General features: G+C 51.3%; 2 protein-coding genes across 3 annotated transcripts in view; both read right to left on the bottom strand.

The window, feature by feature from the left end:
- Positions 1-3,839: 3,839 nt before the first annotated feature.
- slc25a11 (solute carrier family 25 member 11) lies at positions 3,840-26,965 on the bottom strand. Of its 2 annotated transcripts, none has more exons than XM_080181935.1 (8): positions 26,835-26,965; positions 14,850-15,002; positions 12,774-12,980; positions 10,474-10,564; positions 8,899-8,989; positions 6,793-6,892; positions 6,082-6,133; positions 3,840-4,719 (listed from the first exon to the last, which is right to left on the bottom strand). In XM_080181935.1, the coding sequence occupies exons 1-8, from the start codon at positions 26,909-26,911 to the stop codon at positions 4,564-4,566; spliced, it is 927 nt and encodes a 308-aa protein (XP_080038061.1). In that variant the 5' UTR covers positions 26,912-26,965; the 3' UTR covers positions 3,840-4,563. The 2 variants fall into 2 exon arrangements, with proteins under 2 accessions (XP_080038061.1, XP_080038062.1); XM_080181936.1 differs by lacking the exon at positions 26,835-26,965 and adding an exon at positions 24,264-24,500.
- Positions 26,966-54,210: 27,245 nt separating this feature from the next.
- Positions 54,211-63,183, bottom strand: part of LOC145337134 (vigilin-like) — a 99,129-nt gene continuing 90,156 nt past the window's right edge. Inside the window, 6 exon segments of the mRNA XM_080181912.1 lie at positions 54,211-54,488; positions 56,583-56,663; positions 56,665-56,718; positions 56,720-56,746; positions 59,795-59,911; positions 60,915-61,094. Of these exon segments, the coding sequence (XP_080038038.1) occupies positions 54,396-54,488; positions 56,583-56,663; positions 56,665-56,718; positions 56,720-56,746; positions 59,795-59,911; positions 60,915-61,094 (552 nt within the window). The 3' untranslated portion in view covers positions 54,211-54,395.

Consider the following 63,183-nt stretch of genomic DNA (forward strand, 5'->3'; position numbering starts at 1 on the left):
TCAACATCGACCAAAACGTCTGCGGAGGTCGGCAGCCAGCCAGTGAGTGACAGGAACTGACTGTAAATCGGCTGTCGCCGTTTTGTGGACAGATAACCATCGTCTGGGCAACGATAGTGAGGGGGTGGGGAGCTGGGTGACGGAGCTTGGTCTCCACACAAAAGAGTCCCTTATTTAAACTGAGCAACTCCCAAAAGGTTTCAGGCTTGCTAACGAAGACTTTCAAAGATTTATTTAGTCTTAAAGGGCGGGATTGGAAAATCCTGCACAGGTCAACATCTTGCGCTAAGATTCCCGTGACAGGCGGGACAGTAAAATTCCACCCCGGGTGTTCTTGTAACATATCAAATGAAAATACTTTAGCCAATATTCTTTTTATATATAATATCTATACACACAAACATATATTTTTAAATGACTATAATTTCATTGGATGCAATGGGAATATTTTTTATTCTAATATGCATATTAAGAGAGAAAAAGACCTTTGTGAATAGAGTTCCTTCCACAGCTACCCACGAAACACCTGACTGATCGCGGTGCTGTCGGTTAGCATCCGCTGTAATGTAGAAATGTTCGCATCGCAGCTCCCCCGGACAGTCACGAGACTTGACCGAGGGGCAACTGCTGGACTTCAGGGTGAGCTCCCCTCGGAGGGGAGGGAGGAGCGACGAGGGGAGGGACTGGGCGGACATGGCAGTGGTTCCAAGTTTTCAGGCCTGTGGGGTTAAGTGGGATGGTGTGCGTTTTGAGTGGGCAGCTGGTACCTCTTCATCGTCCCACCCCATTCGGTGAGGGCACAGATCAGGTCGGGGGGAGCTTTTACGACATGCCCTGGACAATCGATTGGGGACAGATAAGCAAACTGCATCATCATCATCATCATCATCCCCCCCCACTGAGCTTGACAGAACTGTCACAGTCTCTGTTGCAAGTCAGGTAGCACGAGAGGAGAGAGACAGACACACAGAGAGACAGACACACAGAGAGACAGACACACAGAGAGACAGACACACAGAGAGACAGACACACAGAGAGACAGACACACAGAGAGACAGACAGACACACAGAGAGACAGACAGACACACAGAGAGACAGACAGACACACAGAGAGACAGACAGACAGAGAGAGAGAGAGACAGACAGACAGAGACAGAGAGATTCAGAGACACAGAGAAGCAAATTCAATTCCCAGTCCGACTGAGTTTTTGAAAAGCAAGAATTAAAAAGAAAAGTTCACAGAAAGCCTGGGGAGATGGGGCATAAAAGTTTTAAACTTTACTTATTAGTCACAAGTCGGCTTACATTAACACTGCAATGAAGTTACTGTGAAAATCCCCCTAGTCTTCACAATCCGGCGCCTGTTCAGGATAACACTGAAGGAGAATTTAGCATCTAATCGCCACGTCTTTCAGGCTGTGGGAGGAAACAGGAGCACCCGGAGGAAACCCATACAGACACGGGGAAGGGGGGGACAGGAAACAGGGGCATTGGTGAGACCATGTCTGTGTACCGTATTCGATTCTAATTTGAGGGAAGGCGTAAATAAATGCATTAGAAGCATTTCAGACAAAGTTTATGCAATGAATACCAGTAATAGCTGGGGGAGGAGAGGTTGGGCTTGTATACGCTAGACTTAGAAGAATAAGAGGTGACCTTTGCGATCCTGAGGCACATTGACGAGGTGGGACGTAGATAGGATGTTTCCTCTTATGGAGGAATCTGGAACTAATGGGGTCACGGTTTATAAATAAGGGGGGTCCCACTTGAGATGGTGATGAGGAGAACTGCTTTCTCTCACAGGGTGGTGAGTCAGTGGGAGCAGAGTGGTGCAGAAGGAAGACATTCGGCCCATCGAGGCCGTGTCAGCAACAATCTCACCCAGGCCCTATCCCCATAACCCCACATATTTACCCTGTCAGTCCCCCTTGCACGAAGGGCCAATTTAGCATGGCCAATCCACCTAACGTGCACATCCTGGGACACTAAGGGGCAACTCAGCATGGCCAATCCACTTAACCTATACATCTTTGGGCACTAAGGGGCAATTTAGCATGGCCAATCCACCTAACCTACACATCTTTGGGCACTAAGGGGCAACTCAGCATGGCCAATCCACCTAACCTACACATCTTTGGACACTAAGGGGCAATTTAGCATGGCCAATCCACTTAACCTACACATCTTTGGACACTAAGGGGCAATTTAGCATGGCCAATACACCTAACCTGCACATCTTTGGACTGGGAGAGGAAACCGAAGCACTCAGAGGAAACCCACACAAACCCGGGGGCGGAACCCGGGTTCCTGGTGCTGAGAGGCAGCAATGCTAACCACTGTGCCACCCAGACCGGGTAAGGATGGCAGATTTCCTTCCCTAAAGGGGACATGAGCGAACCAGATGGGTTTTTCCGACAATGGGTCATCAGTAGATTCTTAATTCAGATTTATTTTTAATTGAATTCAAATTCCGCGGCGGGATTCGAACGCAGATCCCCCAGAACATGAACGGGGCTCCTGGATTAATAATCCAGCAACAACACCACTGGGTCATCGCCTCCCCAAGTTATATGTTGCAGGCGGGGGGCCGAGGAAGATTCGAGAAGCCAGGCGTTACTGCTGGGGATATTAATGAGTGTGCGGTTGATGTGTCTTGTGTGACATTTTCCTGCGGCTATTTTAATGCCCTGAGCTTGTAAGGTGCTTATTTAATTATATCCCAATCAGTCAGGCCTGGCTTTCAACATCCTGCCACACGGCGCAAGAGCTGCTGGAATAAATAGGGCACAAGATCCACAGTGGATCTTTCTACCGAGGCACCTCGCTCCATTCCAGCAGGCCCATTCTCTCCCAGCCCATTGATTCCTTCCTCATCTCCCTCCCACCCCCAGCACCCACCAGGTACGTGAGTAAGCACGTACTGTGTACCGGACAGAATCTGCAGTCCCTACCCAGGCCCATCCACCCGTGCCCCCAGCAGCAGCCCCCTCCGCCGGGCACAATGTGGGTGCTGTCATCCGTGCCGAGGGCAAACCGTGGCATTTTTTCAAGCGCCGACCAGCAGATTCTGCAGGCGGGAAAGGAACCGATCAGTAAACTAGTCAGACTGTAAGACTTTGGTGTGCGCGCGCAGGTCAGTGCGGAGGTCTGTGCGTGCCTGTGCAATTCGAGGCGGCAGGAAAGGGATGCTAAATACCTCCAAATGCCAACAGACCTGGTCTGAAAGGAAGGGCTGGGGGATGATCTCTGAGCACCCCCCTCTACCCCCGCGCAGGAGGAAAATAGCGCCAACCACCCACCCCCCCCACCCTCCTCCAACAGCTGGTGTGACGTGCCCATCCATGCTTGAGGTGAGGGGGGGTGGGGGGGGGTTGATGTACCTTAATTACCCACCACGGGGACAGTGGGGATGTCTGCCGCTGTCGCCAGTTCCCTCCGCCAGTCGGGGTTTCAGAGCAGATCGCGCAAGGAAGGAGGCAAGTCAGTACCCCAGCTGCGGACCGAGAATATGCACCCCCCCCCCCCCCACCCCCCAACCCCCCCCCCCACAACTCGCGGGGCCGACCACAAAAGCTGCTGGAGACAAACACCAAGGCGAACCCACATGAGCCTTGAGAAATGAGGGAGGATGGGGGGGGAGCAGCAGCGAGCTATCCCAAACTCGAGACGCCCAAACTCCCAGCTGGTGAGTGTGTGTGTGTGAGAGAGAGAGAGAGAGAGAGAGAGGTGGAGGGGCCAGAGAGGGCCTCAGCAGAATCCCGCGCAAGTGAGACACAACCGCTTGCTGGGGGAACACCTTCCGCCCCCTCTCTCCTGCCCCCCCCTGTCCCCCACCCGCAACATGAGTCCCAGGAACCTGCCCCCTCTCTCCTGCCTCTCCCCCCAGCAACATGAGTCCCAGGAATCTTAGGGCCTGGGGGTCAGGGGTCTGACCGGAAGGGTCTCCAACCACCTTTAACCTTTGCCCCCTTCCCCCTCGGTCAAGGGGCAATGGGCCTTTGGGGTTAGAGAGGCCAGGCCTCTCTTAAGACACAGTTCACATCTGGGTTGGCCAATCGAGGGCCCGAATGGTCTCCTCTCACACCTTTGCGCCTCCACAGAGCCTGGGGGAAGGGGGGGAACATCCCAGAGGGTCAAAGGTCAGGAGAAACTGGCCAAGCTAATTAAAATGAAGCAGCGACGCTGGCGTCACGTCACGAGGGAACACGGGGGCCACCCTCCAGCGCTCCCCAACCTGCGCGGCAACCGGCCGGGTTGAGTAAAGGTTACCGACGTCCACAAAACAGGGGGAAAAAGAAATAACCCCCCTGTCAGAACAAAAATCACACCACAACCGAGGGAATAGCCAAAGAAAATGCCAGCAATGTTCTCCATGCCTGGTAAATACTATATAGTCTGTCAGTTAATCTCTCTCTCTCTCGCTCTTCTCCCCATTCGCATTAACATTTTTTTTAAACCCCCACCCCCCTCAGGTAGGCAGTGGGCGAGAGTGGGGGGGGGGGGGGGGGGGGGGGGGGGGGGGGTGGTGGATGGGTGGGGGAGGACGCGAACGGAGTCACCATTTCATTGATCCAAGAAATAACGCTTGTAGAACTTGTTCATCTGCTCCAGGAAGATGAAGGTGAGAACGGTGTGAGGGCCCAGGCGAGCGTAGTAGGGAGTGAACCCTTTCCAGAGGCTGAAAAATCCCTCTTGCCGAACGACTCTGACCAGGACATCCTGTGAGGAATGAAGTCGGGAGGGGGGAGGAGGTTGGGGGAGAGAAAGCAGCGAGGTGAGGGGAGGAGCGAGAGAGAGAGAGAGAGAGAGACACCTTCCCACCCCCACCCACAGCAAGAGAAAGGACACACCCCGTCGCCACAGCTCTGTCACTGTGTAACACTCGGGGGTTCAGCTATGCCCCTCAGTTCTTATCTCACACCCCGGCAACCCCCAAGTGACCCCTTCCCTCCCTTGGCCCCCCGCACCCGCCCCCCCCACACCCTTGGTCCACACCTCACCTACTACTCCTCCCTTGGCCCCACCTCACCTGCCCCCCACCCCCCCCCCACCGCCCACTCACCACCTCTTCCCTCGGACCCCGCCCCCCCCCCACCCCACCTCACCCCCTCCTCCCCTTCCTTTTCCCGTACAACGGCTGTCGCTCAATCTCTTTGATACATCCTCCCTTGACCGAGGACCTCTCCCTCAGCCCCTCCAAGACAACCCCCCCTCAGTCCCAAGGACCCCTCCCTCAGCCCCTGCAAGACCACCCCACCCCACCCCAAGCCCAATGTATCACTGTGACACATCCTGTCTCAACCCCTATGAGGATCCCTCCCTTAGCCCATACAATGATTTCCCCTCTCCACCCCTTCAGTCAGCCCGGTTCTCCAAAGATGTGCAGGTTAGGTGGATTGGCCATGCTAAATTGTCCCTTAGTGTCCAAAGATGTGCAGGTTAGGTGGATTGGCCATGCTAAATTGCCCCTTTGTGTCCAAAGATGTGCAGGTTAGGTGGATTGGCCATGCTAAATTGCCCCTTTGTGTCCAAAGATGCGCAGGTTAGGTGGATTGGCCATGCTAAATTGCCCCTTTGTGTCCAAAGATGTGCAGGTTAGGTGGATTGGCCATGCTAAATTGTCCCTTAGTGTCCAAAGATGTGCAGGTTAGGTGGATTGGCCATGCTAAATTGCCCCTTTGTGTCCAAAGATGTGCAGGTTAGGTGGATTGGCCATGCTAAGTTGCCCCCGAGTGTCAGGGGGATTAAGAGGGTAAATATGAGGGGTTACGGGAATAGGGCCCGAGTGTGATGGTGGTCGGTGCGGACTCAATGGGCTGAATGGCCTCTATATGCACTGTAGATGTTCTATGATTCTGCCTCCACCATCTTCCCCTGGACCCTTTACCACCACTCCTCCCTCACACCCCGGTGTCAACCCCCTCATTCGCCCCTCCCGCGTTACACCTCCCTCGCCCCGCAAGCGATCCCACTCCGTCAAACCCTACACGACCGCAGCCTTGAGTTACCCCCTCTGCCCTCAACCCTGCAGTATCTCTCTCTGTGGCCCCCCTTCCAGGTCAGAGTAACACATCAGCTCACCAAGCCATTCTTGTATTCCGGCTTTCCGTCGATCATCCGCATATTCTGAACTCTGCGACGTGAGCAAAAAGAAATGTTCATATCCCATTACAACATCCTGTTCCACTACAGGAAACAGGGAAACGAACCACACACTGCGATTCCCAACTTTAATACTGCGGAAAATCTCCCTCTACACTGTCCCCCATCAAACACTCCCAGGACACGTCCAGCACGGGGTTAGATACAGAGTAAAGCTCCCTCTACACTGTCCCCCCATCAAACACTCCCAGGACAGGTACAGCACGGGGTTAGATACAGAGTAAAGCTCCCTCTACACTGTCCCCCCATCAAACACTCCCAGGACAGGTACAGCACGGGGTTAGATACAGAGTAAAGCTCCCTCTACACTGTCCCCATCAAACACTCCCAGGACAGGTACAGCACGGGGTTAGATACAGAGTAAAGCTCCCTCTACACTGTCCCCCCATCAAACACTCCCAGGACAGGTACAGCACGGGGTTAGATACAGAGTAAAGCTCCCTCTACACTGTCCCCATCAAACACTCCCAGGACAGGTACAGCACGGGGTTAGATACAGAGTAAAGCTCCCTCTACACTGTCCCCATCAAACACTCCCAGGACAGGTACAGCACGGGGTTAGATACAGAGTAAAACTCCCTCTACACTGCCCCCCATCAAACACTCCCACGGTTGAGGTCATGTTCTTACCGGGTCTTTGCGATATCCACTGGCATCGAGGCTGCTGTTGTCACAAGCCCACTGATCATACTGGCACAGAAATGGCACAAGATGTTATCTTTGAAGTAACCTGCGTTGAAGGGAAAAGCCACAAGTCAGAGAGGAGAACAACGCTGCCTCCATAAAGCCAGTGTGTCCCAACTGCTGCGAGGGCTCATTGTAACTCAGCTGCTAAGACGCACGCACACTCACCTTTATCAACTGGGGTACAGATTACAGAAGCAGAGAGGTCATAGAATCCCTACAGCGCATAACTAGGCCATTCGGCCCATCAAGTCTGCATCGAGAATAATCCCACCCCCAGGCCCTATCCCTACACATTTACCCCGCTAATCCCTCTCTAACCTACACATCCCAGGACATTAAGGGACAATTTAGCATGGCCAATCCACCTAACCTACACATCTTCGGACTGTAGGAGGAAACCCATGCAGGCACGGGGAGAACATGCAAACTCCACACAGACAGTGACCCAAGCCGGGAATCGAACCCGGGTCCCTGGAGCTGCGAGGAGGCAGTGCTATCCACTGCGCCACCCTGCCGCCCTATGATGGAGTTGTGTAGCACTTTGGTGAGGCCACAGCTGGAGTACTGTGTGCAGTTCTGGTCGCCACGTTATAGGAAGGATGTGAATGCACCAGAGGCGGGTACAGAGGAGATTCACCAGGATGCTGCCTGGGATGGGGCATTTAAGTTATGGAGAGAGGTTGGATAGGCTTAGGGTGTTTTCTCTGGAGCAGAGAAGGGGCAACCTGACCGAGGTGTTCAAGATTATGAGGGGGATGGACAGAGTGGATAAGAGGCAGCTGTTCCCCTTAGTTGAAGAGTCAGTTACGAGGGGACACAAGTTAAAAGTGAGGGGTGGGAGGTTTAGGAAGGTATTTGAGTAAAAATATTTTACCCAGAGGGTGATGAGGGCCTGGAATGTGCTGCCTGGGAGGGTGGTGGAGGCCACACATCCTTTAAAAAGTACCCGGATAGGTACCTGGCACGCCGTAACATTCAGGGCTACGGACCAAGTGCTAGCAAGTGGTATTAGGTGGGCAGGGCAGGGCATTGCATGTGTCGGTGCAGATTCAATGGGCTGAAGGGATTCTGTGATTTGCAAGATTGCTTTGCAGATGAGATAAACTTTATTCAAAGTTGCAGGTGATTACATTAATGTATTGGTGATGACACTGTGAAGCCATGTGGAGTCTGAAAGTTGATACCACTTTGTAGCAAGCTGCAGACATCAGTATGACAGCACAGGGTTAGGTACAGAGTAGAGATCCCTCTGTACCTACCCCCATCAAACACTCCCAGGACAGGTACAGCACGGGGTTAGATATAGACTAAAGCTCCCCCTACACTGTCCCCCCATCAAACACTCCCAGGACAGGTACAGCACGGGGTTAGATACAGAGTAAAGCTCCCTCTACACTGTCCCCCCATCAAACACTCCCAGGACAGGTACAGCACGGGGTTAGATACAGAGTAAAGCTCCCTCTACACTGTCCCCCCATCAAACACTCCCAGGACAGGTACAGCACGGGGTTAGATACAGAGTAAAGCTCCCTCTACACTGTCCCCCATCAAACACTCCCAGGACAGGTACAGCACGGGGTTAGATACAGAGTAAAGCTCTCTCTACACAGTCCCCCATCAAACACTCCCAGGACAGGTACAGCACGGGGTTAGATACAGAGTAAAGCTCCCTCCACACTGTTCCCCATCAAACACTCCCAGGACAGGTACAGCACGGGGTTAGATACAGAGTAAAGCTCCCTCTACACTGTCACCCATCAAACACTCCCAGGACAGGTACAGCACAGGGTTAGATATAGAGTAAAGCTCCCTCTACACTGTCCCCCATCAAACACTCCCAGGACAGGTACAGCACGGGGTTAGATTCAGAGTAAAGCTCCCTCCACACTGTCCCCAGCTGGCTATTTAATTCCAGAGTTTTGGATGATAAGTCACTGTCCAGAGATACTCTCACTCTGTGAAAGGTGTAATGAGGTAAAGGAATGCGACAGACTGAGACAGCTTAGTGAGAGAGAGAGAGCAACAGAGCCCGAAAGGTAAAGATCTCACCTAGGTCCAGGAGAAACTGCTTGGATTGAGAGTATGATGCCAGCTGGGCTGCATTCACCACGACAGCACGGGTCATTGTAGGGATACAACCCTGGAAACAGCGAGCAAAGAGGGTCAGAGTTAGTGCCAAAAATCCCCAGACAGCTCCAGCATCAAAGGCATGCAAGCTTGCTGTCAGACTTTTGAATAGACCTACCTCACATCAAGTTGATCTTTCTCTGCACCCTAGCTATAACCGTAACACTACATTCTGCACTCTCTCCTTTCCTTCTCTATGAACGGTATGCTTTGTCTGTGTCCCAATGTATGCGACAATAATAAATCAAATCCTTCCCCCTACGTACTCTATGAATGGTATGCTTTGTCTGTATAGCACACAAGCAACAATACTTTTCACTGTATGCCAATACATGTGACAATAATAAATCAAATTAAATCCTTCTCCCCTCGGCATGGTGACAGAGTGGTTGGCACTGCTGCCCCTCAACGCCAACCCTGGGTTCGAGTCCCGGCTTGGGTTACTGTCTGTGTGGAGTCTGCACGTTCTCCCCGTGTCTGCATGGGTTTCTTCCAGTTTCCTCCTACAGTCTGAAAGACGTGCTGGTTGGGGTGCATTGGCCGTGCTAAGTTCTCCCTCAGTGTTACCCAAACAGGTGCCAGAGTGTGGTGACTAGGGGATTTTCAGAGTAAGTTCATTGTGGTGTCAATGTCAACCAACTTGTGACACTGATAAACAAACTTTGAAGCTTTAAGGAATGTGAGAAGTGGGAGCTGGAGGGGGCCCTTCAGGCCCTCTGGCATGCTGTCCCTTTTGACAAGGTCAACCTTCAATCTAAATTCTATCCCTGCTCCCTGCATACTGCCCCCAAGTCCTTCAGTGTCCGAGGATCCATCAGTGTTGATCATATCAGGCGATCCTAAGCTCACAAGGTATAGCAGCAGAATTAGGCCATTCAGCCCATCGAGTGTGCTCCATCATTCAATTATGGCTGATATGCCCCTCATCCCCATTTTCCTGCGTTCTCCCCATAACCCTTTAATCCATTAAAAATCTGTCTAACTTCTCCTTAAATGTACTCACTGTCCCAACATCCACTGCACTTTGGGGTCATGAATTCCACAGATTCACAACCCTTTGGGAGAAGTCCTTTCTCCTCAACTCTGTTTTAAATTTGCTGCCCCTTATCCTAAGATTATGACCTCTCGTCCTCGAATGTCCCACCCGAGGAAACATCCGCTCCATGTCTACTTTACCCACACACCTCCCCTCATTCTTCTAAATTCCAGAGGGTGTAGGCCCCAAACTGTTCAATCTCTCTTCGCACAACAAACTGCTCATTTCTGGATGTCTCAATCTCGTGAACCTCCTCTGAACTGCCTCTTACATCTTTCTTCCAATAAGGGGACCAAAACTGTGTATAATACTCTAAGTGCAGCCTCCAGGGCCCTCGGTGGGGCAGAGGGCTCCAAACATTCACAATCCTCCAAGCGCCCCCTGGTTCTAGACCCCGCAGACAGGGGAAACTGCATCCCTGCTATCTGCCCGGTGCCCATCCCCCTTCGATGCGAACTTACCCGCCAGAGTGTGACAACCCCCTCCTCGCGGGTAATGCGGATTAGTGCGTTGAACACGTTTGTGTACCCCCTGCGTTGATTGGCAGGCAACCTGCAGAGAAAGGACATTTTTTTTAAAGTTGGCAGCGGGGAAGCGAGGTGGGACTAATTAAGAGGTTTCTCATGTATATGGCCAATGACTTAAATATGGCCCTTCGCGCCATTCCTAGGAGCATAGAAACTAAGGGCGGCACAGTGGTTAGCACTGCTGACTCACAGCACCAGGGACCCGGGTGTGATTCCTGGCTTGGGTCACTGCCTGTGTAAAGTTTGCACATTCTCCTCCCCCGTGCCTGTGTGGGTTTTCTCTGGTTTCCTCCCACTGTCCGAAGTTGTGCTGGTCAGGTGGATTGGCCATGCTAAATTGCCCCTTAGTGTCCAAAGATGTGTACGTTACTTAATTGGCCATGCTAAATTGCCCCTTAGTGACCAACGATGTGCAGGTTAGGAGGATTGGCCATGCTAAATTGCCCCTTAGTGTCCAAAGATGTGCAGGTTAGATGGATTGGCCATGCTAAATTGCCCCTTAGTGTCCAAAGATGTGTGGGTTAGGTGGATTGGCCATGCTAAATTGCCCCTTAGTGACCAACGATGTGCAGGTTAGGAGGATTGGCCATGCTAAATTGCCCCTTAGTGTCCAAAGATGTGCAGGTTAGGTGGATTGGCCATGCTAAATTGCCCCTTAGTGTCCAAAGATGTGCAGGTTAGGTGGATTGGCCATGCTAAATTTCCCTTAGTGTCCAAAGATGTGTAGGTTAGGTGGATTGGCCGTGCTAAACCACGCCCTAGTGTCAGGGGGGACTCAGTTAAAGTTTATTTATTCGTCACAAGTAAGGCTTGCATTCAAACTGCAATGACGTGGCTGTGAAATTCTCCTAGTCACCATAATCCGACGCTTGTTCTAGCTACAGTAAATGCACGGGGTTACAGGGTTAGGGCCTGGGTGGGATTGTGGTCAGTGCAGACCCGATGGACTGAATGGCCTCCTTCTGCACTGTAGGGATTCTATGATTCTATGAGAAGGCCATTCAGCCCTTTGAGCCTGTTCTGCCATTCATTTTGATCAGCGAATTCAATATCCTGATTCCACCACCCCCCCCAAATCCCTCGATCCCTTTAGCCCCAAGAACTATATCCAATTTCTTCTTGAAATCACACAATGTTTTGTCCTCAACTCCTTTCTGTGGGAGTGAATTCCACACATTCACCACCCTCTGGGTGAAGAAATTTCTCCTCACCTCAGTCCTAAAAGGTTTACCCCTTATACTCAAATTATGACCCCCCCCCCTTAGTTCTGGGCTCCCCCCACCATCGGTAACATTCTTTCTGAATCTATCCTGTCTAACCCTGTTAGAATTTTATAAGTTGCCCCCCTCACTTTTCTACACACTCGTGAATATAACCCTAAAGAGAGGAAGTGTGGTTTGGGCCTGAATTTATTGAGGTCCCACTGTGATGCAAGGGAGGGAGCCTTGGTGGCACAGTGGTTAGCAGACCTGGTGAGACTGTGCAGACTCTGCACAAACAGTGACTCAAGATGGGAAGTGAACCCAGGTCCATTGCCCTGTGAGGCAGCAGTACTAACCAGCGCCGAAACTGACACTCAAGGGGAGATCTGGACAGACGGATAAAAGTTTGGCCTCGGGGGTATCACGGGAGGCAGGGTCGAGAGAGGGAGGGGAACAGGAGAGGGGGAGCAGGAGAAAGAAAGAGAGGGGCTGAGAGAAGGAGTGGGAGAGAGAGGGAGAGGGGGCTGAGTTTCTATGAGGTCCCCTTTCACTCTGCTAAACTCCACTGAATATAATCCTCACCGACTTAGTCTCTCCTCCTACGACAGACCTGCCATCCCAGGAATCAGCCTGGTACACCTTCACTGCACTCCCTCTACAGCAAGAACATTTTTCCTTGGGTAAGGAGACCAAAGCTGCACTCGATACTCCAGATGTGGCCTCACCAACACCCGATACAATTGCAGCCAAACATCTGTATTCCCCCCAAACTTATCAGAGTCCACTTGCCAACCAGGTCCTTGACCCTCAGAGGCTCCTGACTGAGTTGGATCAATAGTTTTCTGCTTGTTTTAAAGTTCTGTTAGCACTCTTTCCTCACGCGGTACAAATCGTTGTTCCCTTGGAAATTTGGTCTTCTTGCACCTGGCCTGATGAGTCCAAGATACAAAAAGTTCGACGGGATGTCCCTTTCGCTCCCCCAAGGATAATCAAGTACTCTATTCCCAAGGGGGCGATTGGACAAGTACGCACCTTCCATCGGCAGTCATTCTGATGAGCGACACCTCAGCCGGCGTCCCGACAAAAGCGCCGATGGCGCCCGCTGTCATCCCGATCCCCGCTTTGAGGAAGAAGTTGGGCGGCGTCCCATCAGCCTTTGTGAGTTTCTCGAAGAGGATGGTGTAGATGCCCAGGCGGGTCGTTGTGTATGTGGCCTGACGCAGCAAACCAGCGGAGAGTCTGCAGGGCGGAGAGAGGGAGCAGTGAGTGAGAGAGAGAGAGAGAGAAAGAGAAAGAGAGAGAGAGAAAAAAAATGAGGGACGGGGAGGGGACCCGGGGCCGGGGCGGGGGAGGGGACCCGGGGCCGGGGCGGGGGAGGGGACCCGGGGCCGGGGCGGGGGAGGGGACCCGGGGCCGGGGCGGGGGAGGGGACCCGGGGCCGGGGCGGGGGAGGAGACCCGGGGCCGGGGCGGGGGAGGAGACCCGGGGCCGGGGCGGGGGAGGAGACCCGGGGCCGGGGCGGGGGAGGGGAGGGGGAGGGGACCCGGGGCGGGGGAGGGAGAGGGAGGGGACCCGGGGGAGAGGGAGGGGACCCAGGGGCTGGGGCGGGGGAGAGGGAGGGGACCCAGGAGCTGGGGTGGGGGAGGGCGGGGGAGGGCGAGGGGACCCGGGTCTGGGGTGGGGGAGGGGAGCCAGAGGGGGCGGAGCCGGGGGTGGGGGAGGGGAGCCAGGGGTTGGGGGTGGAAGGGGAGCCGGGGGTGGAAGGGGAGCCGGGGGTGGAAGGGGAGCCGGGGGTGGAAGGGGAGCCGGGGGTGGAAGGGGAGCCGGGGGTGGAAGGGGAGCCGGGGGTGGAAGGGGAGCCGGGGGTGGAAGGGGAGCCGGGGGTGGAAGGGGAGCCGGGGGTGGAAGGGGAGCCGGGGGTGGAAGGGGAGCCGGGGGTGGAAGGGGAGCCGGGGGTGGAAGGGGAGCCGGGGGTGGAAGGGGAGCCGGGGGTGGAAGGGGTGCCGGGGGTGGAAGGGGAGCCGGGGGTGGAAGGGGAGCCGGGGGTGGAAGGGGAGCCGGGGGTGGAAGGGGAGCCGGGGGTGGAAGGGGAGCCGGGGGTGGAAGGGGAGGGGAGCCGGGGATTGGGGTTGGGGGGGTTGTGAGGGGAGGGGAGGGCGGTGGGAGTGGGAGGGGAGGGGGGGTGGGAGGTGAGGTGGGAGGGGAGGGGGCAGCCGGGGTTGGGGGGGCAGCCTGGAGGGTGGGGTGGGGGAGGGGATCCGGGGTGGTGGGAGGGGAGGGCAAGGGAGCCGTGGTGGGGTGACGTAGGGGAGGTGGGGAGCCTTTTGCCGTCACTTTGCAAACAAAGCGACACCTGCATTTGAGGCGAACGGGGATCGGATCACGTACCCATGGGGTCGGGGGTCCCGGGCCGGGGAGAGAGGAAAAGGCCGAACTTTGCTGATTTTAGTCAGGGCAAATGGGGCACACTGTGGCCAGCACTGAAACGCAAGCTTCATCACACCGTCTGCTCAAAGCTGCCCTCTGACTGTCCAGAGTGTACACCTCGATACCCCATCCGAGGTGGCAAAGTTACCAACAGCACCTCCCACACCCCCCGCAACCCCATCCCCTGACACAGCCCCCACCCCACCATCCGTTCTGAGACTCCCTGTTGTTCGAGCCCATCCAGTGATGCCCCAGAGTGGGTGGAGAATCCAGCTCTTGTTTGAGCCTCATCCAATGCATGTGGTGGTGGTGGGGTGGGGTGGTGGGGTGGGGGGGCGTGTGTGAGGGGGGACGCGCTCGCTTGCTAGTGCGAGTGTATGTGCGCCAGTGTTGGCTCACAGTTGGTCCGGCTGTGAGGCCTTCCTGAGGTAAACAGCCGGCTGCTGTCCAACCCCTAATCGGGGCCCAGTCCGCCTTTTGAAATGAGTGTCACCCGCACCTCCCCTCCCCCCAGCTTTCAGATATTTAACCCGAACCCCAGTTCCCCGCAGTGAGACTGAGATCGGCAGTCGCCTGTTCTGGGTCACCTGCCCAGTGAGATCTCCATACGTGAATCCGGAGGGGGTGTTGGTGGTTGTTTGAGAGAGGGGAGGGCATTGACGGCAAGCGGGGCTCGCTCACCCAGTGTAGATTCCTCGCACCCCCTCAGCCTTCAGGATGTTGGTCAGGGCATGGAAGCTGGTCTTGTACTCCTTCGAGCGCCCCCCTTGGCCGCTCAGTTGCATGCGGTTCTTCACCAGGTCCAGGGGCTGGACAAAGAAGGTGGCACCCATCCTGCGGGAGGGGGAGAAGAAGTCATGCGTGGGTGCCTTTGTCTATCCAAAGGATTTTATAGTATTTTGCCGATATAATTACATTTCAATGCAAAGCTTCAAAAATAATGAACTAACTCAACATAAACTTGACTATATTTTAAAACTCAGAAGGCATGCTGGGTTAGCGAGAATCGACTACATCTCACAGCATCCCTACACTGCAGAAGGAGGCTATTCAGCCCAAGTCAGCACCAACAATTATCCCATCTAGGCCCGAGACCTTATACTTGTAACCCAACACCTCCCTCTGCGATTGGATCCTGAACTTCCCAATTCACAGACCACAATCAGTAAGGATCAGCAACACCTCCTCCACGACCATCCTCAACACCGGTGCCCCACAAGGCTGTGTTCTCAGCCCCCTACTATACTCCTTATACACCTATGACTGTGTGGCCAAATTCCCCTCCAACTCAATTTTGCTGACAATACCACTGTAGTGGGATCATTCTCAAACAATGCTGAGACAGAGCACAGGAATGAGATGGAGAATCTGGTGAACTGGTGCGGCAACAATAATCTCTCCCTCAATGTCAACAAATCAAAGCAGATTGTCATCGACTTCAGGAAGTGTAAAGGAGAACATGTCCCCATCTACATCAACGGGGACGATGTAGAAAGGGTCGAGAGCTTCATGTTTCTAGGTGTCCAGATCACCAACAACCTGTCCTGGTCCCCCATGCTGACACTATCGTTAAGAAAGCCCACCAACATCTCTACTTTCTCATAAGATTAAGGAATTTTGACATTAGAAGACTAAGGACATTTGACTCTCACCAACTTTTACAGATGCATCATAGAAAGCATTCTTTCTGGTTGTATCACAGCTTGGTATGGGCTCCTGCTCTGCCCAAGACCGCAAGGAACTACAGAAGGTCACGAATGTAGCCCAATCCATCACGCAAACCAGCCTCCCATCCATTGACTCTGTCTACACTTCCCGCTGCCTCGGGAAAAGCAGCCAGCATAATTAAGGGCCCCACGCATCCTGGATATTCTCTCTTCCACCTTCTTCCTTCAGGAAAAAGCTACAGAAGTCTGAGGTCACGTACCAACTGACTCAAGAACAGCTTCTTCCCTGCTGCTGTCAGACTTTTGAATGAACATACCTCGCATTAAGTTGATCTTTCTCTATACCCTAGCTATGACTGTAACACTACATCCTGCACTGTCTCCTTTCCTTCTCTATGAACGGTATGCTTTGTCTGTATAGTGCGCAAGAAACAATACTTTTCACTGTATCCCAATACATGTGACAATAATAAATCAAATCCTTCTCCCTTATATACACTATGAACGGTATCTTTGCCTGCGTAGTGTGCAAGAAACAATACTTTTCACTGTATTCCAATACGTGACAATAATAAATCAAATCAAATCCTTCTCCCCTATATACTCTATGAATGGTATGCTTTGTCTGTATAGCGCGCAAGAAACAATATTTTTCACTGTATCTCAATACATGTGACAATAATAAATCAAACCAAATCCCACACATTTACCCTGCTAATCCCCTCTAACCTACGCATCCGGGACACTAAGGGGCAATTTAGCACAGACAATCCATCTAACCCCCACTTTCTGGAAAGTACAATGCCAACAGAAACAGGCCTTTTATAAGCCAAGCAAAGTTTTTTTATGAACAAAGTCTGTGAGGCCAGTTTCTCCAAGTCAGAGACAGCATGTGCCAAACAACTGCAATACGAGATAAGAGTTAACATATAGTTTTGGAGCACTGTGTGCAGAGGTACTCTGTTTCCGAGGGCTGTTTTGATTGGTACTGGACTGGCAGAAGCCAGTCTCTCTCTCTCTCCAGCTTTAATCTTTTCTGTTTGCTTTTGTAATGATTTAATTTCAAGTTCTCTTTATTTGAACAGAATGCTGTCTTCATCTATTCAAAGGAATGAACGGACCTTCCAGCAGAGAAGGTTCTGTGGCAGCAAAACCTCCGAGTGACCTCCAGTGCAGAAAGACTCACAAGCAGGGGGATAATTTACAGCTAACAATCTCTCTGAGTAGACCACAACTCCGAACATCTCAGTGGCCCAGGCCTTGCCTGCGCATTCCATACCCGCACTCCCGTTCTACTGAACGGAGAAGGGTGCGTGGCCCCTGAGACTTAGCCAAAACCTCGGGCGAGAAAGTCAGATGGGTCTCTGAGGTTCACCGCCACAGGGTCCCAGGGTGGAGTTTGTTTTGTCTAGGCATTGCAGTGTTGAGCTCAAGGTGAGAGAGGTGTCAGTGCAGGAGGATGCCATGTCTGATGTTGCACAGACTATTAATAGCAATAGGCCGGAACCACCAGACTGTGTGTGTGTGTGCACGTGCGTGCGCATGCACGAGGGAGACAGAGTATGGGTGTGCGCGCGCAAGAGTGTACACACGCACACAAGAGTGTATGTATAAGTGTGCACGTGTGTGCAAGAGGGAGTATGTGCATGCATGCGAGGGTGTGTGCGCACATGCGAGGGGGTATGCGCACATGGGTGTATACGTATGCGTGTGCATGCACACGCCTGTGTATGCGCGCAAAAGTGTGTGTACGACTGCATATGAGTGTGCACACACGCATGCACTAGAGAGTGTATGCTTATGCATGTGCACAAGAGCGTGTGTATATGAGTGTGCATGTGTGCGAGTGTGTGTATGAGTGTGCATGCGCATGCGAGAGTGTGTCTATGAGCGTGTGCGCACGTCTCTGCGTGCCTGAGCGTAGAGGCCACGGTGAGATTTGAAAAAAACAGATGAGAATTTTAGTAATTGCTGAACTGGGAGTCAGTACATTCAGGTGGCCTTGAACTGACAGGGGAACTGGGGCAGGCTGTGGGTGGGAGGAACGTCTAGTAACCCTCCCCCACTCTGAGGAGACACTCTTTGTGCTGAGTCTTTGTAAGCAGGTCAAAGGGTGTTAATCAGATGACAGCTCACAAACCCAGGGGAGTGCAGGCAGCGAGGCAGCTCAGGAGCAGAGAGAACAGCGTGACACTGTCCCCGAGGCTGCAACAATACAGCTGGTGTTTGACCTTGGCATTCGGCACAATGCCAAGCAGTTGGTGTGCCAGGGGATTTCCCAGTGCCGCTGCTCAACAGTTCAGGTCCCAAATGTCAGCAGTTTCAGCTTTCACACCGACACTTTTCAGGGTGGGGAGAGGAGCTTCGCCCAGAGCTGACACTCCCCAGGTGGGCTGTCAAATGAGAGAAAAGGTTGCAAACTTCAAGTTTCTATGTGTCCCGATCACCAACAGCCTGCCCTGGCGCCCCCCCCCCACCCCCCCATGCCGACACTATAGATAAGAGAGCCCACCAGCGCCTCCAGTTTCTCAGAAGTGTAAGGAAATTTGGTGTGACCACTACAACTCTCACCAACCTTTAGATGCACCACAGAAAGCATTCTTTCTGGTTGTATCACAGCTTGGTCTGGGCTCCTGCTCTGCCCAAGACTGCAAGGAACTACAAAAGGGTCATGAATGTAGCCCAGTCCATCACACAAACCAGCCTCCCGTCCATTGACTCTGTCTACACTTCCCGCTGCCTCGGGGAAAAGCAGCCAACATAATCAAGGACCCCACACACCCCGGACATTCTCTCTTCCACCTCCTTCCATCGGGAAAAAGATACAAAAGTCTGAGGTCACGTACCGACCGAGTCAAGAACAGCTTCTTCCCTGCTGCTTGTCAAGACTTTTGAATGGACCTACCTCGCATTAAGTTGATCTTTCTCTCCAACCCTAGCTATGGCTGTAACACTACATTCTGCACACACTCATTTCCTTCTCTATGAACAGTATGCTTTGTCTGTGTAGCGCGCAAGAAACAATACTTTTCACTGTATCCCGATACACGTGACAATAATAAATCAAATCCTCGATTCAGTCAGTCACTTTCCACACTCAGAACCCCCTACACTCGATCATGCCTCGTAGAGGAGTTTTAATTGGAGGTCTGGCATGTCTTGGAAATATGATGTGGAGATGCCGGCATTGGACTGGGGTAAACACCATCAGAAGTCTCACAACACCAGGTTAAAGTCCAACAGGTTTATTTGATAGTAAAAGCCACTAGCTTTCGGAACGCTTTTCCTTCGTCAGGTGAGTGGGGAGTTCTGATCACAAACAGGGTATATAAAGGCACACACTCAGTTTATACAATACTGATTAGAATGCCAGTCTTTACAGCTAATCTGCTATTCAAGTCTTAAAGGTGCAGGCAATGTGAGTGGAGATAGCATTAAGCACAGGTTAAAGTGACGTGTATGATTTGCAAGTTCAGGTTAGTCGTGACTTGCCTGAACTTGCAACATCTCACTGACTGTCCTGTCTGGAGACAATATACATTTCTTTAACCTGTGCTTAACGCTATCTCCACTCACATTGTCTGCATCTTTAAGACTTGATTAGCAGATTAGCTGTAAAGACTGGCATTCTAATCAGTATTCTGTCAACTGGGTGTGCCTTTATATACCCTGTTTGTGATCAGAACTTTCCACTCAGCTGACGAAGGAACAGCGTTCCGAAAGCTCGTGCCATTTACTACCAAATAATCCTGTTGGACTTTAACCTGATGTTGTGAGACTTTTTAATGTCTTGGAGATACACAGCTGGGGGGAGGGGGGGAATCCTAGAAGGAGATGGGACAGGGCTTTGCGAGACTCTTGCCTTGGGTCTTTGAACCTAAGTCGGTAAGTTTGCTCAGATTACAAGGAGCAAATTTAACACGGCCAATCCTCCCTAACCAGCACGTCTTTCGGACTGTGGGAGGAAACCGGAGCACCCGGAGGAAACCCACGCAGACACGGGGGAGAACTCCACAGTGACCCAAGCTGGGAATCGAACCCAGATCCCTGGCGTCGTGAGGCAGCAGTGCTAACCCGCTGTGCCACCATTCTGGGCACACGGGAAAAGCAGAGCCTCGGTAACGTAAGAGACACTGGCTTGAAACCAGCAGTGCAACAACAATCTGCATCTATATAACACCTTTAGTAAAGTAGAAACTTCACAGGGGGAATCTGACAAAAGCTACCAGAAGCATACAGCAGGTTAACACTGCTGCCCCGCAGCGCCAGGGACCTGGGTTCAATTCCCAGCTTGGGTCGCTGCCTATATGGAGACTGCACATTCTCCCCTTTTCTGCATGGGTTTCCTCTGGGTGCTCCGGTTTCCTCCCACAATCCGAAGGACTGGTTACGATGTATTGGCCATGCTAAATTCTCCCTCAGTGTTACCCGAACGGATGCCGGAGTGTGGGGATTTTCACAGTAACTTCATTGCAGTGTTAATGTAAGCTGCCTCGCGACACTAAAATAAATTTAAAAATAAATGGATGGTTGTACTTTGATTCTGTGCTGCTCTATCTTGGAAGATTAGATTTGAAACAAGATCCTTAAAATAACAACCTCCATTAACCTCGTGGCCATAACACAATGAAACACCTCAAGACACTCCTAAGGGGCAACAGTTTTGACATGTTTTTTGAGGAGGAAATCGAGGTGGAGAAGCAGAGGGGAGGGAATTCCACAATCTGGTGCAGCACAGTAGCACAGTGGTTAGCGCTGCTGCCTCACAGCACGAGGGAGCTGTGTTCGATTCCCGGCTTGGGTCACTGTCTGTGCAATGTCTGCGGGGGTTTCCTCCGGGTGCTCCAGTTTCCTCCCACAATCTGAAATATGTGCTGTTCGGCTAACACTGAGGGAGAATTTAGCACAGCCAACCTGCAACCTAATGGTCAGCGCTGCTGCCTCACAGCGCCAGGGACCCGGGTTCGATTCCTGGCTTAGGTCACAGTCTGTGTGGAGTCTGCACATTCTCCCCCGTGTCTGCGTGGGTTTCCTCCAGGTGCTCCAGTTTCCTCCTACAGTCCGAAAGACGTGCTGGTTAGGGTGGATTGGCTGTGCTAAATTCTCCCTCAGTGTTACCCGAACAGGCAACGGAGTGGGAGGATTTTCACAGCAACTTCATTGCAGTGTAAATGTAAGCTGACTTACAACACTAAAATAAATTTAAAAATAAATATATGGTTGTACTTTGATTCTGTGCTGCTCTATCTTGGAAGAAAATTTGATTTGAAACAAGATCATTAAAATAACAACCTCCATTAACCTCACCCCCAGAACACAATGAAACACCTCAAGACACTCCTCAGGGGTGATAGTTTTGACGTGTCTTTTGAGGAGGAAATCGAGGTGGAGAGGCAGAGGGGAGGGAATTCCAGAATCTGGGGCAGCACGGTAGCACAGTGGTTAGTGCTGCTGCCTCACAGCACTAGGGAGCTGTGTTTGATTCCCGGCTTGGGTCACTGTCTGTGCGATGTCTGCGGGGGTTTCCTCTGGGTGCTCCAGTTTCCTCCCACAGTCCGAGAAATGTGTTGGTTAGGCCTGTTCAGGTAACTGAGGGAAAATTTAACACAGCCAATGGGTGACGTGGTGGTTAGCACTGCTGCCTCTCAGCGCCAGGGACCCAGGTTCGATTCCCAGCTTGGGTCACTGTCTGTGTGGAATCTGCACATTCTCCCCGTGTCTGCATGGGTTTCCATCTGAAAGATGTGCTGGTTAAGTGCAACGGCCATGCTAAATTCTGCCTCAGTGTTACCCGAACAGGTGCCTGAGTGGAGGATTTTTCACAGTAACTTCATTGCAGTGTTAAGGGAAGCCTTACTTGTGACACTAATAAATAAACTTTTAACTTTAGCCGAGGACAGGGCGATAGTGGAGCGATGGTGGGAGGAGGTCGGGACTGGAGGAGCACAGTGGTCTAGGAGGGGTTTGGGGCTGGAGGAGATTCTGTTAACAGGGAGAAGAAAGATAGGAAGAAGTCTCACAACACCAGGTTCAAGTCTAACAGGTTTATCTGGTAGCAAATGCATCAATAACCTGGTGTTGTGAGACTTCTTACTGTGTTTAACCCAGTCCAATGCCGGCATCTCCACATCAGGGAGAAGGCAGGCCAGGGAAGCAGACACAGTTGCAAAATTTAAAATCCCGGCATTGCTTGAGGAACTCATGCAGGTTAGTCACACAATGGTAGCAGATATCAGGGGTGGCACGGTGGTTAGTGCTGCTGCCTCACAGCGCCAGGGACCCGGGTTCGATTCCATCCTCAGGTCACTGTCTGTGCCGAGTCTGCTCCCCACTCCGTGTGTGGAATCCTGTGAACAGTTTTGGTTCTCTTATCGAAGCAAAGAGATACTGGCATTAGAGGCGAGGAGGTACACAAGGTTGATCCTTGAGTAGGGAGGGATTTTCTTAAGAGGAGAGGTTGAGTAGGTTTGGGCTTGTACTCATTGGAGTTTAGACGAATAAGAGGTTGCCTTCTTGAGGCATATAGGATTATGGAGGGGTTGGTGCTGAGAGGCTGTTTTTAAAGTTGTTTTTTTAGTTTATTTATTAGTGTCACAAGTAAAGTTTACATTAACACTGCAATGAAGTTAGTGTGAAAATCCCCTAGTTGCCACACTCCGGCGCTTGTTCAGGTAACACAAAGAATTTAGCACGGCCAATCCACCCTAACCAGCATGTCGTTCGGACTGTGGGAGGAAACCCACGCAGACACGGGGATAACGTGCAGACTCCAAACGGACAGTGACCCGAGCCGGGAATCGAACCTGGGTCCCTGGCGCTGAGAGGCAGCGGTGCTGACACACTGTGCCACCCCGAAGGTTGTATCCCTTTTGTGGGAGAGTCTAGGACCAGAGGACATGATCTCAGAGTCAGGAGAAGGGGAGAGTCACCCACTGAAAATGGAGGAAGAATTTCTTCTCTCTGCGAGAAAGAATTCCACAGATTCACTCCCCTCTCAGTACTGTAGAGGCTGCATCATTAAGTATGTTCAAGGCTGAGATGGATAGATTTTTCATCAGTTAGGGAATCGAGGGCGGGGCAGAGGTGGCGGGGGGGGGGTGATCGCATCAGACCAGTCACGATCTCATTGAATATCGAAGCACATTCCATGGGCTGAATGGCCTACTCCTGCACCTACATTTCATTTTCTTATGATAGAAATCACTTTTCATTCTTCTAAATTCCAGCGAACACAGGCTCAGTCTAAAAGCCCTTGGCATCTAGGGAAGGTGATGGCCTAGTGGTATTATCGCGAGACTATTAATCTAGAAACTCAGCTAATGTTCTGGGGGACCCGGGTTCGAATTCCACCACGGCAGATGGTGAAATTTAAATTCAATAAAAAAAATCTGGAATTAAGAATCTACTGATGACCCATCGTCGGAAAAACCCACCTGGTTCCCTTTACTGTCCTTACTCTGGTCTGGCCTACATGTGACTCCAGTGCCACAGCCAATATGGTTGACTCTCAACTGCCCTCTCAGGGGCAACTAGGGATGGGCAATAAATGGTGGCCCAACTAGCGACACCCATGTCCCACCAATCAATAAAAAAAAGCTGGGAGAATGAAGGGAAGACTGCGTGGGTTCCTGCACTGCACTCCTGTCCCCTGAGACTGAGGAGCAGGATTTTGAACACTCTGTCCCTCGGGCAACCAAAGGTTGGGCTACCATAGTGAAACTTTCCCAATCACAGTTCGGAACAAAGCATGCAGCAGTAATAAATTTTTTTTTGGAAGTATAATCACTAATAGGGCAACATGATGAGTTTCCTCCGGGTGCTCTGGTTTCCTCCCACAGTCCAAAAACGTGCAGGTTAGATGGATTGGCCATGCTAAATATGTCCAAAGATGTGCAGGTTAGGTGGATTGAACAAAGAACAACACAGCACAGGAAACAGGCCCTTCGGCCCAATGAGCCCACGCCGCCATTTTAACATTATGAGTGCACTCCTCTACCTATTGGCCATGCCAAATTGCCCCTTAATGTTCAAAGATGTGCGGGTTAGGTGGATTGGTCATGTTATATGGGTTACGGGCAGAGGGGAGGGCCTGGGTAAGAGGCTCTTTGGAGAGTCAGTGCTGACTCAATGGGCCAAGTGGCCTCCTCCTGTGCTTTATGGGCAGCACGGTGACACAGTGGTTAGCACTGCTGCCTCACAGCGCCAGGAACCCGGGTTCAATTGCCGGCTTGGCTCACTGTCTGTGTGGAGTCTGCACACTCTCCACCTCATATCTGCGTGGGTTTCCTCCGGGTGCTCCGGTTTCCTCCCACGTGCTGGTTAGGGTGCATTGGCCATGCTAAATTGTCCCTCAGTGTTACCCAAACAGGAGTGTGGCGACTAGGGGAATTTCACAGTAAGTTCACAGCAGTGTTAATCTAAGCCTTACTTGCGACGAATAAATAAGCTTTACATTAGGGATGCCAAGCTCTTGCCCCTATTTTCTCCATTTGTTCCGGTCTGGAGTGGGATTTGACTTCCAAAATACTTCCAGATGCCATTAAACATTTAAACATCCAACATTCTCCACTTAGTGACTTTCCTGTACGATCAGGACCACTAAGTGTCCCGAAAACATGAGGGTTAGCAGCAGGATAGACCTGTTCACCGTAACATTGACCAGTGGATAAGGTTAGAGACTGAGGGGAAAACTGTAAAAAAAAATACACAGCAAAATAAAATCAGATTTCAATTACACACAAAAAGCAGATTAAATTCTTAGTGGACATTCTTTGTTTGCACATTAAATGCAGCAAAATTAAAAGCAAATGAAGAACAAATGCAGACAGGGTAACTGCTTTGCAGAACAGCTAAACTCAGACCGGCCGCAGGGTGCCACCTTCCTGTCGCTGCCACTTTGGGGCAGCACAGTGGTTAGCACTGCTGCCTCAGCGCCAGGGACCCAGGTTCGATTCCCGGCTTGGGTCACTTTCTGTGTGGAATCTGCACATTCTCCCCGTTGTTGCATGGGTTTCCTCCAGATGCTCCGGTCTCCTCCCACAGTCCAAAAGACGTGCTGGTTATAGAAAGATGTGCTGGCTATTATAGAAAGGATATTATTAAACTAGAAAGAGTGCAGAAAAGATTTACTATGATGCTACTTGATGGATTGAGTTATAAGGACAGGCTGGATAGACTGGGACTTTTTCCCCTCTGGAGTGTAGGAGGCTGAGGGGTGATCTTATAGAGGTCGATAAAATAATGAGGGGCACAGATCAGCTAGATAGTCAATATCTTTTCCCAAAGGTAGGGGAGTCTAAAAATAGAGGGCAAAGGTTTAACGTGAGAGGGGAGAGATACAAACGTGTCCCGAGGGACAATTTTTTCACACAGACAGTGGGGAGTGTCTGGAACAAGCTGCCAGAGGCAGTAGTAGAGGCGGATACAATTTTACCTTTTAAACAGCATTTAGATAGTTGCACGGATACCATGGGTATAGAGGGATATGGGCTAAATGTGGGCAATTGGGGTTTAGGGGTTTTAAAAAAAAAGGGCAGCATGGACAAGTTGGGCCAAACAGCCTGCTTCCATGCTGTAGACCTCTACAACTCTGGTTAGGGTGCACTGGCTGTGCTAAATTCTCCCTTAGTGTTATCCAAACAGGCGCCGGAGTGTGTGGCGACTGGGGGATTTTCACAGTAACCGCATTTGCAGTGTTAATCTAAGGTTATTTGTGACTAATAAATAAACTTTAATTTTTAACCCAGCATCTCACTCTCATGCCCATCCTTGCCCAGAAGCAAGTGAAGCCCAATGCAAACTGCAGGGGCTGCATCTCATCTTGTGATCAGACACAGTGGGTTCGCACTGCTGCCTCGCAGCGCCAGGGACCCGGTTTGATTCCCGGCTTGGGTCACTGTCTGTGTGGAGCTGGCACACTACCCCTCCCCACCGCACCACAGCTGCTTGGGTTTCCTCCCACAGTCCAAAAGACGCACTGGTTAGCGTGCATTGGCCGTGCTAAATTTTCCCTCAGTGTTACCCAAACAAGTGACTCGGGGGATTTTCACAGTAACTTCATTGCATTATTAATGTAAGCCGAACTGTGACGAATAAATAAACTTTAAAACTTTGGGTTGGGGGAACTGGCCATGGGATATACGCTGGGTTACTGGGTTCGAGCAAAGAAAGAGACTGGGTATAATATTTTGGCAGAGTCGGTCACACTCCAGCGCCTGTTTGGGTAACACTGAGGGAGAATTTAGCATGGCCAATGCACCCTAACCAGCACATCTTTTGGACTGTGGGAAGAAACTGGAGCACCCGGAGAAAACCCACACAGGCATGAGGAGAATGTGAAAACTCCACACAGACAACGAACCGGGCCAGGAAGTGAACCAAGGTCCCTGGCATGGCTCCCCCCGCTACACATTGTTTCCATTCTTCCAAGGCCCTGATGAAGACCTCCACAGATGCTGCCAAACATTCTCACCTTCACATCCAACCTGCACATCTTTGGACACCAAGGGCAATTTAGCATGGCCAACCCACCAAATCTGCACGTCTTTGGACACCAAGGGGCAATTTGGCATGGCCAATCCACCTAACCTACACATCTTTGGACACCAAGGGCAATTTAGCACGGCCAATCCACCTAACCTGCACATCTTTGGACACCAAGGGCAATTTAGCATGGCCAACCCACCAAACCTGCACATCTTTGCACACTAAGGGGCAATTTATCATGGCCAATCCACCTAACCTTCTGTTTTTATTGTATTGTGATAAACGAGGCCGCTAAGAGCAGTAAGGCCCACAATAGGCAGAAGCAAGAAGCCAATGTGGGGACTCCCAGCCCGGAGAGGGGGCTCAAACTCTGGGAAAGTTCACAGTCGGCCAGTGCCAGCAGCGGCCGGAGATGGGGGTTTAAAAGGGATTTATTTATTTATTTAGGGCTCTTGTAAGGCGCCGGGGCCGCTTATTCTACTCTCGGGACCGATGTAAGATGCGGTTACGTTACCCCGCCAGGCCCCCGAAGAGGAACTTGATGGATTTCGGTGAAGTGCGGCTTCTCTCGCCCCCTTTCGCCGCCGCCATCTTGCACCAAGGTGACTCTCCGGCCGCAACGTGCGCGCCGCAACCGCCACACGTGAGCGGGCACGCACAATGATCACGCCACCCCAAGGGAGGGAGGGGCCAGGGCAACACCGCGAGATGCCGACTCCGCCCACTCCGCTCGAGCCCCTGCACTGCCCCGAGCCGCCGCCCCGGGGAGGGGGCGGGGACCCCCCGCGCCAGGAGCCGACACCGCCCACTCCCTGACTCCGCCCACTCGCTCTCTGACCCCGCCCCTCTGCTCTCTGACTGCTCTTACTGTCGGACCTCGGCCCCCGCTCTCGCTGACTCCTCCCACTGTCGGACCCCGCCCCCCGCTCTCGCTGACTCCTCCCCCACTGTCGGACCCCGCCTCCCGCTCCCTGACTCCACCCACCGTCGAACACCGCCCTCCCGCGCTCTCTCTCTGACCCCGACCCCGATCTCTTCCTCTGACCACGCCCTCCGCTCCCTCATCCCGCCTCTCTCTCTCTCCCTGTCTGCCTTGGCCCCTCTCTCTCTCTCTGACCCCGCCCCCTCTCTCTCTGACCCCGCCCCAGCTCGCCCTCTCTGACCTCGCCCCCCCTCTCTCTCTCTGACCCTGCCCTCCGCTCGCGCCCTCTCTCTCTGACCCCGCCCCTCCCTCTCTGACCCCGCCCCTCCCTCTCTGACCCCGCCCCCCGCTCTCTCACTCTGCCACCGCCCCTCTCTCTCTCTCTGACCCCGCCCCGCTCTCTATCTCTCTCTCACCCCGCCCCCCGCTCTCGCTCTCTCTCTCTCCTAGCCCCGCCTCCCGTTCTCTCTGACTCCTCCCACCGTCGGGCCCGCCCCCACTCTCTCTGACCCCTCCCACTGTCGGGCCCGCCCCCCCATTCTCTCCGACTCCTCCCACTGTCGGGCCCGCCCCCCCATTCTCTCTGACTCCTCCCACTGTCGCTGTCAGAAGGCGGCGGGTTCGAGTCCCGGGCTGGGTGCAACCTCCCGATTGACTTTCCCCCACCCCCACTTTAGTGATAATAATGAGCTAGAAATCCAGAATAACACTGTGAGTCATTTTCATTGATTACAAATTGAAAATTGTATTCAAAAATAAATCTGGAATCACAAATAAAGTGAACTGTTTAGCCCCACTGCTTCACAGTGTAATTCCAGCCTCGGGTCACCGTCTGTGTGGAGTCCCCCGTGTCTGCGTGGGTTTCCTCCGGGTGCTCCGGTTTCCTCCCACAGTCTGAAAGACGTGCAGGTTAGGTGGATTGGCCGTGCTAAATTGTCCCTTAGTGTCTAGGTTACATGGATTGGCCATGCTAAATTGTCCCTTAGTGTCTAGGTTACATGGATTGGCCATGCTAAATTACCCCTTAGGGAACATAAGAACTAGGAGCAGGAGTCGGCCATCTGGCCCCTCGATCCTGCTCCCCCATTCAATAAGATCATGGCTGATCTTCTCGTGGACTCAGCTCCACTTACACGCCCACTCACCGTAACCCTTAATTCCTTTACTGTTCAAAAATCTATCTATCCTTGCCTTAAAATCATTCAATGAGGTAGCCTCACTGGGCAGGGAATTCCACAGATTCACAACCCTTTGTGTGAAGAAGTTCCTCCTCAACTCAGTCCTAAACCTGCTCCTGCCCGAGCCGCCATTTTAACATTGTGAGTTCCCTCTTCCACCCATGACCCTTGTCTATGCTTACGGCACTCCACAATGGAAACCAGATTGAGGGGAGACTAATTTAGGGACAATTTGTTACACCAATCAGCCTAAGAGCACATCTTTGGGGTGTGGGAGGAAACCGGAGCACCCGGAGAAAACCCACGCAAGCACGGGGAGAATGCGCAAACTCCCACAGACACAGGCCCAAATCCATGTATCTGCACAGCAATCAGTGATGGTCACTGAGCTGTCGTGTTGCCCATCAGCCGGTCCAGTTTAAGCGTACACTAATGACGTGAAGCACTAGGCTACTCTCGAAACATCCAAGAGCAGCTCTCGCACGGCCCATCGCGTGTATGCCCCTTGTTGGACAACAAGGTGGACCGATGCACCAGCGGAGTAGAAGAGAAAAACATCAATAACATGCACATCTTATGCAAACATTCAAGGGAATCCCCAGAAGCTCAAAAGTAAAACAAGGTCCATAGGAATCAGTTGATTCCCAGGAACGTCCCAAGGCTCTTGATCCTTATGTAAAACAGTCTCCTGTATCCCTCCATCTCTATTCCGCTCATGTGCCTATCTAAGTATCCCCTAAACAACGCCAGCGTGCCTGCCTTCACCACCTTACTTGGTAGTGCATTCCATACCCCCACAACCCTGGTGTGAGGCAGCAGTGCGAACCACCGTGCCATGTGGCGACGAGGGGATTTTCACAGTAACTTCACTGCAGCGTTAACGCAAGCCTCACTTGGGCCGGGACCCGGGTCCCTGGCGCCGTGAGGCAGCAGTGCTAACCGCTGTGCCGCCCCCATTTCGGGGAGTGCATTCGAGCTGGGGGCATTCCTCTGGACTTTTTTTGTCCAGGTGAGATTTGAAGAGTGATCTTTGTCACGGTGACCAGGCACTCCGGGGGGGGGGGAAATTTTCCAGAGTTACAAAAGCAAAAGTGAAACCAACAAGGGATTTTCCGAGGTCAAGTTCCTGTACAGAGTTGAGTTCTGCAGAACAAGCTGTGTCATAGTGCTGAACTTTTGATCTGGTGGAATGGATGGTAACTTCACCAGTGAGTTGAATGGTACAGAAGGTCCGTGAGTGTTTCTGCTCTGGAAGAGTAGTGGAGGATCGGGCGGGGGGGAGAGCGGAGAGGTTTAAAATTAATTCTTCATGGCAGCAGGAACAGTCACGTCAGCGCCCTCTGTTAGAACAAACTGGCTCAGCAGAATTTTACCTGTGCATACTCATATATATATACATATAGTGTCCTTTCGATTTGATTTATCACTGTTGTACTGGGATGAGTTAGTCGGGTAAATCCATGGGCTGAGAGGGATACGGCCAGGGTGGGATTGTGGTCGGTGCAGACTCGTTGGGCCGAATGGCCTGCTTCTACACTGTTGGGATTCTGTGGTGTATTAGTATACAGTGAAAAGTATTGTTTCTTGTGCACTATACAGACAAAGCATACTGTTCATAGAGTACGTAGGGGAGAAGGATTTGATTTCTTATTGTCACATGTATTGGGATACAGTGAAAAGTATTGTTTCCTGCGCGCTATACAGACAAAGCATACTGTTCATAGAGTACGTAGGGGAGAAGGATTTGATTTGATTTATTATTGTCACATGTGTTGGGGTGCAGTTAAAAGTATTATTTCTTGCGCACTATACAGACAAAGCATACTGTTCATAGAGTACATGGGGAGAAGGATTTGATTTATTATTGTCACATGTGTTAACATACAGTGAAAAGTATTGTTTCTTGTGCATTATACAGACAAAGCATACCATTCATAGAGTACATAGGGGAGAAGGATTTGATTTATTATTGTCACATGTATTGGGATACAGTGAAAAGTATTGTTTCTTGTGCGCTATACAGACAAAGCATACCATTCATAGAGAAGGAAAGGAGAGGGTGCAGAATGTAATGTTACAGTCATAGCGAGGGTGTAGAGAAAGATCAGCTTAATGCGAGGTAGGTCCATTCAAAAGTCTGACAGCAGCAGGGAAGAAGCTGTTCCTGAGTCAGTTGGTACGTGATCTCAGACTTTTGTATCTTTTTCCTGACGGAAGAAGGTGGAAGAGAGAATGTCCGGGGTGTGTCGGGGGTCCTTGATTATGCTGGCTGCTTTTCCCGAGGCAGCGGGAAGTGTAGACAGAGTCGATGGATGGGAGGCTGGTTTGTGTGATGGATTGGGCTACATTCACGACCTTTTGTAGTTCCTTGCGGTCTTGGGCAGAGCAGGAGCCCAGACCAAGCTGTGATACAACCAGAGAGAATGCTTTCTATGGTGCATCTGTAAAGGTTGTGTTTTTATATAGATAGTATGTGCGTGTTTTACATGTACACATGTGTGTTTTTGTGTATGCATGTAGATACGTATGTGTTTTGTGCGTATTTGTGTGTGCGTGTGTCCACTTGCATGTCTTTTGTGTATGTAAGCGTGCATTGTGTGTAGGTACCCATGTATGTGCATGTGTGCAATATGCATGTTTAAGTATCTGTCCATGGAGACGTGTTGGGGTTTGATGGGTTGGGGAGGGACGTGAGAGGGCGGGAGAGCCTTGAGTCAACTGAAAGTCCTGCCCCCATTACAAACAACGCCCTCTTCCCCCAACCTCACCAAGCCGAAGGGCCAGAGTCTGACAGGAGAACAAAAAGCACCCTAAAAAGTAAAAAAAAATTGACCCACTAGCCCCCATTTGACCAGTGTGAGAGTGGTGGCTCTGATCTGATTTGCCTGAGATTGGGGGATGGGGAGGGCAGGGGGAGGGTGGGGGTCTTGCCACCCATGCAAACCAGAAAGATAACAGGGAGTTTCCCAAATCCACCCCCCCCACCCCAACAAAGAACGAGGAATAAACTTCACCCCGGGGGTTTTCCAGCTCTTCTCCCTGAACAGGGAAGCGCGAGAGGGTCAGGGCGGAGCGTTTGCGACGGCCTCCGCAGTCGAATAGTGGGGCCGGCCACCTGAATATTCAGCTCCGTGGAAGCTGCCGTGGCTCATGGCCTCTTGGAGATGGGGAAAAGGATTGTGGGGTGGGGGGGTGGGGAGATGGAGGGGGAAAGGGGGTAGGGGCAGGGGGGGGTGGATGGGGTGCGGGGTGACAGCAGGTAAGGCCTGAGAACTTAACGTCTGAAGGATGTGCAGGTTAAGTGGATTGGCCATGCCAAACTGCCCCTTAGTGTCCAAAGATGTGCAGGTTAGACGGATTGGCCATGCTAAATTGCCCCTTAGCATCCAAAGATGTGTAGGTTAGGTGGATTGGCCATGCTGAATTGCCCCTTAGTGTCCAAAGATGTGTAGGTTAGGTGGATTGGCCATGCTAAATTGCTCCTTAGTGTCCAAAGATGTGCAGGTTAGGTGGATTGGCCATGCTAAATTGTCCCTTAGTGTCCAAAGATGTGCGGGTTAGGTGGATTGGCCATGCTAAATTGTCCCTTAGTGTCCAAAGATGTGCAGGTTAGGTGGATTGGCCATGCTAAATTGTCCCTTAGTGTCCAAAGATGTGCGGGTTAGGTGGATTGGCCATGCTAAGTTGTCCCTTAGTGTCCAAAGATGTGCAGGTTAGGTGGATTGGCCATGCTAAATTGTCCCTTAGTGTCCAAAGATGTGCAGGTTAGGTGGATTGGCCATGCTAAATTGCCCCTTAGTGTCCAAAGATGTGCAGGTTAGATGGATTGGCCATGCTAAATTGCCCCTTAGCGTCCAAAGATGTGTAGGTTAGGTGGATTGGCCATGCTGAATTGCCCCTTAGTGTCCAAAGATGTGTAGGTTAGGTGGATTGGCCATGCTAAATTGTCCCTTAGTGTCCAAAGATGTGCGGGTTAGGTGGATTGGCCATGCTAAATTGCCCCTTAGTGTCCAAAGATGTGTAGGTTAGGTGGATTGGCCATGCTGAATTGTCCCTTAGTGTCCAAAGATGTGCGGGTTAGGTGGATTGGCCATGCTAAATTGTCCCTTAGTGTCCAAAGATGTGCAGGTTAGGTGGATTGGCCATGCTAAATTGCCCCTTAGTGTCCAAAGATGTGCAGGTTAGGTGGATTGGCCATGCTAAATTGTCCCTTAGTGTCCAAAGATGTGCGGGTTAGGTGGATTGGCCATGCTAAATTGCCCCTTAGTGTCCAAAGATGTGCAGGTTAGGTGGATTGGCCATGCTAAATTGTCCCTTAGTGTCCAAAGATGTGCGGGTTAGGTGGATTGGCCATGCTAAATTGCCCCTTAGTGTCCAAAGATGTGTAGGTTAGGTGGATTGGCCATGCTGAATTGTCCCTTAGTGTCCAAAGATGTGCGGGTTAGGTGGATTGACCATGCTAAATTGTCCCTTAGTGTCCAAAGATGTGCGGGTTAGGTGGATTGGCCATGCTAAATTGCCCCTTAGTGTCCAAAGATGTGCGGGTTAGGTGGATTGGCCATGCTAAATTGCCCCTTAGTGTCCAAAGATGTGCAGGTTAGGGGGATTGGCCATGCTAAATTGCCCCTTAGTGTCCAAAGATGTGCAGGTTAGGGGGATTGGCCATGTTAAATTGCCCCTTAGTGTCCAAAGATGTGCAGGTTAGGTGGATTGGCCATGCTAATATGTTCCCCTAGTGTTAGGGGGATTAGCAGGGTAAATATGTGGGGTTACGTGGATAGGGCCTGGCTGGGATTGTGGTCGGTGTAGACTTGATGGGCCGAGTGGCCTCCTTCTGCACCGTAGCGATCCTATGATTTACCAATTCCACAACGGCCTCGCGTCTACCTCACCCTCTGCCATCTCCTCCAGCCCTCGCTCCTTGGGAGAACGTTCCACTTGCGTTACCTGAATGCAAGAGGGGGGCCTTATCGATTGGCAGAGTCAGAAAGCAGTTTTTATCTAAAGCACGTTCTCTTTGACAGGGAGTTCTCAAACCCGAAGAATTTGCTCACACTTCCGGTGTTCCAGGCTGCTGAAAGCAAAAATTAAAGACCTCCTCGACTCGGTGAGTGACTTTGCCGTCCTTTTGCTGCTCTTGAATGCTCTCCCTTCCTCAACCTCAGACTGAACGGCTTGCCTCCTCCCAACTCTACCATATATTCACAAATGATGCATTTATAAAACCCCACACACCCCGGACATTCTCTCTTCCACCTTCTTCCGTCGGGAAAAAGATACAAAAGTCTGAGGTCCCGTACCGACCGACTCAAGAACAGCTTCTTCCCTGCTGCCGTCAGACTTTTGAATGGACCTACCTCGCATTAAGTTGATCTTTCTCTACACCCTAGCTATGACTGCAACACTACATTCTGCACCCTCTCCTTTCCTTCTCTATGAACGGTATGCTTTGTCTGTATAGTGCGCAAGAAACAATACTTTTCACTGTATCCCAATATATGTGACAATAATAAATCAAATCCTTCTCCCCTATGTACTCTATGAATGGTATGCTTTGTTTGTATAGCACGCAAGAAGCCCCAATCCTGGCCACTGCATCTGAGGCAGTTCAGACAACCATACAATTTGATTTATTATTGTAATATGTACTGGGGTACAGTGAAAAGTATTGTTTCTTGCGCACTATACAGACAAAGCATACTGTTCATAGAGTACAGAGGGGAGAAGGATTTGATTTGATTTGTTATTGTCACATATATTGGGATACAGTGAAAAGTATTGTTTCTTGTGCTACACGGACAAAGCATACAGTTCATAGAGAAGGAAAGGAGAGGGTGCAGAATGTAGTGTTACAGTCATAGCGAGGGTGTGGAGAAAAAGCAACTTAATGCGAGGTAGGTCCATTCAAAAGTCTGACAGCAGCAGGGAAGAAGCTGTTCTTGAGTCGGTCGGTACGTGACCTCAGACTTTTATATCTTTTTCCTGGCGGAAGAAGGTGGAAGAGAGAATGTCCGGGGTGTGGGGGGGGTCCTTGATTATGCCGGCTGCTTTTCCCCGAGGCAGCGGGAAGTGTAGACAGAGTCAATGGATGGGAGGCTGGTTTGTGTGATGGATTGGACTACATTCACAACCTTTTGTAGTTCCTTGCGGTCTTGGGCAGAGCAGGAGCCCATACCAAGCTGTGATACAACCAGAAAGAATGCTTTCTATGGGGCATCTGTAAAAGTTGGTGAGAGTCGTAGCTGACATGCCAAATTTCCTTAGTCTTCTGAGAAAGTAGAGGCATTGGGGGGGCTTTCTTAACTATAGTGTCGGCATGGGGGGGACCAGGACAGGTTGTTGGTGAACTGGACATTAAAAACATGAAGCTCTCAACCCTTTCTACATCGTCCCTGTTGATGTAGACAGGGGCATGTTCTCCTTTACACTTCCTGAAGTTGATGACAATCTGCTTTGTTTTGTTGACATTGAGGGAGAGATTATTGTTGCCGCACCAGTTCACCAGATTCTCCATCTCATTCCTGTGCTCTGTCTCAGCATTGTTTGAGATCCGACCCACTACAGTGGTGCCATCAGCAAAATTGGAGATGGAGTTGGAGGGGAATTTGGCCACACAGTCATAGGTGTATAAGGAGTATAGTACGGGGCTGAGAACACAGCCTTGTGGGGCACACGGTGTTGAGGATGGTCGTGGAGGAGGTGTTGTTTCCTGTCCTTACTGATTGTGGTCTGTGAGTTCGGAAGTTCAGGATCCAGTCACAGAGGGAGGTGCCGAGGGCCAGGCCACAGAGTTTAGAGATGAGTTCCGTTGGAATAATGGTGTTGAAGGCTGGGCTGTAGTCAATAAATAGGAGTCTGACATCGATGTCCTTGTTATCCAGGTGTTCCGGGGTTGAGTGTCGGGCCAGGGAGATGCTGTGGATCTGTTGCGGCAGTGGGCAAACTAATGGATCCAAGCAGTTCTGTTCTAACCACCGTGCCACCCACACTGTCACTCAGTGCCAAAGGGGCCCAGGTTCGATTCCCGGCTTGGGTCACTGTCTGTGTGGAGTCTGCACATTCTCCCCATATCTGCGTGGGTTTCCTCCCACAGTCTGAAAGACGTGCTGGTTAGGGCGCATTGGCCGTGCTAAATTCTCCCTCAGTGTTACCCGAACAGGTGCCGGAGGGTGACGACTAGCGGAATTTCACCGTAACTTCATTGCAGTGTTAATGTAAATCCACTTGTGACACTAATACAATGTTGTTGCAATGATACGGGGGCCTCGGTGAGGCCACACCTCGAGTATTGTGCGCAGTTTTGGTCTCCTTTTCTGAAGAAGGAAGTTCTCGCTCTGGAGGGAGTTCAGCCAAGGTTTACCAGGCTGATCCCGGGGACTGATGTACGAGGAGAGATTGACTCAGTTAGGATTGTTTTCCCTGGAGTTCAGAGGGGGGAATCTCACAGAGACTTGTAAAATTCTAACAGGACTAGGCAGGGTAGATGCAGGGGGGATGTTCCCCGTGGTGGGGGGGGAGTCCAGAACCAGGTCTGAGGATTGGGGGTAGACCATTTAGGGACGGAGATGAGGAGATATTTCTTCACCCGGTGGAATCCATTCCCACAGGAAGTAGTTGATGCCAAAACATTGGATGTATCCGAGAGGCGGCTGGATATCAAGAATCACAAGGAGTTGGTTTGCAGCAGGTAATTAGGAAGGGAAATGGAATTTTGTCCTTCATTGCTAGAGGGATGGAGTTTAAACACAGCGAGGTTATATTGCAGCTGTATAAGGTGCTGGTGAGGCCACATCTGGAGTTACTGTGTACAGTTTTGGTCTCCTGACTTGAGAAAGGATATACTGGCACTGGAGGGGGTGCAGAGGAGATTCACTAGGATGACTCTGGGGTTGAGAGGGTTGGATTATGAGGAGAGACTGAGTAGACTGGGGCTATACTCACTGGAATTCAGAAGAATGAGGGGGAGATCTTATAGATACATTATAAAGGGAATAGATTAGATAGAAGCAGGGAGGTTGTTTCCACTGGGGGGGTGAAACTAGAACTAGGGGGCATGGCCTCAAAATAAGAGGGAGCAGATTTAGGACTGAGTTGAGGAGGAACTTCTTCACCCAAAGGGTTGGGAATCTGTGGAATTCCACAGCGGGGGGTGAAAGGAAGGGGCAGGAGCTATCCAAATGCAAGTCACCGTGAGGAATTATCGAAGAGGTTGATGGTTGTTGCCTCTCCGCAGGGACATCACAGGCTCAGCTGCCCCAGGTGCGGGCAAGGATGGGCCTGGCAGGAGGTCCGGAGCATGGCGCTGTTCTCCGATCTCGAACAGAAACACTACGAGGAGAAGATCTCGCAACTGACGGAGAACAACACCGAATCTCACAAGAAGGTACGCAAGGCAAATCCCATGAGGAGATAGTCTGAGGTGGTCTCAGTAAATTCATTAGATTTGATTTATTATTGTCACATGTATTAGGATACGGTGAAAAGTATTGTTTCTTGCGCGCTATACAGACAAAGCATACCATTCATAGAGTACATAGGGGAGAAGGATTTGATTTATTATTGTCACGTGTATTGGGATACAGTGAAAAGTATTGTTTCTTGCGTGCTATACAGACAAAGCATACTGTTCATAGAGAAGGAAAGGAGAGTGTGCAGAATGTAGTGTTACAGTCATAGCTAGGGTGTAGAGAAAGATCAACTCAATGCGAGGTGGGTCCATTCAAAAGTCTGACAGCAGCAGGGAAGAAGCTGTTCTTGAGTCGGTTGGTACGGGACCTCAGACTTTTGTATCTTTTTCCCAATGGAAGAAGGTGGAAGAGAGAATGTCCGGGGTGTGTGGGGTCCTTAATTATGCTGGCTGCTTTTCCCCGAGGCAGCGGGAAGTGTAGACAGAGTCAATGGATGGGAGGCTGGTTTGTGTGATGGATTGGGCTACACACACGACCTTTTGTAGTTCCTTGCGGTCTTGGGCAGAGCAGGAGCCCAGACCAAGCTGTGATACAATCAGAAAGAATGCTTTCTGTGGAGCATCTGTAAAAGTTGGTGAGAGTCGTAGCGATCATGTCAAATTTCCTTAGTCTTCTGAGAAAGCAGAGATGTTGGTGGGGGCTTTCTTAACTATAGTGTCGGCATGGGGGGGGGGTCCAGTGGTGATCTGGACACCTAAAAACTTGAAGCTCTCGACCATTTCCATTTCATCCCCGTTGATGTAGACAGGGGCACGTTCTCCTTTACACTTCCTGAAGTTGCTGACAATTTGTGAATGGGGTGCCAATCGCCCAATGCCACCTTCACCACTTGGCCATGCTAAATTGCCCCTTCGTGTCCAGAAGCAGGGGTTGCTTTTCCCTGGATGGCATCAAGCGCCCCCTCCCCCCCCCCCCCGGCACAGAAGGTGGTGTGGGAGGGGGCTCTGAGCGTTGCGGGTGGCGGAGCGGGATGGTTACTAACTGTGGATGCTCTCTCTCTCTGTAGTGCCCACGGTGTGGCCTCCTTGTGGAGAGGTTGGACACGGAGGACGATTGCGTGGAGTGTCCAGCCTGCCCGAAGAACGAGGGGCGGCCCTACCGGTTCTGTTGGCTCTGCGAGAGGGTTTGGAAGGGCGCGGCGGCACAGGGAGGAGGCTGCAAGTGGAAGAACTGCAGCCTGGTGGCCCTGTTACACTCCTGCCCGTCAATAAGCAACCCGCAGCTCTCCGTCAATGGGTGCCCCGTGGTCCGGGCCTGTCCCAATTGCAAAACGTTGATTTCTCACATGGGTGGCTGCAAGTACGTTATTTGTAGGGAGTGTGCCACCCGGTTCTGTTACCGTTGCTTGGAGACATTTGATGTGTGCTTTGGGGCCAGACCCAAGTGCTACTACATGGCAGCTTGCGCCAGTCCCATGGCGCCCAGGCAAACCTTTCCTCAAGCTTGCCAGCGTTAATTTTCTTTAAAATTCCCAACTTCCAGGTTCAAATCTTTCTCTGCCCTCCCTTAGACCACAAGAACAGAATTAGGCCACTCGGCCCATCGGGTCTGATCCGCCATTCTATCATATTTTTCCTCATCCTCATTCTTCTGTCCTTTTTCCCCAAAATCTCCCTTGTTGATCAAGAACCTCTCTATCTCTGCCTTAATGACACTCAGTGACCCAAACTCCACGGCAAAGAGTTCCACAGCTGTCCCTAACCCTCCCGATTCCAAATTCACCGGAGTTGGGAAGCTTGAGTGAAGGTTAGAACGTAAGAAATGGGAGTAAAGTGTCAGACTGGGCGGCACGGTGGCCCAGAGGGTTAGCACCACTGCCTCACAGCGTCAGGGACCCGGGTTCGATTCCAGGCTCGGGTCACTGTCTGTGTGGAGTCTGCACATTCTCCCCGTGTCTGAGTGGGTTTCCTCCCACAGTCTGAAGGATGTGTAGGTTAGGTGGATTGGCCGTGCTAAATTGCCCCTTAGTGTCCAAAGATGTGCAGGTTAGGTGGATTGGCCGTGCTAAATTGCCCCTTAGTGTCCAAAGATGTGCAGGTTAGGTGGATTGGCCGTGCTAAATTGCCCCTTAGTGTCCAAAGATGTGTAGGTTAGGTGGATTGGCCGTGCTAAATTGTCCCTTAGTGTCCAAAGATGGTCAGGTTAGGTGGATTGGCCGTGCTAAATCGTCCCTTAGTGTCCAAAGATGTGCAGGTTAGGTGGATTGGCCGTGCTAAATTGTCCCTTAGTGTCCAAAGATGTGCGGGTTAGGTGGATTGGCCGTGCTAAATTGTCCCTTAGTGTCCAAAGATGTGCGGGTTAGGTGGATTGGCCGTGCTAAATTGTCCCTTAGTGTCCAAAGATGTGCGGGTTAGGTGGATTGGCCATGCTAAATTGCCCGTTAGTGTCCAAAGATGTGCAGGTTAGGTGGATTGGCCATGCTAAATTGTCCCTTAGTCTCCAAAGATGTGCAGGTTAGGTGGATTGGCCATGCTAAATTGCCCCTTAGTCTCCAAAGATGTGCAGGTTAGGGGGACTGGCTATGCTAAATTGCCCCTTAGTGTCTTAAAATGAGTAGGTTTGGGGGATTTGTGGGATAAATATGTGGGGTTATGGGCATACAGGGTGATCTGTCGGGGAAAGTGAGCACTGGCTCGATGGGCCAAATGGCCTCCTTCTGCACTGTGGGGAAATAGTGAATCTGGATGGGGATTGATTTTCCGGATTAGTGAATAAACATTAAGCCTGTGCTGTGATCAGACTATTCACACACGTACCACACACGTGTGTGATCATAAATCGTGTCTCTGCTGCAATGTTGTCTCAAAACAGGAGGTGCCAGTTGTCTCAAAAGGGGATGCTGTATGTCCGTGATTCCCGAATAAATCTCTTCCCGCAATGTCCCCTCTTCCCGTGTCGAACTCCCTGTGGGTCCCAGTGATGCCGGTCGGTACACAGCGGTGTGACTGGTCACTGACTTGGACCGGACGGCGGGGTAGCCAGCGAGAAGCTGGCTGTTTAACTGCAGAAGCATCACAAGTCAATTTTGGTGCTCGTGATTGGCGTTTCGCCCCCTACCCCTGCCAATTAGTTGGGGGGGGGGGGTGGCGGAGGGAGAAAGGCTCCCCTCTAACCCCTTCCCTCCTCACTCCCCCCCTTCGTCTGTGACATCTCACCCCCGGGGGAGTCTCTCTGAGGGGGTGGGTGCCACAGTTGCCCTAGCTGCGATTGGGCCAAATCTGCAGATGGCGTGGGGGGTGGGGTGGTGGTGCAGGGGGAATGTGGGGGTGGATTTAAAGATGAGAGCCTGGCCAAGACTGGTACAATAATCGCAACACTCCCCAGAGAGAACTGGATTGTTATCTGAATATTAAAAATGCGTTGGGTTACGGGGAGAACGTGAGGCAGGGCTGGGGGGGGTTCAGTTACTCACTCAGGGATCTGGGGTAGCACACGATGGACAGAGTGGCCTCCTCTGTGCTGTTACGGTTGAATGACAGTGCCAGGGACGTGGGTTCGATTCCCGATTTGGGTCATTGTCTGTGTCAATACGCACAAACATCTTGGATATCCTCTCGACCGGGATCTTGGGTCCACGTCACACTGTCTGTAACCCCCCCATGACTCGCAACATCTCACTAACTGTCCTGTCTGGAGACAATACACATCTCTTTAATCTGTGCTTAACGCTCTCTCCACTCACACTGTCTGTACCTTTCAGACTTGATTCGCTGGAAAGATTTGCATTTCAATCATTATTCTGTAAATTGAGTGTGTGCCTTTATATGCTTTGTGTGTGAACAGAAATCCCACTCACCTGATGAAGGAGCAGCGCTCCGAAAGCTCGTGGCTTTTGCTACCAAATAAAACTGTTGGACTTTAACCTGGCGTTGTGAGACTTCTTACAGTGCGGAGTTTGCACATTCTCCCCGTGTCTGCGTGGGTTTCCTCCCACAGTCTGAAAGACGTGCTGGTTAGGGGTGCATTGGCCGTGCTACATTCTCCCTCAGTGTTACCCGAACAGGAGTGTGGCAACTAGGGGATTTTCACAGTAACTTCATTGCAGTGTTAATGTTAAGTCTAACTCCAACACTAATGAAACAGTTGAAAATCATAACTTCTTCCCTGTTGCCATCACTTTTGAAAGGAAACGACCGATATTCACAGAATCTTACAGTGCAAAAGGAGGCCATTCGGCCCATCGAGTCTGCACTGACCACAATCCCACCCAGACCCTATTCCTGCAACGCCACATATTTACCCTGCTAACCCCCCTGACACTCAGATCAATTTAGCTTGGCCAATCCACCTAACCTGCGCATCTCTGGACTGTGGGAGGAAACTGGAGCACCTGGAGAAAACCCACACAGATACGGGGAGATCATGCAGACTCCACACAGATAGTGACCCAAGCCAGGAATCGAACCTGGGTCCCTGGCGCTGTGAGTTGATCTTTCTCTACTTGCGACACTGATAAAGTACCTGAACCATTCAGTGAAGAGAGGGAGGGGAGGGGGCAGTTCCTTCCAGTGGTTGGCATTGCTGCCTCACAGTGCCAAGGACCCGGGTTCGAATCCCGGCTCGGGGTCACTGTCTGTGTGGAGTTTGCACATTCTCCCCGTGTCTGCGTGGGTTTCCTCCGGTTGCTCCGGTTTCCTCCCACAGTCCCAAAGACTAGTTAGGTACTAAATTCTACCTCAGTGTTACCCAAACAGGCACCAGTGTGTGGGGACTAGGGTATTTTCACAGTAACTTCACTGCAGTGTTAATGTAAACCTACTTGTGACAAGTCTCCCCCCCGTGTCTGCGTGGGTTTCCTCCCACAGTCTGAAATACGTGCTGGTTAGGGGTGTATTGGCCGTGCTAAATTCTCCCTCAGTGTTACCCGAACAGGCACCAGTGTGTGGCGACGGGGGGATTTTCACAGTAACTTCATTGCAGTGTTAATCTAAGCCTACCTGTGACACTGATGAATAAACTTAGACAAAGACGTACTGGTTAGGCCGTGCTAAATTCTCCCTCAGTGTTACCCAACCAGGCGTCAGAGTGTGGCAACTGGGGGAATTTCACGGTAACTTCATTGCGGTGTTAATGTAAGCCCTTACTTGTGACGAATGAATAAACTTCAATTTTTTCTCCAGGAAGGTTTTTGTTTTAAGAAGTTTTCTTTAATTTATTAATCACACATCAGGCTTACATTTACACTGCAATGAAGTTACCGTGAAAATCCGCCCCCCTGTTGGTGTGCTGGAGGAGAGAGGGGAATGAGCGGGGTGGGGGGTATCCCAGGCTACGACCGGTGTTTTCCAGCCCCTTCCATGCTGTGGGATTCCCCGGGGAGCTTCCCGCTGGCGTGGCGGGGATGGCGATGGGAAATCCGCCTGTCCACCTCGCGCCTGGCGGGTTCCAGTGGGGTCACGGCAGGGGAGGGGGGGGGGGGTGGCCAGGAGGGTGGTGAAACACCGTGCCCCCCCTCTCTCGCTGACGGGAAACCCCCGGGGAATCTCGCCGCTGGATTGACGGAATGCTGCAGTGTGGACGGACGCACAAAACTCTGGGCTTTCTCGTTCCCGCTTTATTTGGAATTATAAAAATCCAGCGTCACCGTGTGACCTGTACAGTTGCATATTCTTGAGTCAGATTTAAGGCCAGAATGTGTTTCACTTATTTTTTTTCCTCCTCGTTTTGTTTTATCTTCTGTCTCCCGCGCGCACAAAACTATTCCCAGTTGGGGTGTGAGACGTTCCTGCCTCTCCTTTACTTTCATATCGAAACCTTTTTAATTTAAAACCAGACAGTGTCTCTCTCGTTCCTCTTTTAAAGATAATTTAAAGCCAGCTTAAATTTAATATTGATCAGGTTTTTTTCTGTTTAAATACAAGTGTGTTGGGGTGAGGGGGGCGGGGGGAGGGTCTGAGTTCTGCTCCCAGCAACTCAACAATTCCAAACACTTCTTCCCACAGAAACTTCCGCAGTGAGGGACCATCACTTCCTCCTGTACGGGAGGGAGGGAGGGCGAAAGAGAGGAGGAGGGAGGGAGGGGGAAAGCAGAGGGGAGGGGGGAAAACAGGGGGAAGGGCGGGCGAAAGAGGAGGGGAGGGAGGGAGGGAGGGAGGGCGAAAGAGGGAGGGAGGGAGGGAGGGCGAAAGAGGGAGGGAGGGAGGGCGAAAGGGGAAGGGAGGGCGGGCGAAAGAGGGGGGAGGGAGGGCGGGCGAAAGAGGGGGGAGGGAGGGAGGGCGAAAGAGGGGGAGGGAGGGAGGGCGAAAGAGGGGGGAGGGAGGGAGGGCAAAAGAGGAGGGAGGGCGAAAGAGGAGGGGAGGGAGGGCGAAAGAGGGGGGAGGGAGGGCGAAAGAGGGGGGAGGGAGGGCGAAAGAGGAGGGGAGGGAGGGCGGGGCGAAAGAGGAGGGGAGGGAGGGCGGGCGAAAGAGGAGGGGAGGGAGGGCGGGCGAAGAGAGGAGGGGAGGGAGGGCGGGCGAAAGAGGAGGGGAGGGAGGGCGGGCGAAAGAGGGAGGGAGGGAGGGCGGGCGAAAGAGGGAGGGAGGGAGGGAGGGCGAAAGAGGGAGGGCGAAAGGGGGAGGGAGGGAGGGCGAAAGGGGGAGGGAGGGAGGGCGGGCGAAAGAGGAGGGGAGGGAGGGCGGGCGAAAGAGGGAGGGAGGGAGGGAGGGAGGGCGAAAGAGGGGGGGGGAGGGCGAAAGAGGGGGGAGGGAGGGAGGGCGAAAGAGGGGGGAGGGAGGGCGGGCGAAAGAGGGGGGAGGGAGGGCGGGCGAAAGAGGGGGGAGGGAGGGCGGGCGAAAGGGGAGGGAGGGAGGGGGCGAAAGAGGAGGGAGGGAGGGAGGGAGGGCGAAAGAGGGGGGAGGGAGGGCGAAAGAGGGGGGAGGGAGGGAGGGCGAAAGAGGGGGGAGGGAGGGCGGGCGAAAGAGGGGGGAGGGAGGGCGGGCGAAAGAGGAGGGGAGGGAGGGCGGGCGAAAGAGGGAGGGGAGGGAGGGAGGGCGAAAGAGGGAGGGAGGGAGGGAGGGCGAAAGGGGGAGGGAGGGAGGGCGAAAGAGGAGGGAGGGAGGGAGGAGGGGGCGAAAGAGGGAGGGAGGGGGGGCGAAAGAGGAGGGGAGGGAGGGCGAAAGAGGGAGGGAGGGAGGGCGAAAGAGGGAGGGAGGGAGGGCGGGCGAAAGAGGAGGGGAGGGCGGGCGAAAGAGGAGGGAGGGAGGGCGAAAGGGGGAGGAGGTAGGAAGGGGGAAGGGAAAGGGGAGAGGGAGGGAGGAAATAGGGGAGAGAGGAAATAGGGGAGGGAGGGAGGAAAGGGATGGAGGCAGAAAGATGGAGGAGGGAGGGAGGGGAAGAGGGAGATGGAGGGGGACAGGGAGGGGAGGGAGGAAGGGGGGAATAGGGGGAGGGAAAGGTGGGAGGGAGGGAGGAAAGGGGGGAAGGAGCAAAGGGGAGGAGGGAGAAGGGGAGGGGCTTAGGGGGAGAGGGAGGAAAGAGTGAAGGAGGGAAGAAGGGGGAGGGAATGATGAAAGAGAGGGTAAGGGGAGAAGAGGGAGGGAAGAGAGGGAGGGAGGGAGAAAGGAGGGAGGGAGGAGAGGGGGAGGAAAGGGGAGGTAGAGGACAAGGGGAGAGAGAGGGCAGAGAGGGAAGGTGGAGGAGGGAGAGAACATGGAGGGGGGAGAGAATGTGGAGGGAGAGAAGGAGGAAAGGGGGGAGGGAGAGAAGGAGACAGATAGGGAGTGAGGGAAGGGTGGAAAAGAGATAGGGAATGAGAGGGAAGAGATGGAAGAACAGGAAGAGATGGAAGAACAGGGAGAGATGGAAGAACAGGGAGAGATGGGAAGGGAGGGATAGAGAGAGAGATTCAGGGAGAGATGGGGAGGGATGGAGGGGAGGGAGGGATGGAGAGAAAGGCAGTCGCGGGGAGGGTGAAAGTGGAGATAAGGTCAACATTTTTAATCATCTGAAAGTGCCGACCCCCAGAACAGGAGGAATCGAGAATGGCCACATCCTTTGGGGTCTTCACATTACTGCTACACACCCCTCCCTCTGACTTCCAACAGTGTGTGTGTGTGTGGGTTCCACACGCCAGTGTGTCATGGTAAGGGGGTGAGGTGGGCAGGGGAGACGAGAAGCAGGGGGGAGGGGAGGTGGGCAGGGGGGGGGCGAGGGTGGAAGGGGAGACGAGAAGCGGGGGGGGGGAAGGGGAGGGAGGCGAGGTGGGCAGGGGGCGAGGGTGGAAGGGGAGACGAGAAGCGGGGGGGAAGGGGAGGGAGGCGAGGTGGGCAGGGGGCGAGGGTGGAAGGGGAGACGGGGGGGAAGGGGAGGGAGGCAAGGTGGGTGGGGGGGGGGCGAGGGTGGAAGGGGAGACGAGAAGCGGGGGGGGAGGGAGGCGAGGTGGGCAGGGGTTGAGATCTCACAGCACTCGGTGTCGCTCTCACACAAACCTCCCTTCACACTCCCAATTTCAATATTCCTTCCCTCGATTGCTGCATTGTAATCGACTTCCCATTCTGGTGGGAGGGAAACTGGGGTGTGGGGGGGGGGGGGAGAGAGAGAGAGAGGCCGGGGTGGGGGGAGATAGAATGAGGTATATCATAGAAATTCTGACTGTAGGCTATGTTCTGGCAGAGAGGGCTGGAGAGTTGGTCGGGACAGAGAGTGGTGCCTTGTACTCCACACACACACACACACACTGGGGAACCTCCAACAGTGGTTCTGGGGCTCATTCCTGTTTGAAATACAGACACACACACACACAAATACTCACACGCTTGTGTAAACATGTAGTTGTGCACTCAGGCATGTACTCTCTCACACTCTTATTTAAATACGCACATTGCATGCACACACACACACACATACACAGAATCTGCCCAGTCTCTGTGCATATCAGAAACCCGGCATTTGTTCTTAACGAGACACAAAGCATTGAAAGATTCTGTTTGTAAGTTTTAAGAAGAGATACTGCCGGGAGGTAGTTACTGATGAAGCGATGCCAGCCCTAAACAGGACAGCTGGCAACCTGCAGCTTACCCCATCATTCAGGGTGGGGAGTGGGGCACTGGAGTGGCACCGGGGTGGACCAGTGGGCAGGATAGGATGGGGGAATGTAGGTAGGACTCTTCTTGTGATTCCACTATGCATTGCCTTTACCAAAACCCCCACCCGTCCTGTGCCCACTCTGAGCCATTAGCTCCATCTCAGGGCAATACCAGATGTTAGGGTGTAGCGTAGGGGTAAGGGAATGGAGGTGGCAAGGTCAGAAAATAAAGGTCAGCATTGTGCACACACACAGATACACACACACACACACAGACGGAAACACATAAATACACTCTCACACACACACACACACACACACGGAAACACATAAATACACTCTCACACACACAAATACACATAAAATACACACACACACAGATACACATAAATACACTCACACACAGATACACTCTCACACACACAGATACACTCTCACACACACAGATACACATAAATACACTCTCACACACACAAATACACATAAATACACACACACACAGATACACATAAATACACTCACACACAGATACACTCTCACACACACAGATACACTCTCACACACACAGATACACATAAATACACTCTCACACACACAAATACACATAAATACACACACACACAGATACACATAAATACACTCACACACAGATACACTCTCACACACACAGATACACTCTCACACACACAGATACACATAAATACACTCTCACACACACACATACATATAAATACTCACACACACAGATACACATAAATACACTCTCACACACACACATACATATAAATACTCACACACACAGATACATATAAATACTCACACACACAGATACATATAAATACACTCACACACACAAATACATATAAATACACTCACACACACAAATACATATAAATACACACACACACAGATACATATAAATACACTCTCACACACACAGATACATATAAATACATTCTCACACACACAGATACATATAAATACATTCTCACACACAGATACATATAAATACATTCTCACACACACAGATACATATAAATACACACACACACAGATACATATAAATACACACACACACAGATACATATAAATACACACACACACAGATACATATAAATACACACACACACAGATACATATAAATACACTCTCACACACACAGATACATATAAATACTCACACACAGATACATATAAATACTCACACACAGATACATATAAATACACACACACACACACAGATACATATAAATACACACACACACACACAGATACATATAAATACACACTCGCACACACAGATACATATAAATACACACACACAGATACATATAAATACACACTCGCACACACAGATACATATAAATACACACTCGCACACACAGATACATATAAATACCCTCACACTCACACGCACATATAACACACACACACAGATACGTATAAATACACTCTCACACACAGATACATATAAATACACACTCACACACACAGATACATATAAATACACACACACACAGATACATATAAATACACCCTTGCACACACACATACATATACACACTTGCACACACAGATACATATAAATACACACTCGCACACACACAGATACATATAAATACCTACACACACACACATACATATAAATACTCACACAGATACATATAAATACACACTCACACACACAGATACATATAAATACACACACACAGATACATATAAATACACCCTTGCACACACACATACATATACACACTTGCACACACAGATACATATAAATACACACTCGCACACACACAGATACATATAAATACCTACACACACACACACACACACACACATATAAATACCTACACACACACACACACACATATAACACACACAGATACATATAAATACTCACACAGATACATATAAATACACACTCGCACACACAGATACATATAAATACACACTCGCACACACACAGATACATATAAATACACACTCGCACACACACAGATACATATAAATACACACTCGCACACACACATACATTTTAATACACACTCGCGCACACACAGGTACATATAAATACCCACACTCACTCTCACATATAACACACAGATACATATAAATACACACTCGACACACAGATACATATAAATACCCACACTCTCACTCACACATATAACACACACAGATACATATAAATACACTCGCACACACAGATACATATAAATACTCACACAGATACATATAAATACACACTCGCACACACACAGATACATATAAATACACACTCGCACACACACAGATACATATAAATACCTACACACACACACATATAAATACCTACACACACACACACACATATAACACACACAGATACATATAAATACTCACACAGATACATATAAATACACACTCGCACACACACAGATACATATAAATACACACTCGCACACACACAGATACATATAAATACACACACACTCACACACATATATAACACACACACAGATAGATATAAATACACACTCGCACACACACATACATTTTAATACACACTCGCGCACACACAGGTACATATAAATACCCACACTCACTCTCACATATAACACACACAGATACATATAAATACACACTCGCACACACAGATACATATAAATACCCACACTCTCACTCACACATATAACACACACAGATACATATAAATACACTCGCACACACAGATACATATAAATACACTCGCACACACAGATACATATAAAAACACACACAGATACATATAAATACACACTCACACACACAGATACATATAAATACACACACAGATACATATAAATACACACTCGCACACATAGATACATATAAATACCCACACTCTCACACACATATAAAACACACACACACTCACACACATATAAATACCCACACACTCACACACACAGATACATATAAATACACACACACAGATACATATAAATACACTCACACACACAGATACATATAAATACCTACACTCTCACACACACAGATACATATAAATACACACTCTCACACACACAGATACATATAAATACACACACACTCGCACACACAGATACATATAAATACACACACACTCACACACATATATAACACACACACAGATAGATATAAATACACACTCACACACACAGATACATATAAATACCCACACACACACACATAAATACACACACACACTCACACACACATATAAATACACACACACACTCACACACACATATAAATACACACACACTGGTTAGCACTGCTGCCTCACAGCAACAGGGAACCGAGTTCGATTCCCAGTCTTGGGTCACTGTCTGTGTGGAGTCTGCACATTCTCCCCGTGTCTGCGTGAGTTTCCTCCAGGTGCTCCGGTTTCCTCCCACAGTCCGAAAGACGTGCTGGTTAGGGTGCATTGGCTGTGCTAAATTCTCCCTCAGTGTTACCCGAACAGGTGCCGGAGTGTGGGCGACTAGGGGATTCATTGCGGTGTTAATGTAAGCCGACTTGTGACACTAATAAATAAAACACACTCACTCTCACATACATAAACACACACACACATGTTCACTCACACACACACTCTCTCTCTCAGACACACACACACTCAACCATTCTGGCAAAGAGCTTAAGGGGGAGAGGGGAGAAATTCTTATTCAATGACCCCTCCTGCCCCCAACTTTCCCAGAGAGATGCGGCAGTCCAGAACGCTTAGCCAAAGAAGTGAAGTTTCCACAGTGAAACCTGGGGTGGTGGGGGGGAGGAGCTGGTTGAATAAACGGGGTACGGTTAAGCACAGCCATTCTTTCGAAGGGCCAGAATAGGTGCACTGGGCCGAATGGCCTCCTTGTGTGCCGTTAAGATCTAATTTGAGTTAAAGTTTATTTATTAGTGTCACGGGTCAGTTCACATGAACACTGCAATGAAGGTGCTGTGAAAATCCCCTAGTCGCCACACTCCTGTTCGGGTAACACTGAGGGAGAATTTAGCACGACCAGCGCACCCTAATCCGCAGGTCTTTCAGACTGTGGGAGGAAACCCACACAGACACGGGGAGAACGTGCAGACTCCACACAGACTGTGACCCCAAGCCGGGAATTGAACCCGGGTCCCTGGCGCTGTGAGGCAGCAGTGCTAACCCACTGTGCCACCGTGGAAATCTGGCTTGATCACACGAGGTAAGTGTCATTCTTATCCAAGTGCTTTGGCCCCCTTTTGCTTTGCACCCCCCCCCCCCCCCCCCCCCCCCAAGGTCGAGGTAAATCAGGAGAACCCCTCGCTTTGCGGGGATTGGAGGGCAGTGTGTGTGGCAGGAATGTTTAGGCTAGAGATCCCCTTATGTGAAAAGCGATCCTTCCCAGAGAAAGGTCGGAGAACAAGCCCAGGGTAGGCCCACTAATACCTACAGGAAATTCTTCAGGCAGCGATGGCACCGACGCACACTTTGGATGGAGGTGGGGAGGGCTGGAGTTGCTTGGGAACCAACGGGACACTATGGAGGGATAGCTGAGGGGCCGAATGGCCTACCTTCCCACAATGGTGTTTCGAACACTGATCTTTGGGTTCTAAGGGAAGCTCACATCTGGAAAAGTAAATCCCGGCAAACACTCTGCCCTGGACATGCTCTCTAAGCGCAGCAACCCCGCACAGACAATCCAACACAGAGCCTCCACTCACCCTGCACTCTGACAATATTAACAGCACTTATACCCTGAGAGAGAGAGAGAGAGAGAGAGAGAGACAGATGGGTAGAGAGAGAGAGAGAGAGGCACAGAGAGAGAGATCGGGCAGAGAGAGAGGCAGAGAGAGAGAGAGGTGGAGAGAGAGATAGAGATAGAGAAAGAGAGACAGACAGAGAGAAGCAGACGGAGAGAGAAAGAGACAGGGAGAGGCAGAGGGGGAGAGAGAAAGAGAGAAAGAGAGACAGAGAGAGAGACAGCGACAGAGATAGAGACAGAGAGAGAGGGAGAAGCAGACCGAGAGACAGAGAGGGAGAAGCAGACCGAGAGACAAAGAGAGAGAGATGGAGAGAGAGAGAGGAAAAGGAGGAGAGAGAGAGGGGGACTGAGACAGAGAGTGAGAGGGACAGAGAAAGAGAGGGAGAGACAGGAAGAGAGAGAGAGGAAGAGACACAGAGGGAGAGAGAGAGAGGCAATGACAGCCAGACAAGAGACAGAGAATTCATACTCTGAGTGAGACTAGGAGAGACAGAGAGAGACTGAGAGCGAGAGAGAGAAAGAGAAAGAGAGACTGAGAGAGACAAAGAGAAACAGAGACAGAATGAGAGATACAGACAAAAAGAGAGACAGAGGGAGAGGGAGGGAGGGAGAGAGACAGACAGGCAGACAAAGAGAAACAGAGAGAGAGAGAGAGAGAGAGACAGAGATAGAGATAGAAATTCAGAAATAGAGAAAGACAGTCAAAGAGGGAAACACACAGAGACACACCAATAGAGAAAGGGAGAGACAGAGAGAGAGAGAGACAGAGAGAGAGAGAGAGAGAGACAGAGAGAGAGAGAGAGACAGAGAGAGAGAGAGAGACAGAGAGAGAGAGAGACAGAGACAGAGAGAGAGACAGACAGAGAGAGAGAGAGAGACAGACAGACAGAGACAGATGGAGAGAAAGACAGAGAGAGAGAGAGAAAGAGATGGAGAGAGAAAGGCAAGATAGCAAAAGAGATAAAAAGAGAGACAGACAAAGAGGGAAACAGAGACACAGATAGAGGGAGAGAGAAAAAGAGTGAGAAACAGAGAGCAAGAAAGAGAGTGAGTGAGAAACTGGAGATGGTGTTAAACATCAGCGGTTGCTGTGTTTCCTTATCTTGGCAGGGCTCCCCAGACTGGATTCTGAATCCCCCTGCTCTCCGAGAGTGGTTCAGTGCCCGCCTAACGCGACGTTAACTCCCCTCAACCCCACTGGTGGGTGCTGGACATCAATAAACACGGGAACCCCCCCAGCCTGCCTCAGGCCACAAACACCACCCCCCCCACCCTCCGTATGCCCTCACCCCTGCTCTGTCCCATCCCTCTCGATAAACGGGGGGATTGGAATGCGGCGTGGGGGGGGGGGGGCTGCTGGGTGAATCCAGGATTAAATCACAGCCAATGGCTGGGGTGGCGGGGGGGGGGAGTAAAAGTAGGGAGACATGGGCACCACTTGTGACACTGCCCTCCGCCTCTCTCTCTGCTATTCCATGCGTTGTACTCAAGACTTGGGTATCCTGAACCCCGACAGTGTTCACTCAATTCCCACCGGCCCTCAGGCTAACAAGGGTGAACGGACGGAGCGGGGAGACCTTGGGAGAGACCACCTAGCCGGTTGCCCCCCTTCTCCCCCACTCCCGACACCCCTGGCTATTTCTGTCCCTCGCCCCCCCCCTCCCTCCTCCTCCCGCTCCAACCCGGTCTTCCCCAGCTTGTTTGGGGGGATTGGCGAGTAGGGTGGGTTTTCCGGAGAAAGGCCCGCTGACCTGTGCTCCAAGGAGATGGTCACCTCCCTGGGGGGGGGGGGGGGGGGGGGGGGGGGGGGGAGGAGGAGGAGGAGGAGGGGAGGGGGTCTGAAACTGCACAACACCAGGGAGGTTAAGAAACAACACAGTTCCAAAACCTGGCGTTTGAAAATACCGACTCCCACCCACCACGCTTCCTCTCCATCGGCAAGTGACCTTGCCAACCACCGGCACCACCCCCCCCACAACCACAATTTCCCAACCCATCCTGATTTTAACCCCAGCTTTTTTGTTCTTTTCTCATTCTGTCGCTCTTTGTGTCTCTCTCGTTCTGTCTGTCTGTCTCTCTCGTTCTGTCTGTCTGTCTCTCTCGTTCTGTCTGTCTCTCTCGTTCTGTCTGTCTCTCTCGTTCTGTCTGTCCGTCTCTCTCGTTCTGTCTGTCCGTCTCTCTCGTTCTGTCTGTCTGTCTCTCTCGTTCTGTCTGTGTCTGTCTGTCTCTCTCGTTCCGTCTGTCTGTCTCTCTCGTTCTGTCTGTCTGTCTCTCTCGTTCCGTCTGTCTGTCTCTCTCGTTCCGTCTGTCTGTCTCTCTCGTTCTGTCTGTGTCTGTCTGTCTCTCTCGTTCCGTCTGTCTGTCTCTCTCGTTCTGTCTGTGTCTGTCTGTCTCTCTCGTTCTGTCTGTCTGTCTCTCTCGTTCTGTCTGTCTCTCTCGTTCTGTCTGTGTCTGTCTGTCTCTCTCGTTCTGTCTGTCTGTCTCTCTCGTTCCGTCTGTCTGTCTCTCTCGTTCTGTCTGTGTCTGTCTGTCTCTCTCGTTCCGTCTGTCTGTCTCTCTCGTTCTGTCTGTGTCTGTCTGTCTCTCTCGTTCTGTCTGTCTCTCTTGTTCTGTCTGGCTCTCTCATTCTGTCTGTCTGTCTCTCTCATTCTGTCTGTCTGTCTCTCTCTCTGTCTGTCTGTCTCTCTCTGTCTGTCTGTCTCTCTCTCTGTCTGTCTGTCTCTCTCTCTGTCTGTCTGTCTCTCTCTCTGTCTGTCTGTCTCTCTCCCTCTGATTCTGGCTGTTCTTTCTCTCTCAGTCTGTCTTTCTCTCTCTGCCTCTCTCTCGTTCTATCTAGTTTTTTTAAACACGCTTTTCTGCTGTCCTGTTCCCCTTCCTCCTCCTCCCCCCAGTCCCAAATTCCAATCTCCCCCCCCCACCTCTGCCCATGCAAACCCCACCCATCAGCGGGGGGCTCCATTCTGTAGTTACGGTCATGCCCCCCCCACCTTGCCACTTTCTGGGAGAGAGAGAGGGGGGGGAAAGAAGAAATTTGCCCTGTTCGCTGCCTCAGAAGCATTTGAGCGAGGGGATTTGTGTGGGGTGGGGGGTAGCTTTGCGATACACTGGACCAGATCATCAGGAGAGGTGCCGCACACAGTTGGGGGGGGGGGGGGGTGACCAAAGAGTGGCACAGAACCAGGCACGAGGGCCTCATGAAGGTTGGTGAGGTGCGAGGGAGGTGGGCATCGGGTGGTTAAAAACCTGTTTCACAATTTGCCTGCAAACCTCGTCCTGACAATTCAACCCCCCCTCCCCAATTCCCGACTCCCCCCCCCCCCCCCAACAACCCAAACCCAACACAACCGTCAAACATGGCGGGTAGCTCCCGCCTCAAAGCAGCATGGGAAAATTGTCATGTAATGGCGGGTTACGGGAGGTTTCTGGGCACCACGGCCTGTTCCTGGCAGGCCTCAGAGGAGAAGGTAAGGGCCAGCGCGGGGTCGTGGTGGGGGGTGGGGTTTGGTATCGGGGGCCCCACAAACCGAGCAAAGGTATGGCTTCTTGTGTCTTTCTTCCTTGAGACAGATTTTACACAGGACAATGTTAGGGCAGCTAATACCTCTGGACATTTCAATTTTTATAGAAAACTGTGACAAGTCAAAGCTTCAGAAAAAGAACACTGAGATTCACAAAAAAAAAAATCTTTTTTTCTTCTCTCTCTAACTGGTCATCAGGGAGCTTTGTTTTTTCGTTTGTTTCCCCTCTCGATAAAAGTTGTCGACTGCTCGGGCTTTAGAATTTCTTCGGGCCCCAGGCGGAGGCCTGCCTCGGCGCGACCACCGCTCCGAACACCGGGAACTCCTCTGCGCTGCTCACGTCCGGGGCCTGGAGGGAGAGAGATGGCATGAGACAACTGCAGCTCAGCAAGGGGAAAGAAAAAAATCAGCCTCCACTCCACCCCCTCCTCCTCCCCAAAATACTCACCCCGCAGTGGCCATGTGGAGGCCCCGAATGGGCCTCCTTTGTAGTAGGCCCATTTGGCATCCCCCCCTCTCGAGCCTATTACCATTGCAACTGTAGTAGGCCCATTTAGCCCCTCCTTGAGCCTATTTCCATAGAAACAGTAGTTGGCCCATTCAGCCCCCATTGAGCCCATTTCCACACAGAAACAGGAGTAGTCCAAAGACGTGTGGGCTAGGTTGATTGGCCACTGTAAATTGCCCCTTAGTGTCCCGGGATGCATAGGGCAGAGGATTAGTGGGTAAATATGTAGAGATATGGGGGTAAGGCCTGGGTGGGATTGTGGTTGGTGTAGACTCGATGGGCCAAATGGCCTCTTTCTGCATTGTAGGATTCTAACCCATTTTGACCCCTGCGAGCCTATTTTCATAGAATCATAGATTTTCTTGTAAACAGGAACAGGCCCATTCAGGCCCCACCTCGAGCCTATTTCTATAGAAACAGTAGTAGGCCCACTCAGTCCCCCTCAAGCTTATTTCCACACAGAAAATAGTAGGCCCATTCACCCTGCCTGAGCCTATTTCCATAGAAACAGTAGTAGGCCCATTCAGTCTCCCTTGAGCCTATTTCCAAGCTACTACTACTACACTGGTAACAGTAGTCGGCCCATTCAGCCCCCTCGAGCCTATTTCCTTGGAAACAATAGTAGGCCCATTTGGCCCCCTTGAGCCTATTTCCATGGTTACTGACTACTAAGGGGAAAAGTTCCTTCCTGCCTCTGTCCCTCATAACTTTGTAGGCCTCCCTCACCCTTATCTGCTCCGAGGAAAACAATGCCAGCCTAACCAGCCTCTCCCCTTTGCTGAAACTCTCCATCCCAGGCAGCCCTGGTGAATCTCTTCTGTACCCTCTCTGGTGCAATCACATCCTTCCTATGGAGTCACAGAGCAAGAACAGCATGCAAACAGGCCCTTTGGCCCAACTGGGCCATGCTGACAATGGCACTCTCCCAGCTAGTCCCAATTGCCCGCGTTTGGCCCATATCCCTCTAATCCTTTCCAATCCACGTACTTATCCAAGTGCTTTTTAAACGTTGCTTTGTCCCTGCCTCAAACGCTTTCTCTGGCAGCTCATTCCATACACGCACCATCCCCTGCGCGAAGAAATTGCCCCACAGGTCCCTTTCCCCTCTCACCTTTAACCTCTGACCTCCTACCCGAGGATAAAGACTACGTGTGTTCACTCTATCGCTGCCTCTCATGTTTTCTCACACCTCATTAAGGTCACCCCTCATTCTCCTACGTCCCAAGGAATAAAGCCCTGGCCTGACCAACCTCTCCCTATAACTCAGGCTCACTAGCTCTGGCAATATCCTTGTAAACTGGAAAGAGTGTAAAGAAGTTTATCAATGTCTTTCCTGTAACAGGGTGACCAGAACAGCACACAATCCTCTAGCTGTGGCCTAACCAGTGTAATCATCTTACACTCGATGCCTTGGCTGATAAACGCAAGTATCCCACTTCACTTCATAGAATCCCTGCAGTGGAGAAGGAGGCCATTCTGCCCATCGAGTCTACACCGACCACAATCCCATCTAAAGCCCTATAATCCCCATACATTTACCCTCGCTAGTCCCCCCGGCACGAAGGGGCAATTTAGTGTGGCCAGTACGCCTAATCTGCACATCTTTGGACTGTGGGAGGAAACCGGAGCACCCGGAGGAAACCCATGCCGACATCGGGGGGGGTAGAATGTGCAAAGTCTACTCAGGCAGTGACCCAAGGTGGAAATCAAACTTGGTTTCCTGGCGTTGTGCTAACCGCTGTGCCACATTCCTTTAGTAATCTCAAACACCTCCATTAGATCACCCCCGATTCTTCCAGATACAAAAGAGGCCTTGTTTACACTTAACCTGTTCAGTCCTATTTGAACCATTCCGAAATGAAAGCTGCAATTTGGGATCCCACCCCGAATGTTTCCTGCACTTTTGCTCCATTCCCGGCCCAAACTCTCACTCACCTTGTTGCCGGGGGCGTTCCACGGAGCGTCCCTCACAACGAAGCCCCTCGTCGAGCCACGGGGCTCTTCACGAAGCCCCTCGTCGAGCCACGGGCTCTTCGTCCACCCGCGAGGGGGGCTTCATGTAGGCCGCCATGGGTCTCCGACTCCACGATCGCCATCATCTGCGCAGCCAGAAGGGAAATGGTGGTTAGAGAGAGAGGAGAGAGGTTGAGGCAAAGAGGGAGGGAAGGCGAGGGGAGAGGGAGGGGAAGGCGAGGGGAGAGGGAGGGAAAGGCGAGGGGAGAGGGAGGGAAAGGCGAGGGAGAGGGAGAGAAAGGCGAGGGGAGAGGGAGGAGGAAGGCGAGGGGAGAGGGAGGGGAAGGCGAGGGGAGAGGGAGGGGAAGGCGAGGGGAGAGAGAGGGAAAGGCAGGGGGAGAGGGAGGGGAAGGCGAGGGAGGGGGAGGGAAGGCGAGGGGAGAGGGAGGGGAAGGCGAGGGGAGAGGGAGGGGAAGGCAGGGGAGAGGGAGGGGAAGGCGAGGGGAGAGGGAGGGGAAGGCGAGGGGAGAGGGAGGGGAAGGCGAGGGAAGAGGGAGGGAAGGCGAGGAGAGGGAGAGGGAGGAAGGCGAGGGAAGAGGGAGGGGAAGGCGAGGGAAGAGGGAGGGGAAGGCGAGGGAAGAGGGAGGGAAGGCGAGGGAAGAGGGAGGGGAAGGCAGGGAAGGGAGGGGAAGGCGAGGAGAGGGAGGGGAAGGCGAGGGAAGAGGGAGGGGGAAGGCGAGGAAGAGGGAGACGAAGGCGAGGGAAGAGGGAGGGAAGGAAAGGCCCAGGGGAGGGAGGGAGGGAAACGTGAGGGAAGAGGGAGGGAGAGAAAGGCAAGGGAAGGGAAAGAGGGAGGAGGGAGGGAAACAGGAGAGAAGGGAATGGAGGGAAAGGTGACAAAGGGGAAAGAGGGAAACAGGAGGAAAAGGAAAGAGGGGAAACAGAGGGAAAGGGAGGGTGGGAACTAGGGTATTTGCGCAGTAACTTCATTGCAGTGTTAATGTTAACCGACTTGTGACACTAACAAATAGAGTTAGAATTGAAATGGTAAGAGATGAGGAAGTGTTGATGTACAAAGAGATCTGGGCACCCTTGTCCACAAATCACTAACACATCAGTGCAGTAAGTGATTGGGAACGCTCACGGAAGGTTAGACTTCATCCCATGAGGGTTTGAGTACAGGAATAGTGAGGTCTTATCTTCAATTGTCGCAGAGCTTGGTTAGTGCCATGGAGAAAGGGTTTTCTTCAAATATCATACAGTATTAGTGATATCATTGGGGATGGGGCTACGCTGTAACAGTCAGGTGATGGGGGGTTTCCTCCTTTGGGCTTTTAGTTTCATTTTTTGAAGCGGTTTAGCAGCAAGCTCAGAAGCAGTCTCTCTCTCTCTCTCTCTATTCTTCTCTTTGCTTGGTTCTGAGACAAGTATCAGTTTGCTAAAGGAGAGGCTTACTGCCTTCCTGCCTTAAAGAAGCTGTGCTTTGGGAAGCAGATTTGACCACAACCTCTTCTGAGTTTTTTTCCACAAGGGATTTCCAGCTCTCAATCCAGGAGGCTGGATTCCTGTAACAAACAGACATTAACCTATGCTGTGCTGTGTTTATTTGGAGGGTTTTGCGTATTGGATGGCGCACATTAGTGATATTTCCTTAAGAGTTATACAGCACGGTGGAACAATGGCTAGAACGGCTGCCTCACAGCAGCAGGGACCCGGCTTGGGTTACTGTCTGTGTGGAGTCTCTCCCTGTGTCTGTGTGGGTTTCCTCTGGGTGCTCCGGTTTCCTCCCACAGTCTGAAAGACGCGCTGGTTAGGATGCACAGGCCGTGCTAAATTCTCCCTCAGTGTTAACCAAACAGGCGCCAGAGTGTGGGGGCTAGCGGAATTTCACAGTAACTTCATGGCAGTGTTAATGTAAGCCTTACTAGAGAATAATAAATAAACGTTAATTTTACTTCAATGACCCGGCCTCCACAACCTTCTGCGGCAGAGAGTTCCGCAGATTCCCCACTCTCTGGCTGAAGAAATTCCTCCTTATCTCTGTTTTAAAGGGTCGTCCCTTTACCCTGAGGTTGTGCCCCTCTGGTTCTAGTTTTTCCCACTCGTGGAAACATCCTCTCCACGTCCACTCTATCCAGGCCTCGCAGTATCCTATACAACTACACTCATTGGAATTCAGAAGAATGTGGGGGAGATCTTATAGAAACATATAAGGTTATGAAGGGAACAGATAAGATAGAAGCAGGGAAGTTGTTTCCACTGGCGGGTGAAACTAGAACTAGGGGGCATGGCCTCAAAATAAGGGGGAGCAGATTTAGGACTGAGTTGAGGAGGAACTTCTTCACCCAAAAGGTTGTGAATCTGTGGAATTCCCTGCCCAGTGAGGCTACCTCATTGAATGTTTTTAAGGCAAGGATAGATAGATTTTTGAACAGTAAAGGAATTAAGGGTTGTGGTGAGCGGGCAGGTAAGTGGAGCTGAGTCCATGAAAAGATCAGCCATGATCTTATTGAATGGCGGAGCAGGTTTGAGGGGCCGAATGGCCTACTCCTGCTCCTGGTTCTTATGACCTCATTGAAACCAATTGAAAGGAATAGACAGGGTAGAAGCAGTGGGTTAGCACTGCTTCCTCACAGCACCAGGGTTCGATTCCCGGCTTGGGTCACTGTCTGTGTGGATCCTGCACATTCTCCCCGTGTCTGCGTGGGTTTCCTCCCGCACTCCGAAAGACATACTGATTAGGGTGCATTGTCCGTGCTAAACTTCTCCCTCCCGAACAGGCACCGGGAGTGTGGCAACGAGGGGATTTTCACAGTGACTTCATTGCAGTGTTAATGTAAGCCTTACTTGTGACTAATAAACTAAAAACTTTAAAAAAAATGTTATCCCTGAGTATGGAGTATCTGGAAACGGGGGCACAATTTCAAAATAAGGAGTGAGATGGGGGGAAATATATTTTGGAATTCTTTATCCCAAAGGGCTGTGTAACTGTGTGTGTTTACAGCAGAGATTACAGATCGACAGTAACAGAAAGGGAGGGTAGTGGGCCATGAAAGAGTCAGCAGGCTTGATGGGCTGAATGGCCTACTCCTGGTCCAGTGATATCCTATTGCCCCGGACGGACCTGCACTCTCCTGTCTCTCTCTCTCTCAGCACTGACTTCAGCTGCAGCGAAGGTGGGAGGAATGACTTACATATTCCTCCTCCAGGTTCAGGAGGTGGTCGATGGCGTTGTCCATGTGTTCGGGGAGACCGGTCACCGTGACACGGTTCGGGTCCTCGGAGCCGGGCGGTGGGAACCGGATGTCGACCTGCCGGGGGTGGGGGGAGAGACGGAAAGCAGACGCAGGTGTTAGACTGTGGGCTTAAACCGCAGGAGTGGGGCTGAATCCACAGCTTCGTACTCAAGAGAGAGAAAGACACAGACAGACAGAGAGAGAGAGAGACAGAGAGAGAGAGAGAGAGACAGAGAGAGAGACAGACAGAAAGAGAGAGAGAGAGACAGACAGACAGAGAGTAAGCGCACGAGGGAGAGCGAAAGAGGGAGACAAAGGGAAACAGAAGGAGAGAGAGAGAGTAAGCACATGAGAGACACAGACAGACAGAGAGAATACAAGAGAGAGAGAGAGCACAAAAGTGTATTTGCAAACATTCTTTTGGGAGAGACTATGAAAGAGTGCGCGCGGGCGAGAGAGTGCGCGCGGGAGAGAGGCAGCGCGCGGGAGAGAGTGCGTGTGGAGAGAGCGAGAGAGAGCATGAGAGACAGAGCATGAGAGTGCGAGAGAGAGAATGTGAGAAAGCGCAAAATAGAGAGTGCGAGAGAGAGAGCACGAGAGAGAGAGCGCGAGAGGAAGTGCATGAAAGAGAGAGCGCAAGAGAGAGTGAACGAGAGAGAGAGAAAGTGCGAGAGAGAGAGAACACGATAAAGAAAGTGTGAGAGACTGCATGCAAGATGGATCGCGCAAGAGAGAGACCGCACGAAAGACAGCAAGAGAGAGAGCGGGAAAGAGAGAGAGCGAGAGAGAGCAAGAGAGAGCGAGAGCGAGAGCAAGTGAGCGAGCAAGAGAGAGCGAGTGGCAGAGTGAATGAGTGAGAGAAGGAGAGAAAATGGCGAGAGGATGAGCGACAGAATGAGAGAGTGAGAGAGAGAGTTGGGCGAGAGAGAGAGAGAGAGAGAACGAGAGAGAGAGAGAGAACGAGAGAGCGAGTGTCCGAGAGAGGGAGGGGGGAGAGCGAGAGAGAAAGCTCCTGATCCCAAGTGTAAGCCAGGGCCAATCTAGTTGCAGGCAATCCTCACTGTGCATCGATCTTCACCTTGAACTCCTCCATGATCTTGCGGATGGCTTTTCCCCGGCCCCCGATGATGCGGGCATGAACCCGGTGGTCCAAACTGATGTCCTCACTGATCATCTCCTCCAGATCGGCCACGATTTTCATGATGGCGTCCTTAGCAGATTCAGCATTCCTCTCGTAACCGGTGATGGTGATCATATCCTGTGAGGGGGCGGGGCGGGGGAGGGAGCCACAAAGACCCAGGGGTCAGACAGCGGGCGGGTACGGCCAACGTCAAGGCCAAATGGCTCCCGAGTCCAGGAAGGTGATGGCTTAATGGTATTATCACTGGTCCATTAATCCAGAAACTCAGCGAATGTTCAGGGGGACCCGGGTTCGAATCCCACCACAGCAGATAGTGGAATTTGGATATTTTTTTAAAAAATCAGGAATTAAGAATCTACTGATGACCCACCGTCAGAAAAACCCATCTGGTTCCTTTTGGGAAGGAAATCTGCCTTCGACAATCAGTAGATTCTGAATTCCGGATTTTTAAAAAATTGAATTCAAATTCCACCATCTGCAGTGGATGGGATTTGAACCCGCGACCCCTAGAACATTACCCTGGGTCTCTGGATTACTGGTTCGGGGATAATACCACATCACTGCCTCCCTTATTGAGGGGCAGCAAGGTGACACGTGCCTCACAGCGCCAAGGGCCCGGGTTCGATTCCCGGCTCGGGTCACTGTCTGTGTGGCGTCTGCATATTCTCCCCACCTCTGCGTGGGTTTCCTCCCATACTCCAAAGATGTGCAGGTTGGGTGGACTGGCCGCTCTAAATTGTCCCTTAGTGTCCAAAGATGTGCAGGTTAGGCGGATTGGCCACGCTAAATTGTCCCTTAGTGTCCAAAGATGTGCAGGTTAGGTGGACTAGCCTTGCTAACTTATCCCTTAGTGTCCAAAGATGTGTAGTGGCCAAGGACATGCTGGTTAGAGTGCATTGGCTGTGCTAAATTCTCCCTCAGTGATACCCGATTGCGGAGTGCGGCAACTAGGGGATTTTCACAGTAACTTCACTGCAGTGTTAATGTAAGACTAGTTGTGAGCTAATAATAAATAAACTTTAAATGAATATTGGCAAGGACAATGTATCTTCCCAACAGTGCCTTGGGATTCTTTCCCATCCACTGGTGCAGGCAGATGGAGCTGCAATCTCATCCAAAAGACAGCACCTCTGACAGTGCAGCACCCACTCAGTACTGCACCAGAATTCCGTAGTGCTGAAGTGTCTGGAGTGGGTACATCAACCCAGAGGCTTGGGATTCACGAGTCCCACTGATGGAGATGCACGACAAGTGGCGAGTATCCCCAGCACTGCATTTGGAGTGCTCAAAAAAAAAACCAAGATTGGATTGCTTTTAGCACTAACTGTATCGATTTGCTGAGGAACTCAGGCAGCGGGTATCCGCTGCATTGCAGGCACGAGGAGTGACACAAGTGCGGAAAGAGGCCATTCAACCCATCGAGTCTGTGCTGACTCTGAAAGAGCATCTTCTCCAGGTCCTCTCCTCTGCTCGATCCCCACAACCCCCCCCACATTTAGAGCCAATTCATCACCTGCACATCTTTGGACACTAAGGGGCAAGTTAGCATGGTCAATCCACCTAACCTGCACATCTTTGGACACTAAAGAGCAATTTAGCATGGCCAATCCACCTAACCTGCACATCTTTGGACACTAAGGGACAATTTAGCATGGCCAATCCACCTAACCTGCACATCTTTGGACACTAAGGGACAATTTAGCATGGCCAATCCACCTAACCTGCACATCTTTGGACACTAAGGGACAATTTAGCATGGCCAATCCACCTAACCTGCACATCTTTGGACACTAAGGGACAATTTAGCATGGCCAATCCACCTAACCTACACATCTTTGGACACTAAGGGACAATTTAGCATGGCCAATCCACCTAACCTGCACATCTTTGGACACTAAGGGACAATTTAGCATGGCCAATCCACCTAACCTGCACATCTTTGGACACTAAGGGACAATTTAGCATGGCCAATCCACCTAACCTGCACATCTTTGGACACTAAGGGACAATTTAGCATGGCCAATCCACCTAACCTGCACATCTTTGGACACTAAGGGACAATTTAGCATGGCCAGTCCACCTAACCTACACATCTTTGGACACTGAGGGATAATTTAGCATGGCCAATCCACTTAACCTGTACATCTCTGGACACTAAGGGGCAATTTACCACGGCCAATCCACCTAACCAGCACGTCTTTCAGAC

Source organism: Carcharhinus amblyrhynchos, unplaced genomic scaffold, assembly GCF_965287045.1.
Source record: "Carcharhinus amblyrhynchos unplaced genomic scaffold, sCarAmb.v2.hapA scaffold_43, whole genome shotgun sequence".
Taxonomy (NCBI): Eukaryota; Metazoa; Chordata; class Chondrichthyes; order Carcharhiniformes; family Carcharhinidae; genus Carcharhinus; species Carcharhinus amblyrhynchos.

Excerpts from the sequence above, each read along its gene's own strand:
- slc25a11 (XM_080181935.1), bottom strand. The coding sequence starts at position 26,911 with ATGGCGGCGGCGAAAGGGGGCGAGAGAAGCCGCACTTCACCGAAATCC. Across the intron at positions 6,134-6,792 it reads GTGGATATCGCAAAGACCCG|AGTTCAGAATATGCGGATGA; the intron begins GTAAGAACATGA and ends CTCACGTCGCAG. Across the intron at positions 4,720-6,081 it reads CGGAATACAAGAATGGCTTG|GATGTCCTGGTCAGAGTCGT; the intron begins GTGAGCTGATGT and ends CATTCCTCACAG.